General features: G+C 42.8%; 6 protein-coding genes across 12 annotated transcripts; 2 read left to right on the top strand and 4 right to left on the bottom strand.

The window, feature by feature from the left end:
• Positions 1-13,075: 13,075 nt before the first annotated feature.
• Positions 13,076-15,565, bottom strand: RPS29 (ribosomal protein S29). The gene is made up of 3 exons (XM_021668187.2): positions 15,446-15,565; positions 15,105-15,204; positions 13,076-13,173 (listed from the first exon to the last, which is right to left on the bottom strand). The coding sequence occupies exons 1-3, from the start codon at positions 15,505-15,507 to the stop codon at positions 13,165-13,167; spliced, it is 171 nt and encodes a 56-aa protein (XP_021523862.1). The 5' UTR covers positions 15,508-15,565; the 3' UTR covers positions 13,076-13,164.
• A 2,303-nt stretch (positions 15,566-17,868) lies between these two features.
• On the bottom strand, positions 17,869-19,097 carry LOC135270399 (14-3-3 protein theta-like). Its single transcript, XM_064365731.1, is given in 2 exon segments — positions 17,869-18,557; positions 18,559-19,097. Coding segments are annotated over 2 exon segments (738 nt in total). The 5' UTR covers positions 18,979-19,097; the 3' UTR covers positions 17,869-18,239.
• Positions 19,098-29,944: 10,847 nt separating this feature from the next.
• On the top strand, positions 29,945-42,115 carry LRR1 (leucine rich repeat protein 1). 5 transcript variants are annotated; one of them, XM_012456276.2, is made up of 5 exons: positions 29,945-30,207; positions 31,691-31,789; positions 35,395-36,116; positions 40,053-40,212; positions 41,212-41,577. In XM_012456276.2, exons 1-4 carry the CDS (start codon positions 30,025-30,027, stop codon positions 40,165-40,167), a joined length of 1,119 nt encoding a protein of 372 aa, XP_012311699.2. In that variant the 5' UTR covers positions 29,945-30,024; the 3' UTR covers positions 40,168-40,212; positions 41,212-41,577. The 5 variants fall into 5 exon arrangements, with proteins under 5 accessions (XP_012311699.2, XP_012311700.2, XP_012311698.2 ...); XM_012456277.2 differs by having other exon boundaries at positions 41,483-41,556; XM_012456275.2 differs by lacking the exon at positions 40,053-40,212 and having other exon boundaries at positions 41,483-42,115.
• A 4,172-nt stretch (positions 42,116-46,287) lies between these two features.
• LOC105719946 (large ribosomal subunit protein eL42) lies at positions 46,288-47,922 on the bottom strand. 2 transcript variants are annotated; one of them, XM_012456273.3, is made up of 3 exons: positions 47,836-47,862; positions 46,901-46,947; positions 46,288-46,740 (listed from the first exon to the last, which is right to left on the bottom strand). In XM_012456273.3, the coding sequence occupies exon 3, from the start codon at positions 46,702-46,704 to the stop codon at positions 46,384-46,386; it is 321 nt and encodes a 106-aa protein (XP_012311696.1). In that variant the 5' UTR covers positions 46,705-46,740; positions 46,901-46,947; positions 47,836-47,862; the 3' UTR covers positions 46,288-46,383. The 2 variants fall into 2 exon arrangements, with proteins under 2 accessions (XP_012311696.1, XP_012311695.1); XM_012456272.2 differs by lacking the exon at positions 46,901-46,947 and having other exon boundaries at positions 47,836-47,922.
• Positions 47,923-48,027: 105 nt separating this feature from the next.
• MGAT2 (alpha-1,6-mannosyl-glycoprotein 2-beta-N-acetylglucosaminyltransferase) lies at positions 48,028-50,576 on the top strand. The gene has a single exon (XM_012456271.3). It carries the CDS (start codon positions 48,530-48,532, stop codon positions 49,871-49,873), a length of 1,344 nt encoding a protein of 447 aa, XP_012311694.2. The 5' UTR covers positions 48,028-48,529; the 3' UTR covers positions 49,874-50,576.
• Positions 50,577-52,654: 2,078 nt separating this feature from the next.
• DNAAF2 (dynein axonemal assembly factor 2) lies at positions 52,655-64,358 on the bottom strand. Of its 2 annotated transcripts, XM_012456269.3 has the most exons (3): positions 62,473-64,358; positions 55,853-55,996; positions 52,655-53,477 (listed from the first exon to the last, which is right to left on the bottom strand). In XM_012456269.3, the coding sequence occupies exons 1-3, from the start codon at positions 64,348-64,350 to the stop codon at positions 52,971-52,973; spliced, it is 2,529 nt and encodes an 842-aa protein (XP_012311692.2). In that variant the 5' UTR covers positions 64,351-64,358; the 3' UTR covers positions 52,655-52,970. The 2 variants fall into 2 exon arrangements, with proteins under 2 accessions (XP_012311692.2, XP_012311693.2); XM_012456270.3 differs by lacking the exon at positions 55,853-55,996.
• Between the last annotated feature and the right edge of the window lie 5,805 nt (positions 64,359-70,163).

The raw sequence follows: 70,163 nt of genomic DNA on the forward strand, positions 1-70,163 counted from the left end.
AACTTTGGGGATACATTCAAATCATAACACAAGGCTTCGTAGAAAAATACTTTTATAGCCAGAAAGAACCTTAGATATTAAAGAGTCTAATAACCCTTTCATTTCACAGAAGATACAAATGAAGCTTGATTAAGGTCACACACCATGTATTATGACAGGAGTCTTGGGTATCCTGACTCCCAAGCCAGTGTTCTTCTTTCTACACAGCACAAATGGTCCAATGACTCCAACTTCTAGACAAAGTACAGATATATCCCGCCCATCAACTATTCATAAATGACTTACCACCATAATGGCTCTCGAAAATACCTTCTTTCTAAGTTATGCAGTAAAGTGGTAAGTCGGCAAGCCCAGGTTGCTCCGGAAATACACATTCCAAAGAAAGGCCTGTCTTCAGGAGGACTGGCCCTTGAGTTCCTCCAGGAAGATAACCTCCGAGCCCTTGGAGTATCAAACAAGAATGTGTTTCTATTGCTGAAGCCTTGGGTCATGCTGTATCAGTTTGACCTCTGAGGAGCTGAGGTCAGCAGGTGCTGCATGCCTATGTGATTGACCCCAGTAAAAACCCTAAACATCAAAGCTTGGGTTAGCTTCCCTGATTGACAACCCTTTGCACATGCTGTCACACATTCTTGTCAGGTAAGTAGGCAGCGTCTGTGTGAGTCTATTGGAGAGGACAACTGGAAGTTTCTACCCAATTTTTCCTGGATTCCGCCCTATGTGCCTTTTCCCTTTGCTGATTTTAACTTGTAACCTTTCACTGTAATAAACTATAACAGTGAGTATAATAGCTTTTCTGAGTCCTTTGAGACCTTCTAGTGAATCATTGAGTCTGAGAGTAGTCTTAGGAACCCCCCGGATACCAATATACCTTTTTTTGCTCTAAAACACTCAATAAAAACACTACGAGAACTGATCTTTCAACGCTACAACTTCAGAAAAAGAGACACTTACCAATTTACACACAAAACAGAGAAGAAAAGTGAATTGTGTTTGGATGAACTCAAAACGTTTGTTTTGGGTACATGCACCAACTGAGTAGGAATAAAAGGAAACATCTTCAGAGACTTCATTCTGTGTGTATGAATGAGTACCATTTCCATGGGTTTAGCTTTTATTGCGCCCTGAAGTTTTCCTGCACTGTAACGTTATTTTTAAGAGTACTTTGAGTGCAAAACAGTAATAATTCCTAGAAAAGTTGAAAAATGGGTCAAGAAAATGGTGCAGAAAGAATATACTTTCCAAAGAATGATGCCCTCAGAACTCTTCTACCAGCCAACACTCCACCACTGGCAAGTTCAACAAACTTGTGCTTGTTGTGTGACATAGCGTGCACGATATGTTTTCACATGCTTTCTGTTTCATAGTGAAGAATTTGACTGGCTTTTGTCTCTGGTTCCTGGGAGGCAGACTGAAAATAATTGGAATTCTCTAACAGGAATATCTTTGTTATTGATGAGCCTCTTGGATCACACCTGAATTTATGCTGGAAGATGAGATGACTCAAGATGGAGGCCAGTTACCAGAGAGACCACCCATGTGATTAGATGGTGCTTTGAGTCAGCCTGACCTCCAGAGTGGGGAGAAGGGATGGAGATTCATTTCAATCACTTGGCCAGTCATTCAATCAATTATACATAAATAATGAAACCCCAATAAAAACTTTAGACACTGAAGCATGGCAAAGCATCCTGGTTGACGGACACATCAATGTGTTGAGAGGGTGACACACCACAATTCCACAATGCAGGACATAAAAGCTTTGCATCCAGGGCCCTCCTAGACCTTAATTATGTGTCTCTACATTAGCTGGTCCTAACTTGTATCCTTCATAATAAAACACAGTTGTAAATACAGCATTTTCCTGAGTTATGTGAGTCATTCTAGCAAATTGGCAAACCTGAAGGGAGTCTTGGGAAACCCCTGTTTTTTTATTTTTTGGTAGGGGGGATGGTTTGTTTGTTTATTTGTTTTTGAGACCGAGTCTCACTCTGTCTCCCAGGCTGTAGTGCAGTGGCGCCATCTCAGCTCACTGCAACTTCTGCCTCCCAGGTTCAAGTGATTCTCGTGCCTCAACCTCCGGAGTAGCTCAGATTACAGGCACCTGCCACCACACCCAGCTAATTTTTGTATTTTTAGTAGAGACAGGATTTTGTTGGTCAGGCTGCTCTCAAACTCCTGATTGCAGGTGATCCACCCACCTCAGCCTCCCAAAGTGCTGGGATTACAGGAGTGAGCCACCACACCCAGCCAAACCCTTGGATTTGTAGTCAGTTAACTAGGGACTCCCAAAGGGTGACTGGCATCAAAAGTGAGGACAACCTCATTTGGGATCATGCTCTTTAACTTATGGTGTCTTCTCTAACACTAGTTAGTGCAAGAACTGAGTTTCAATATACCAGTTGGGGTCAGAATACTTTCAAATTATTGTACATTACTTTAATGAACTTTTTTTCAAAGCTTAACTCGTAACTAGTAACTTCTTTTTGTGAAAATTACTCTAGTACCTTGTAGTGCCATAGCATAAATATTTTCCAATAAAATCAATGGAATTTTTTTCATTTAATAGCTTTTAACTTAGTGGTGTTTTCAGAAACAAATTAAGTCATTAACAAGGAGTAAGTGTATTTAGAAACTCTATAATGAAGGACACAAATGAGAAGTGGTCATTGTCATCATGCTTTGCTCCCTCGGCAATAAAGAAGCTATAGTACTCAAAAATCAGATAATGAAGTCTCCTGACCATGTAGAAAACTTTTTTAAAATTTGTGTTTAAAGAGATTATCCTGGCCTGGCGTGGTGGCTCACACCTGTAGTCCTAGCACTTTGGGAGGCCAAGGCAAGTGGATCTCTTGAGCCCAGGAATTCAAGACCAGCCTGGCCAACATGGCAAAACTTTATCTCACCAAAAAATACAAAAATTAGCCAGGACTGGTGATGTCTGCCTGTGGTCCAAGCTACTTGGGAGGCTGAGGTGGGAGGATTGCATTGAACCTGGGAGGTTGAGGCTGCAGTGAGCCAAGATCACATGACTCCACTGCAGCCTGGATGACACAGTGAGACCCTGTCAAAAAAAAAAAAAAAAGGCGAGAGAGAGAAATTACCAAAAGAAAATACAAAAAAATTTAAAAGGGCCAGGTGCGGTGGCTCACGTCTGTAATCCCAACACTTTGGGAGGCTGAGGTGGGTGGATCACCTGCAATCAGGAGTTTGAGACCAGCCTGGCCAACATGGCAAAACCCTGTCTCTACTAAAAATACAAAAATTAGCTGGGTGTGGTGGTGTGCACCTGTAATCTCAGCTACTTCGGAGGCTGAGGCAGGAGAATCTCTTGAACCCAGGAGGCTTAGGCTGCAGTGAGTCAAGATCACATCACTGCACTCCAGCCTGGATGACAGAGCAAGACTCCCAAAAAAAAAAAAAAAGAAAGAAAGGTGACTTCTCCCCAAGGGACCTGACAACACCAACAATTAAACCACACTGGGCAGAGGACTATCAGAATTTCAGAAGCTATAATATTGGACAGAACTGGCCTAAGACAAAATTATACAATTGTAAAATTTGGCTCCTATATCCTTTTTACATTGGGTCAACACCCCTTGGATTTCTCAAGCATGTCAGCACTATTGGAGTGGACCATCTTTATCTTTTGGACTCAGTTCCAAATATCCATTAGTTTTTATAAACCCTTTCTTTTTGTGGTTGACTGAATATGTCATCTGTGCTAGAGGCCCACACTTAGTCTTCATGAATAAGAGTTTATCACCATTACAGGAAGAACAGGTGCACAAGTGTCATCCTGAAATGGGATGTGTCGGTATGTGAAAAGAAAATGCAGGGTGAACCATACTCAGTCTACGAAATTCAACTAAATAGATTGCCTAGAGACAAGTTTCATTTTATTTTATTTTAGCCTCTTATTGATTTGTCTGTGCTTCCAGGAATGTTTATCACTTTGTCAACTAGTCCTTTAATATGCGATCTTGTTACTATTTAGGAAATGAAATGAAAACTTCCTTTGGCATTACAATAATGAGATACTACTCTTTATGGGCAACTGTTAGGGGTTTTAGTAACCCACGTATCTTTGGTTCCCTAAGTAAAGGCTTATTGATTTTTCCAGCACTTGCTATTAATGCTTGATGTTTGGCAATGGAATCTCAGTCTACACGGGGGAGCTATTTACACGGTCAGCATAATTATTAATGGGTTGTACAATGTACGTGAAGCTACTGGTACTTACACTCTTACAATGTTATTAAACTAAACCTTTTTTTTTATTTTATTACTGTTACAGTTAAGGTCATAAACACATGGTGATCCTATTCGCACCTAGATTATATACAGTAAGAAGTTACAAAGTCAGCTCCCGAATATGGGCCTGTCCTAAAATGTGTTCAGAGAAATCAGTGGGATCCTGCATTACTGATGGCAGAACCACTGTAAGATACAAGCAGGAAAAAGGTGTGATTTTTCTCTTAACACCAGTCTCTCTCTCTCCCCACATCTCCAGATCCTTCACTCTCCTGCCTTTTCTCCAGACCTTAGTAACTCTACCCATAGTCTCTATCCATGGAAATGCACTCCCTTTCCTATTTGTCAATGATGTAATGTAAGTATTTCAAGGTTATCTGAATTAATCAAGGTTTTACAATAAACCTTTAATGGTAGCCTACTGGGTCTGGTGAGCTGATTCAGAACAAAGCACTGGTAAGGAGGGGTCACCCACGAAGAAATTGGAGGGCCTGAGGAAAGAACAGAAATAGAGGAAGATGACCAGATGGTATATGTCCAAAGTGAAGGCAAGGTTGGTCATTTGGGCTAGAGCACAGCTTCCTGAAATGTGTCCTTTGGACTCTTGGAACAGGGTCCACTTCAGGTCCACACCAGCCACTTCTAGAGCCACAGACTTTGAGTCCTTGCCCCAGGATCAGTGGTTCTCAAACTATACAGGCAGCCAGGGATCTCTTTTATTCTTATTTTATTTTATTTTTTGAGACAGGGTTTCACTCTTGTTGCCCAGGCTGGAGTGCAATGACATGATCTGGGCTCACTGCAACCTCTGCCTCCCAGGTTGAAGTCATTCTCCTGCCTCAGCCTCCCGAGTAGCTGGGATTACATGCACCTGCCACCACGCCCCGCTAATTTTTTTTGTATTTTTAGTAGAGACAGGGTTTCATCATATTGGTCAGGCTGGTCTCAAACTCCTGATCCCAGGTGATCCACCCACCTCAGCCTCCCAAAGTGCTGAGATTACAGGTATGAGCCACCGTGCCTGGCTTCAGGGATCTCTTTCCAAGGGGCCTAATAGGAGAAATGAAGTGGGTGAGTGACAGAAGGAAGGGGAGGGCATTATGATTCTAGAGGCCCTCAATACTTCTGTCCCGTAAACAAATAATGGGAATCCAGCATTTGTTTATAGCAGTCAGAAGGTCCAGTCTGGAATCTCCTCAAAGTATGGTCACCATCGACATACGTAATAGGCTGAATTTAACAAAAGGATTTTCACCAAAGGAAGCTAGTTTCGGCTTCTTTAAATTATTTTCTGGCTGAGCACAGTGGCTCACTCCTGTAATCCCAACACTTTGGGAAGACAGGGAGGGAGGATTGCATGAGCCCAGGAGTTCCAGACCAGACTGGGCAACATGGTGAGACTTCCATCTCTATGAAAAATTTTATAAAAATTAGGTAAGCATGGTGGTGCATGCCTATGGTCCTAGCTGCTTGGGGTCTGAGGTAGGAGGATCACTTGAGCCCACGAAGTTACAATAAGCCATGTTTGTGCCACTGAACTCCAGCCTGGGTGACAGAGCAAGGATGTCTCAAAAAAACAAAAACAAAGAAAACCTCTAATTTAGCAAATGACTTTATGTTCAAGACATTAAATGATAATTAGCTCATCTAGATTAGCTTGTCACTTTCTACCTCAATTCTTTTTAAATTCTTAAAGATAGAAGACACCTGGAACTAGCACACATAATCTAGGCTAATTTTTAGACCCTGTATAGCTTTGATTCCTACACACACATATCCTCAGTCTATCTACAAACTGAGTCTTTTATGTTCCAGATTAACCTTCCTGAGATAATGCAGCCTTTTTTTTCTTTTAAGTGGTACAAACATGACTCACTGAAACCTTGACCTCTTGAGCTCAAGTGACCCTCTTACTTTAGCCTCCTGAGAACCTGAGACTACAGACATGGACCACCATGCCTGGCTAATTCTTTTTGTGGGGTTTTTTTTGGGTTTGGTAGATACGGGGTCTCCTGATGTTGCCCAGGTGGTCTGGAACGCCTGGCATCAAACAATCTTCCTGCCTCAGCCTCCCAAAAGGCTAGAATTACAGGTGTGAGCCAATGGGCCCAGCCTCTTTTATCAATTTTTGTGGATATTGAGGAAATTAAAACACTTTGTTATACCCTTCTTTTTTTTTTTTTTTTTTTTTGAGACAGAGTCTCACTCTGTAGCCCAGGCTGGAGTGCAGTGGTACAATTTTGGCTCACTGCAACCTCCACCTTCCGGGTCCTGGGTTCAAGCAATTCTCCTGCCTCAGCCTCCCGAGTAGCTGGGATTACAGGAATATGCCACCATACCTAGCTAATTTTTGTATTTTTAGTAAAGACGGGGTTTCACCATGTTGGCCAGGAGGCTGGTCTTGAACTCCTGACCTCGTGATCCTCCCACCTCGGCCTCCCAAAGTGCTGGGATTACAGGCATGAGCCACCGTGCCCAGCCTATTATACGCTTCTTAATCATACCACTAGAAGTGCTTTTGCTCTGCCTACCTAAAAACCCAAATCCCTAACACAGCAATTACCATTAAAGATAGTTGGGTTTTGTTTGTTTGTTTTTGAAACAGAGTCTCGCTCTGTCGCCGGGCTGGAGTGCAGTGGCACCACCTCGGCTGACTGCAACCTTCACCTTCCAGGTTCAAGCAATTCTCCTGCCCCAGCCTCCCAAGTAGCTGAGACCACAGGGACCACAGGTGCACGCCACTATGCCCAGCTAATTTTTATTTTTAGTAGAGACGGGGTTTCACCATGTTGGCTAGGATGGTATCAATCTTTTGACCTTGTGATCTGCCTGCTTTGGCCTCCCAAAGTGCTGGGATTACAGCCATGAGCCACTGAGCCTGGCCTGTTTTGCTTTTTTTTGTTTGTTTTTGTTTGTTCGAGACAGAGTTTTGCTCCTGTTACCCAGGCTGGAGTGCAATGGCGTGATCTTGGCTCACTGCAATTCTCCTGCCTCAGACTCCCAAGTAGCTGTCATGTGCCACCATTCCCAGGTAATTTTGTATTTTTAGTAGAGACAGGGTTTCTCCATGTTGATCAGGCAGGTCTTGAACTTCTGACCTCAGGTGATCCACCCACCTCAGCCTCCCAAAGTGCTGGGATTACAGGCATGAGCCGCCATGCCCAGCCCAAAGATAGTTTTTAAGAATGATGTCCTAGCAGAGGTTATGCAAGCAAGCAGGCTGCTTTAAAACTGTCAGAGGCCGGGCACAGTGGCTCATGCCTTGATACAATCTGGCTCTGTGTCCCCACCCAAATCTCATCTTGAATGGTACTCCCATAATCCCCACATGTTGTGAGAGGGACCCAGTGGGAGATAATTGAATCATGGGGGCAGTTTCCCCCATACTTTCTCGTGGTAGTGAATACGTATCATGGGAACTGATGGTTTTATAAGGGATTTAAGCTTTTATGTCTTCCTCATTTCTCTCTTGCCACTGTCATGTAAGAAGTGCCTTTCACCTTCCACCATGATTGTGAGGCATCCCCAGCCACATGGAACTGTGAGTCCAATAAACCTATTTTTTTCCCAGTCTTGGGTATGTCTTTATCAGCAGTGTGAAAACGAGCTAATACATGCCTATGATCCCAGCACTTTGGGAGGCTGAGATGGGAGGATCCCTTGAGGTCTGGCAAACATGATGAAACCCCATTTCTACAAAAATTGGCTGGGCATGGTAGCAGGCACCTGTAATCCCAGCCACTCCAGAGGCTGAAGCAAGAGAATTGCTTGAACCTGGGAGGTGGAGGTTGCAGTGAGCTGAGATTGCGCCACTGCATTCCAACCTGGGCAACAAAACAAGACTTCATCTCTAAAACAATAAATAAATAAAATTTAAAAAAATAAAACTGTTGGGGCATTAGCCACACAAACAGCTGTCCAAAGACCAGGATCTCTGTTTTTTGTTGTTTTTGTTTTTCCAGTTTTATTGGTTTTGTTTAAATCCCAATAAAACAAGAACATTCAGTGTCTATTTACTTTCTGCACTGTGCAGGCTGGCACTGGCATTGGTGCCTCTGATGACCACCTGGGCTGCTCTTTCTAAGATGGCTTTGCAGGGAACATCATGAATGATCTCAGCACAGTTAAGATTTGTTGCACACCAGCAGTACTTCCAGCTCCTTAATGTTGTGGACCAGGAACTTCCGGAAGCCACTGGGCAGTATGTGCGTTATCTTTTTGTTGCTCCCACAACCAATGTTGGGCATTGATCGGGCCCTTCAACCTTCTATGAACCCTGCTGTCAATACCTCTGTGTTTCCACCAGTTACACTTAATTTTGACATGTCAGTCTGACTGGTGCCCAGTGAACTTTTTGGGCCTCTTTTTGATGACCTTGGGCTTCAGGAGGGGTCTGAGGGTGGCCATGATGGAGGAGATGGCTGCCACCTCCATAGGCAGCACCAAGGAAGAGAGCTCAGTTCTTTCTGTAATGGTAAAAGAGATCCCATAAAAAGTGAAGAAGCAATGATGCCCAACCAAATTTAATAATTTTTTACTGCATGGCTGCCCTGTGAAACATGGTATGTCACTGTCAGGATCTAGATTGAGTGGAATTAATTTGGAGAACGAAGATCACTCTAAATCATGTCTTAGAGAAACAGTTGAAATAATCAGAGATGGTTATACTAGGAAAACATGAGAGCCTTCATGCCTAAATATTTAGCCCCCACAACCTTTTTTTTTTTTTTTTTTTTTTGCAGAGATTAGGCTTATTGTGTACAGGACAACATAGAATTAATATCAATGAGTATCAGTCAAAATCAGTAGAAATCATAACAATCTAAGAAAAAAACTTACTATCAAAGCAATCTAAAAATAGAATGAGCTGTTTTAGGAGGAGCAGAAGCCTCACTAGCAATACTGGTACCAGGGACATTATATACTGCAGTCTCTGGATACTCAATCTCTAAATGAGTCTTAATCAGACACTGCTACAAATCAAATCACAAATCACATCACCCAAAGTCAAACACTACTAATATAATGACGTTTCCTTCTGATTTCTTTTCCCTGTGCACTTGTTTTTTAACATAGTAAAATTGTAGCACATACTACAATTTTTAACTTTTTATTACAAATTATTTCTTTCGACAATTTTGTTGACTACCAATATTTACCAAAGCTTTCACTTTTGTTTTGTTTTTTGCATTTTGGGGTTTTTTTTTGAGACAGGGTCTCACTCTGTCTCCCAGGCTGGAGTGTAGTGGCATGATCTCAACTCACTGCAACCTCCGCTTCCCAGGTTCAAGTGATTCTCGTCCCTCAGCCTCCCAAGTAGCTGGGATTACAGGCACATGCCACCACACTCAATTTTTGTATTTTTAACAGAAACAGGGTTTTACCATGTTGACCAGGCTGGTCTCGAACTCCTGGCCTCATGATCTACCCGCCTTGGCCGTCCAAAATGCTGGGATTATAGGCGTGAGCCACCACACCCAGCCAGCTTTCACTTTTTGTTTAACATTTACCGTTTAGAGATAACAGCAGTTTTCAAGACATACTACCTGGTTGAATCTCACTTACTAGCTATTCAATCTTGGAGAAGTTACTCATTCGTTGTGCCTCAGTCACCTCATTTGTAAAATGGGGACTCTACCTCAGGGAGTTGTTGTATTAAAGGAGATTCGAGAGCGAAAATGTTTGTGTCCCCCATAAAATCCACATGTTGAAACCCTAGCTTGTGGGTTCTAGGAGGTAGGGCATTTTGGAAAGAGATTAGGTCATGAGAGGTCAACCCTCATGGGATTAGTGCTCTTATAAAATAAGGCCAAGAAAGCTCATTTGCCCTAACCACCATGTAAGGACACAATGAGAAAGCACCTACCAGCACCTTGATCTTGGACTTCCCAGCCTCCAAAACTGTGAGAAATAAATGTGCTATTTAAGTCACTCAGACTACTGGATTTTGTTACAGTGGCCCAAAAACACTAAGACAGAACCTAAACCTAAGAATATGTCCTCTGCCAGAGTGGTGGCTCACATGTGTAGACCCAGCACTCTGGGAGGCCAAGACAGGAGGATCACTAGAGGCCAGCAGTTTAAAACCAACCTGGGCAACACTGCAAGACCCTGTCCCTACAATAAATTTTTAAAAAAGGAAGAATATATCCTCTATGTACCAATGGTTGTTTGGGCCTCTCCTATAGCCCCTATCATCTTTTGCCATCAATACTTATCGAACTTTTACTAGGTAATTTAAATTCCCCAACAAATGAGGACCTATTAATCAAGGCATCTTGCTATATGTGCTTGCTGTGCATGCAAATATGAAAGGAAACATTTACTCCTGCCCTCAAGCAACTAAGTGATCTTTGGGGATAAGAGATGCACAGTCCTTTAACCTTACAAGTAAGTGTGTTGTGGATATTAAGAGCATAAGCACTGATGTCAGACAGACCCAGTTCCAGTCGTTTTGTCTCTTTCTTTGGGAGACCTTGGGGAAATTACTTAATCTCTAGGCCTCAGTTTCCTCAGCTATGTAATGATAGTATCTACTAAAAAGTACTCTAAGACTTGAGAAAGGTAATGTACATAAAGCACTTAGCATGTCTGGCACGTAACAAATTTTAAAACAAAATATCAAGCATCATTCAACCCCTAATAGAGAAGCCAGACCACCTATCCACAGCAGCCTTCCCACTCATTACCACCATGTACACACAGGGATAGGACTGGCTAGGGAGTGTTTCCCTTCCATTACCTAAGACACTGCACATCTCTTACAGAATTTACACCAGGCCATCACACTAGACCAGAGCCCAGCTCATTCAAGAGACTCTCACAACCAAATCAAACACATCTCACACCCTTATTGACCTAACTCACCACTACATATGTAAGCTTCTCTCATCATCTCCCAAACTTTTTTTTTTTTGAGACGTAGTTTCGCTCATTGCCCAGGCTGGAGTGCGATGGTGTGATCTCGGCTCACCACCACCTCTGCCTCCCGGGTTCAAGCAATTTTCCTGCTTCAGTGTCCTTAGTAGCTGGGATTACAGGCACGAACCACCATGCCTAGCCTTCCCAAACTTTTTTTACAGTTGCTTAGCTGACACAGCTTCTCATCCAACCTATCTGCAATACCAGCTCATCCCATTACCAATAAATCTTTTCTACACCTTCAACCTCATCTCTCAGTATTCTTGTCACCTCCTTACCCAGACTGAAACCTACCTCTTTCCTAGACATTTCCCCAACACCAACTGTAATTTATCATCACATACTCCTGGGGTTCAAGGTTAGCATAGGTGGATTTACTATGAAGCTTATGAAACTCAAGCTACAGTATCCCTAACTTCTGCAAGCTCCTTCTAAGGGAATTATATTAGAAATGTGTTCAATCTTCTATTTTCAAAAACTTGGCGGCCAGGTGCGGTGGCTCACGCCTGTAATCCTAGCACTTTCGGAGGCTGAGGCAGGTGGATCACCTGAGGTCAGGAGTTCAAGAGCAGCATGGCCAACATGGCGAAACCCCACCTCTACTAAAAATACAAAAAATTAGCCGGGGATGGTGGCAGACGTCTGTAATCCCAGCTACCCGGCAGGCTGAGGCAGGAGAATCACTTGTACCAGGGAGGCAGAGGTTGCAGTGAGCCAAGATTGTGCCACTGCACTCCAGCCTGGGCAACAGAGCAAGACTCAGTCTAAATATAAATTAAAAAAAAAAAAAATTCAGACCAAGCCGGACAGCACAGTAATACCTCGCCTCTGCAAAAGTAAGTTTCCAAATGGATACTCATCTCACAATATCTAACTATAACCTACAAGGGTAATACAGACCCTGGCCAACTTTCTTACTCTTCAGCCACAACTTTGCTATTTCTCTAATTCATCCAGGAATTCTCTTCCCCACAGAAACTATGCTGTAACCTCTGCCTATTAAGTTCATAACCCAAATGTAATAAGCATGGCTTTCTTCTCTGACCTCATCCAGCACATATACCTTTTACCCTGCTTTTCTTCAAATAATGCACATTATCACATATTGCCGCTCTACCAGCGTATACATTCAATTGAGAACTTTTCATTCACTACAGAATTCAGCGTCTGGCATACAGAAACTCAAGCATTTGTACAATTGTTGTCCACAAGTGGTAGAACAGTACTTCTCAAACTTGGATCACATAGGGGCTCCTGCTCAAACAGACCAATTCAGGAGGCACAGAGTATACTCCAACAGGGCATTTTTAATAGGCTTCCAGACGATAAGTCCCAAGAACTTTCACCTAATTTCATTTATTCCATCTCATGTTGTCACCTGCATTACCAAGGTTAAAGCAACCACATTACACCTAGACTTCACCTTTTACTGGGTCCCTCAGTAAATGTCTTTCAGTACCATTATTTCTTTTACAACCTGCACAACCCCTCCAAATGCTCCAAACTGACTGCTTTTCTCTACAAATAACCACACACAGACAGACTTGAGACCCTGTATCTATTCAAAAGTGTTACATATACACACATACAAAGTTCTTTAAAATTTTCTTTATTCTATAGAGACAAGGTCTCACCATGTTGCCCGGGTCGGTCTGGGCTCAAGCAATCCTCCCACTCTATGCTCCCGAAGTGCTGGGATTACAGGCATGAAACTGCCACATGTTTTTCAAAGCATAAAAATAAAACTGGCATTTACCGGTGTACTGGCACGAACAGTTTTATATAACTCAGGGAAAATAAGCCATTGAGACAAGTCTATTGAGAAAGTAATAAAATATTAATTTTTATAATATTTCTAAAGCCAATTAACTATTCCAGTCACATTAAAAGACTCATAAACTGAAGGGTTTTTAAAACTGTTTATTTTATGTACAAAGAACTATCATGGTTTTTCATGGCAGATGTCTTGGACAATCCTTTGAAGATCATTTAGTCCAACTGAAAAAAAAAAAACCGGTAAGAAATTATTTCAAAATGCTTTAAATCTCTACTTTTCACAAAAACTGGCTCATTATAGAATGTTTAAATGGACATTTGACCCACCCAAACTAACTACACCAGGATCTACATAGTTTAAATATTAACTGAATGCGTACTCCACAAACATCAACTATGTTTTAGAATGATTTTTAGTAATGCTATTCCCGCTTCTTTCCTCAAAATGTTTCCCAAAACAAAACACTACTAAATAAATCTTTATGAAATGCACGGGTTAGTTGTTCAGCAGGCAACTAAAATTACACAGTTCATTTTTGTTTTTTGAGACAGTCTCACTGTCTCCCAGACTGGAATGCAGTGGAGCCATCTCCACTCACTGCAGCCTCGGCCTCCTGGGTTCAAGTGATTCTCCCACCTCAGCCTCCTGAGTAGCTGAGACCACAGGCCCAGGCAATCATACAAAGGTAATTTTTGTAGACACAGGTTTTCACCATGTTGGCCAGGCTTGTCGCTTAAATCCTGGACTCAAGCGATCCACCCACCTCGTCGACCTCCCAAAGTGCTGGGATTTCAGATGTAAGGCACTGCGCCTGGCCCACAATTTATCTAGGACACAGATCTAGGGAGTGGGCCAAGGTCCATTTTCTTCGGTGTGATATACTACCTCCCAAATGAATAATGTGAACCTCCTAATTTTAACAGGAAGCATACACTGATAAAGTATTTGCTCAACACTACCAAGTCTGAGTTTACAGGTACTTTCTGTCCCTGTTGCACTGCAGAATTCATATTAACAATTTGCAACAGACAGGGCGTGGTGGCTCACGTCTGTAATCCCAGCACTTTGAGAGACCAAGGCAGGCAGATCATCTGAGGTCAGGAGTACAAGACCAGCCTGGCCGACATGGTGAAACCCATCTCCACAAAAAATAAAAGGCCGCGCGTGGTGGCAGATGCCTATAATCCCAGCTACTCGGGAGGCTAAGGCAGGAGAATCGCTTGAATTCGGGACGGGGAGGTTTCAGGGAGCTGAGATCGCGCCACTGCACTCCAGCCTGGGCAACACAGTGAGATCCTGTTTCAAAAAAAAAAATAACATCATTACAGAACACGACCATAAAAATTATCTATTTTTAACAAGTAGGTACTATTCAATACAAAATAATTAAGAATCAGAAAGCTGGTGATTTTATCTCAAGAGCCAATTATAAATTCGTTTCTCACCTAAAAAAAAAACCAAACTACAATTTACATGACTTTTAGAAGCCAAAAGTCTCATATAAACATTAACTTGATCAAGTGATAGAACCACTAAATGGCAGATCCTCGTTTGCTGAATCTTAACAATGTCTTTCTGGCTCCAAACCTCAAGTTCATTCCAGTATATGACATTATCAAACATTTTTCGGTCAGTGGTTAATACATATATTTGGTTAGAAAATATCTAGGTATTGCTGCGCGTGGTGACTCGCGCCTATAATCCCAGCTACTCCGGACGCTGTGGCAGGAGAATTGCTTGAACCCACTGTGGGTTCAAGGGGTTGCAGTAAGCCAAAACTTGAACACTACTGCACTCACTCTGTCTTACAGGTACTTTCAGGACCGATAAGTAAAACAATTTTAGTGGCTTCTGTAAAGTGAGTAATTTCACCCAACACAATACATGGCACCTAAAACTGGCTAAGCTATCTAAGTAAAAAAGGGGGTAGGAAAGACTAAGTCCTTCACCTCCCCATTCTATTAATGTGACTGCCCAAACCATCAACACTGTCACCAGCTACCAACTACAAAAGAACAAAAGCTCTGGGTCGAATGCTCAGAATTACCACCCGAGGGAAGATCTGTCGGTTGTCTTCCGCAGAAAAAATTAAGAACCACCACGACCTTCTCCCCCAACGGAAACAACATGCAGTACGCCCGCGGACGCCTACCTTAATGAAACCTATATCCTTTGCGTACTGACGGAAACACTGGCGGCACATATTGAGACCATATTTCCGGATCAAACCGTGCCGGTTTGAACAGACTCGACTGTAAAAAAAAAAGAAGAGACAGCAGTTTTGCAGGTCACAGAAATTACAAGACTCTGCACTCAGACGGCCACTACCCGCTTCCCAGGACTTCCCGGCCCCAGCACAGGCCTGTAATGGCGGCACGAGCGGCTTCCAGTCAGCCTGCTCCCTAGTGCAGCCCGTGGCCTCCTCTACTTGAGATTTTAAGCAGCTCAGCGACCTAGGGCAACGTTTCCCTAAAATCATGGGCTATTTCTCACCAAGAGCGAGAACCCTGGCCGAATTTTCGCGGGTGGCTCCAGTACAGCTGCTGGTGACCCATCTTGCTCTCAGAAAGGCAACGAGGGAAAAGGAAGGAGCTACTCTACGCATGCGCTCTTCAATTTGAGACAGTTTACCCAGAATGCAATGCTCAAAGGAACGCGTGCGCAGTGTGGTCAGGTTATTTCGCGAAGGGAAATGAAATCTTGGAGGCGTTGTGCGCCGGCCCAGTTGATGACGTCACTACAACACAGCTTCTAGTGCTATTTTGCGCCGCTACTAGACCGCCGGACGCGGTGGCGCGTGTCTGTAGTCCCAGCTATTCGGGAGGCTGAGGCTGGAGGATCTCTTGAGTCCAGGAGTTCTGGGCTGTAGTGCGCTATGCCGATCGGGTGTCCGCACTAAGTTCGGCATCAATATGGTGACCTCCCGGGAGCGGGGGACCACCAGGTTGCCTAAGGAGGGGTGAACCGGCCCAGGTCGGAAACGGAGCAGGTCAAAACTCCCGTGCTGATCAGTAGTGGGATCGCGCCTGTGAATAGCCACTGCACTCCAGCCTGGGCAACATAGCGAGACCCTGTCTCTTTTTGAGTAAATACGTTAATTTTGAACTCTCAAGAAATGAATGTTCTCAGTCTCTTTTATTGATTAAACCTTTTACTTTCTTTTAATTAAAACGTACACTTGGGAAAGGATTTTTTTTAATCGACTCACCAGTGACACCTACTGGAATAAATGTACAAAACAACTTAAAATCAGCTGTAATAATCGCGAATCAACGGTAGGGTTTGCTTTTATTTTGTTAAATATAGTACGTTTTCAAATTTATTTTTTTGGCACACTCTTCCAAGAAATACATCTACACCATTCCAGAAAAAAAAAAAGATATTCTTTGGCATTTAGTGTATTTAATTCTTAAAGGTAATTGGCTGAATTTAAAGTAATAAACAAGTAATGTGCAGTGTATGTTGCTTTGACCAGATAATTTGGTGACAACTAATGAAAAGCAAATGCAAAAAAACAAATGCCAGTAAACGAATTTCTGCTGAAAGATGCCTAAATAATGCCTCCAGATAAAACTGCTCTGAAATCAAAGATTTAACTAGATTTATAAAATGTAGCACATGGTGCAACAATTCAAGAAATCTTTACATATAAACTCTTAATTGAATTACAACACTTCTTTAAGGTATATTATGTCAGGGTTCCAGTGGGGTACCCCAACCCAATCATTAAGTTAGGCATTGCATTATATGATTAAGGAAGGAGGGGAGTCAGAGATTTATAAACTAGATACAGGGTTTCTGTGTCTCAGCTTTGGAGCTCCCCTCCCTCTGTCCCTGTACAGCAGAGCTACTTCTTTCTTTCTTCCCCCTTCTTTCTTGCCTATTAAACTCCTTGCTCCTTAAAACTAAAAAATAAATACAAATAATAAATAAATAAATAAACTGGATGTAACTTGTTTCTTGCCCTCAAAATTTTTTTTTTTTTAGTTTTAAAATGTCCACTTTATTCCATATAACACTTAACTAGATATCATTTACATCTGAAGAAGAGCTGGCCCATGAGACTGATCTATAGTAAAAACACTCTAAGAAATGCAGTCCAATTTTATACATTTCCAGGCATCCCTAGACAAGTGTGTCACAATGCACAATGCAGAAATATAGGTATCACTACTACATTTTACATAAAAGGGAAGTATCAATAAACTAGAAAGTAGTAAATTCACCTGTCCCTTAAAATATAGGTATGCAATTGTTACAAAGCCATAGTAAATGGTTTATAAAATGTAATTTTATTTTATGTTACTCTGCTGTTACATAGGGCATAACATTTTCACAAGGCTTTTTTGGGACTACAGTCAATGATTAGCAACACACAATAGTGGTCCAACTCTCTAAATAACAATCACTAGACAAACTGGACAGCCTCTCACATGTGCACAAATCTGCATGGAAAAGTACTAAAGTTTTAGACTTGGACTTGTGTACTTTATTTCCCCTTTCTGGTGGATTAAGAAATGACATGCACTTTAATTTGCCAAAAGCAATGCTTGTATTCTGGCAGCAACATGCTACTTCTATTACATAGTAAAGTGAATACCAGAACTACAAAGGCAGGAGGTGTAAGTGAATTTTTATTGGGAAGGTAGGTTGTCAACTTAAACAGCAGCAAATAAAGAGTGAATAAGGAAACTCCCTGTTGCCACAGATACACATGACCTCCTTATGTGACACAGGACGCATTTCAATTTGTTACCCCTAGCCAGAAACGGCAAGTGCTTTTCCATTCAGTCTAATACTTCTGGATTCCTACTAAAAAGGAATACATTAAGAGCATGGAAAAGTTGCTTATTGAAGGAAACCCCCGAAAGAGTAAGGGAGGAAATGTAGAAATTAAGAAGTTATGTGGAACACTCTTCAAATTTTAATTAACTACATTTTCATATCTTCACAGTAATACAAAACACAGTCACTTGCAGAACTGGTTCAGATTACTTAAATACCAAATACATTTTTAGTCCTCTACATAAGTGTTTGGAAGTTACTTATGTTTATATGAAATGAAGCTATTAATACTTTTCTACAGCAGTAATTGCACACCAGGAAGGCCAAGACAAACACAAATCAAGGAATGAAGTTTTCCCAAAGCTGCAGTGTGAAAAGACTATAAACAGTTGATTCCATACACATGAATGGGTTTCTTTGCTATAGGAAATCCAAGTGGAATAAGGAATGGAGATGTGTAAAAAGGTTTCTTGAAGGAAAGAGGATGACACCCTGTATGGATTTAGTTTTCAGCCCCTTCTGCTGCATCACATTCTTCTCCTGCACTGTCTGATGTCCAAAGTGTTAGGTTGTCTCTAAGCAACTGCATGATGAGAGTGCTGTCTTTGTATGAGTCTTCATTCAGTGTATCAAGTTCAGCAATGGCCTCATCAAAAGCCGTTTTAGCCAGCGTGCAGGCAAGCTCTGGGTTATTAAGAATCTCATAGTAAAATACAGAAAAGTTAAGAGCAAGCCCCAGGCGGATTGGGTGTGTGGGTTGCATCTCCTTCTTGCTTATATCAAATGCCTCTTGGTAAGCTCCTTGGGAATTATCTATCGTTTAGTTTTCGATCATCACCACATGCAACTTCAGCAAGGTACCGGAAGTAATCACCCTTCATTTTCAGATAGAAGACCTTACTCTCTGGATTAGTTGCATTGGCTATTAAGTATTTATCCAACAACTCCAGGAGCGTGGTGCAGATGGATCTCAACTCGGACTCCACTTTCTCCTGATAGTCCTTAATCAGCTGCAACTTGTTGTCGGAGGTGTCAGTCTTCTGCTCGATGCTCGAGATGACCCTCCAGGCGGACCTGCGGCCCCCGACCACGTTCTTGTAGGCCACGGAGAGCAGGTTGCGCTCCTCGTTGGACAGCTCGGCGCCCTGCTCGGTCACTGCCTTCATGCAGGTGGCCATGTCGTCGTAGCGCTCGGCCTGCTCGGCCAGCTTGGCCTTCTGGATCAGCTCCGTCTTCTCCATGGCGGGCGCGGGGCCGAGGCCGGGGCGAAGGGCGAGGAGAGCTAGGCGAGCGCCGACCCGGAGCGGGAGGAGACTCAAGAGCTTCACGTCTCCGCGGCCGCGACATGAGTCCAAAATTTTCTAATCTAATGTACTGTGAAAAACAGGATTATCTCCAAAACCCCTTCCTTCAACGTTTGTACACCAACATGTATACAACTAAGGAAAATATTCTGTGTTCATGATGGGTGTGCTCATGAAGTATGAGAGGACCAAAGAAGATAAATTAATTCCAGCTTGAGGTACATATGAGAGACCTTTGAGGGAGCACTTGATAGAGCAGAATGCCTGGTGAAAGGAGGAGCTTGAGCCAAGAGTTTGGGTAAGGTGAACAACTTTGTGTAACTAGAGTAGAAGACGCACAAAAGGCCTAGTGATAGGAATGAAGAGATATTTTATTTTAAAGCCTCATTGGGCAAGACCCAATGTCAAGCTTCTACAACTTTCCTATAATTTATATCAGTCACTAATGTGTGGTTTCCAAAAGGCATCTGCCTCTCAAAAGCTAATCTAACATTTGTCCACAATTTCTCAGGCCTCTCCTGGTTGGTCTCCATAATATTTAAAAGATTACAGTGGTTCTGAGATCAATTACATAAATATTTTTAGTACCCTGATATATAATCCTTTGGGCCTAAAAAGTGTATTCATTTAGGAGAGAGAGAAAAAAAGACAAATGAGAAGCAATTAGTTGCACTATGTTCAATCTTTTTCTCGGCTCACTGCAAACTCTACCACCTGGGTTCAAGTAATTCTCCTGCCTCAGCCTCCCAAGCAGCTGGGATTACAGGGATGCACCACCACGCCAGGCTAATTTTGTATTTTTAGTAGAGATAGGGTTTCTCCATGTTGGTCAGGCTGGTCTCCAACTCCTGACACCAGGTGATCCACCTGCCTGGGCCTCTCAAAGTACTGGGATTACAGGTGTTAGCCACAGCACCTGGCCCAACAATCTTAAACTATCTGAATACTTAAGTAATGCTTAATGTCTATTCTAGTCTATAGATTACTCTTCTTGATAGAGATATCGCAAAAGTACATACTTCCTTTCAGTTTTAAGATAATGTGACATCATCTATCCCAAACAATGGAATCATCCATTTCTTTTTCAATAAACTGAGAACACAGCTTTAAAAGTTCATTTTAACTCACTGTTTATCAAGAGGTTTTATGGGTTTCTTTTTTCTTTTTTTTTTTGAGATGGAGTCTTGCTCTGTTGCTCAGGCTGGAGTGCAGTGGCACCATCTTGACTCACTGCAACCTCTACCTCCTGAGTTCAAAGGTTTCTCCTGCTTCAGCATCCCAAATTGCTGAGACTGCAGGCACATGCCACCACACCTGGCTAATTTTTTATATATTTGGTAGAGACGGGGTTTCACCATGTTGGCTAGGCTGGTCTCAAACTCCTGACCCCAAGTGATCTGCCCACATCAGCCTCCCAAACTGCTGGGATTACAGGCATGAGCCACCACACCTGGCCTAAGAGATTTTATCTTAATCCTGTAGTCTTCTTACAGTTTCTTAATTCTGTTTTGTATGTGACTTTGAAATTTTCCTTCTTTTAGAACACATTTTCCCCTAATAGGATATTTCTTGGGTTTAGATTCTTTCTTTTTTAAAAAACGTACAATGAAGTACAAGAAAAAGAAAAAAAAACTGCCATAATGTCCTTGCCCAGATAACCCTACTAATATTTTCCTTTTGAAAAAATAAAAGTAATATACATATAAGATTGAAGCATTCTAACACTAAAGAGTATAGATCTTATTTTTTAAGTCAATTGGATTAATATGCATGTTAAGACACTAATATTCAAGATGTCTCCAATTTTCTTTCTCCAATTATTCTTACAATCATCTGTGATCATCCATGCAGAATTTAATCATTTAAAAACCTGCATCTGCTGGGTGCGGTGGCTCACTCCTGTAATCCCAGCACTTTGGGAGGCCGAGGCGGGTGGATCACAAGGTCAGGAGATTGAGACCATCCTGGCTAACACCGTGAAACCCCATCTCTACTAAAAATACAAAAAATTAGTCAGGCATGGTGGCACTCGCCTGTAGTCCCAGCTTATTCGGGAGGCTGAGGCAAGAGAATCACTTGAACCCCAGAGGTCAAGGTTGCAGTGAGCCAAGATTGCACCACTGCACTCCAGCCTGGGCGACAGAGCAACACTCTGTCTCAAAAAAAAAAAAAAAACCTGCATCTTAGGTGTACACACTGCTGATGGGAATGTAAATTAGTTCAGCACTGTGGAAAGCAGTTTGGGGATTTCTTAGATAACTTAAAACAGACTGCCATTTGATCTAGCAATCCCATTACTGGATATATACCCAAAAGAATATAAATCATTCCACATTAAAGACACATGAATGTGTATGTTCACAGCAGCACTTCACAATAGCAAAGACATTAAATCAACCTAAATAGCAATTTTTTAGGGAACAGTAGACTAGATAAAGAAAATGTGGTACATATACACTATGGAATGCTACACAGCCATAGAAAAGAACAAGATCATGTCCTGTGCAACAACATGGATGGAGCTGGAGACTATTATCCTAAGCAAACTAACATGGGAACAGAAAACCAAACACCATGTTCTCATTTATAAGTGAGAGCTAAACACTGAATACACATGGACACAAAGAAAGTAACAGACAGCAGGGTCCACTTGAGCATAGAAGGCGGGAGGAGGGTGAGGACTGTTAAAGTACTACTGGGTACTTAAGCTTATTACCTGAGTGATGAAATAATACATGTAACAAACCCCTGTGACATGCAATTTATCTGTAGAACCAACCTGTACAAATACCCTTGAAACTAAAAGTTAAAAAAAAAAAAAAACTTTTTATCTCTTGAGTTATCTTCAATTTCAGAACCTTTAGAAATAGAATCATACTTTCCTCTAAACTTTACAAAATCTATTTCGCCATAGTCAGAGTCTAAGATACATGTTTTGCATGTTTGGTTATTACAATATGCACACTTCAGTATAGTTGGTTCGAATTAGGTTTGTTTGTTTGTTTGTTTGTTTTTGAGACACAGTCTCACTCTGTAACCCAGGCTAGAGTGCAGTGGCGCCATCTTGGCTCACTGCAACCCCCACCTCCAGGGCTTAAGCGAGTCTTCTGCCTTAGTCTCCCGGGTAGCTGCGATTACAGGCATGAGCCACCATTCTCAGCTAATTTTTATCTTTTTAGTAGAGATGGGGTTTTGCCATGTTGGCCAGGCTGGTCTCAAACTCCTGGCCTCAAGTAATCTTCCTGCCTTGGCCTCCCAAAGTGCTGGCGTCATCCGCCCCGCCCGACCAGAATTAGACCTTTATTAATAATTATTAACCCTTCAAATAAGCCCAATTGTTTAATAGTGAGTGTCTGGCCATATCTATTTTAGCAAATATTAATATTTTAATTAACTGTACATATTATGTTTTAAATAAAACATACTTTGGAAAAGGAGACTCAGAAAAAGGAAAAAAAACATACATACATACATGCATACATGCATATATTAAATATATTGTTAAAAGTTAAGTCTTTCTCCAACCCTAGACCCCTATTTTCCCAGTCTTCCTGTCCAAACCAACAAGTTAACAGTTTTTAGGAATTTGGTTTTGCTTCTTTTTTTTTTTGAGACAGAGACTCACTCTGTTGCCCAGGCTGGAGTGCAGTGGTGCGATCTGGGCTCACTGCAACCTCTGCCTCTCAGATTCAAGTGATTCTCCTGCCTCAGCCTCCCAAGCAGCTAGGATTACAGGCGCATGTCACCACACCAGGCTAATTTTTGTATTATTTAGTTGAGGCTGGTCTTGACTCCTGACCTCAGGTGATCCACCCACCTCAGCCTCCAAAGTGCTGGTATTACAGGCGTGAGCTACTGCACCCAGCTGAGGGATGTTTAAGAAAAATTCTGAAGAGCTTTACAGACACACACACATGTATACATATATATGTGTGCATATACATATTGGTATTTATATTTTTATATATTTATCTCTTTTCATTTACACAACAAAATCATACCATACTCAATGTTTCTCACAAATAGATCATAAAGAATATTAGAAGGATATAAAAGTTACAGAGGAATACATAGCACAACAGGGAATTAAGATGAACTGAAACATTCTTGGATGATCTTTTTTTGCATACTTAAATTATATCTATCTACAGGTATATAGATAATAAAGTATGTCTATAAAGTAGGATTTTATAAAGTATGTCTATATATACAGATATTAGTAAAGTATGGCTATGAAATTCTGGAAATACAGCCGCTAGGCCAAAGAATATGAGCTTTTTTTTTTTTTTTTTTCTCTTGAGACGGAGTTTCACTGTTGTTACCCAGACTGGAGTGCAATGGCGCGATCTCGGCTCACCGCAACCTCCGCCTCCTGGGTTCAAGCAATTCTCCTGCCTCAGCCTCCCGAGTAGCTGGGATTACAGGAGCGCACCACCATGCCCAGCTAATTTTTGTATTTTTAGTAGAGACGGGTGTCACCTTGTTGACCAGGATGGTCTCGATCTCTTAACCTCGTGATCCACCCGCCTCGGCCTCCCAAAGTGCTGGGATTATAGGCGTGAGCCACCGCTCCCGGCCAAGAATATGAGCTTTTATAGATATTAACAATGTTCCCGCCGGGTACGGTGGCTCATGCCTGTAATCCCAAGACTTTGGGAAGCCAAGGCAGGCGGACCACTTTAGGTTAGAACTTCGAGACCAGACTGACCAACATGGAGAAACCCTGTTCTTACTAAAAATACAAAAATTAGCCAGGTGTGCTGGCACATGCCTGTAATCCCAGCTACTTGGGAGGCTGAGGCAGGAGAACCACTTGAACCTGGGAGATGGAAGTTGCGGTGAGCCAAGACTGTGCCATTGCACTCCAGCCTGGGCAACAAGAGTGAAACTCCACCTCAAAAAAAAAAAAAAAGTGTTCCCAGTAGAAACTGTAACAATTCAGACTTAGACTCATACCCATGGCGAATACCTGTTTTCCCACAATCTCCCAACAGTATGAACCAATTATTTTTTTTCTATCTGTCCTTTTGCTAGCCTAAAAATAATGTCTTATTTCAATTTTATTTTTATTTATTTATTTTTGAGACGGAGTTTGCTCTTGTTGCCCAGGCTGGAGTGCAATGGTGTGATCTTGGCTCTCTGCAACATCCGCCTCCTGGGCTCAAGTTATTCTTCTGCCTCAGCCTCCCGAGTATCTGGGATTACAGGTGTCGGCCACCATGCCTGGCTAATTTTTGTATTTTTAGTAGAAATGGGGTTTCATCATGTTGGCCAGGCTGGTTTTGAACTCCTGATCTCAAGTAATCCACCTAACTCAGCCTCCCAAAGTGCTGGGATTACAGGCATGAGCCACCGCACCTGGCTCAATTTGATTTTTAAAAGCCCATTTAGCAAGATTCAATTTGATTTTCTGATGAGGCAGACCATGATTTCCTATGTCTATAAGCCAGACATATATCTTTATCTGGGAACTTTTTTGAGTCCACAGCCCAATTTCTTTAATGCATTGCTAATCTAGAGTTTATATATTTATAAATACTTACGTATAAATAATACACCTTTGACCTTCATATTAGAGGCAATGTTATTTTCTTTGCTACCATCCCAGATTCTTATTTTAAAAATGTTTATAGTATATTTTTCCATTCAAAAAGGTTTTTTTAATTTTTTAGACTAGTCAGCGAAGCAGTGGGAGTGCAGAAGGAACAAATAAATCTGTAACTGGTTGCCATCAATCCACTGAACTCAGACCAGCACCATGCAAAAAGTTTTAAAATCTATGTATTAAATGTATTGACTTGTTGCACTACCGCCTTTAGGCTTCGCATCAAAATTCTTCAAAGGTTACATGTGTTTTTCCTGTGGTATTTTGAAAGTTTTAATTTCAAATCTTGAAATCACCTAAAATTTATGTCACTATTCTCCAGGAATGAGGGCAAAATTCAGCTTTTTTCCCCTCCCAAATGGCTACTCATCCCAACACAAGCAATATTAATTGCATGTAAGGCTGCTCTATTCTAGCACAATGCATGCTTTCACAAATATTTGCTAAATGGATAAATGGAAAGTAATACTTGTTTACTCTTTTTTTTTTTTTGAGACGGAGTTTCGCTCGTTACCCAGGCTGGAGTGCAATGGCACGATCTCGGCTCACCGCAACCTCCGCCCCCTGGGTTCAGGCAATTCTCCTGCCTCAGCCTCCTGAGTAGCTGGGCTTACAGGCACGCACCACCATGCCCAGCTAATTTTTTGTATTAGTAGAGACGGGGTTTCACCATGTTGACCAGGATGGTCTCAATCTCTTGACCTCGTGATCCACCCGCCTTGGCCTCCCAAAGTGCTGGGATTACAGGCTTGAGCCACTGCGCCCGGCCTTTTTACTCTTTCTACAAATATATATTGAGTACCTACTGCATATAAACACTATGCTTTGCTTTGTATATAACAGTAGTGACTCAGCAACCAGGAAGCATATCATCTAGAGGTGAAGATAGGCATTAAATAGTAATCATATAGCAATATTTTGAACAGGATAAAATTCCTCTTGTGTTGAACACCCAAATATGCTGGATAAAATATGACATTTTGGCCAGGCATGGTGGCTTATGCCTGTTCCCGGTACTTTGGGAGGCCAAGGAGAGTGGATCACCTGAGGTCAGGAGTCCAAGACCAGCCTGACATGGCGAAACCCCGACTCTACTAAAAATACAAAAATTAGCTGGGCGTAATGGCAGATGCCAGTAATCCCAGCTACTCAGGAGGCTGAAGCAGGAGAATCGCTTGAACCGGGGAGGCGGAGGTTGCAGTGAGCCAAGATCGCACCATGCACTCCAGCCTGGGTGACATAGTGAAACTGCATCTCAAAAAAACAAAAGACATTTTAAAATGCAGAGGTGAGCTCACAAGAAAGAGATATACTGGGGGCAGGTGCTAAGTAGGAACTGAAAAACCAGAGGCTGTCCTGGTGTGAGTTGTCCTGCTAGGTAATATTAAATATAACATGGATTCCAAAGGGAGCAAGAGACAAGTCTTTGGCCAACTGTATTTAATTAACTTGTGAAAAAGAGTGGAAATCCATAAACGATTCTGGGAGAAATTAAATACAGCATCTGAGACTTGAGTTCTAGTCCTGTTTATTCTAACATTGACTATCTATGAGGTCATGGTCAAATAGGGTCCTTTTACTCTTAATTCCATTCCCTTTTGTGTAAAATGTGAGAATTGAAGTAAAATATCTGTAAATGACATTTCAGCTTTAAAACTTGAAGATTCTATGACAGGATATCCCTCTACAAATTTAATTTGACTGCAGTGTGGATGGTGGATTATTACAACAGCCTCCTAACTGACATACCTGCTTTCAGGCTTGCTCTACCTCCAAAGTCATCTTTTTACTGACCACAAGAAACTTTTCTGATCAGATCTGAATTTTATCTCGATTAAAATTTTGCAGAGGTTTTCCAGAACTTTCAGGGCCTGGGGGACAGAGTGTGAACCTGTCTCAAAAAAAAAAACATAAAACAAAAAACAAAAGACCTGTTAAATGAATGAATAAATGTATTGAAGCAAGAAGACCTAGTAAATTTAGCAATACCTCAGGAGCAAAGTAATGCAGGTCTCAATTGATACGGCAGTACTAAGAATGGAAAGGTGGTTATTCATCAGTAAATAATCACGGAAACAAAATCTATAAGACATAATCAAAGAGTGTCACTGAAGAAAGGCAGCACTTAGAGGAGTGCAAGTTGCAGATACCAGGATGAAATCGCTTTTGTCAGACCCAAACAAAACAGGGCCAGAATGACATGAAGGAAGGGGCTCATATTTGTATGTCTGAGATAAAACTGTTTCTGAAGACTTTCTAAAAACACAAGAAATCCCTTCACATCCTTCACACATCTCCTCCTTTGCACAGCTGCCAGGTTTCAGACATACACATATATTTCTATGACAAGGCTTATCATTCTTTAGGACTGCAGTAATTCAGATAAGATACTCTTAAAAGAACATTTGCCCAGTAACAGCATCTCCACCAACACACTGATGACAACTCTGACCCTGAGCCTCTGGAACCAATGAACTTAGTTTATTGAAGAGAACTCTTGCTTCTGTTTCCAAGCAGCTTTATGCGAACTTGCCCTTTTTGCCAATAAAAGGTTCCTTTACCCTTCCCTCACTGGATGTAATTGTGACTTGCCATTTCGTGCATCCGGAATTCTAATATTCTCTTCCCATTTCTGAATAAATGCAACATATTTGGAGATATTTTTTCTGCACTTTTTTTTTCTGAGATTGAAAGAGGCCTGATACACAGGTGCATATTTGTTAACTATTTAGCTTTAGTGAGTCTTAGATGATGTTTACCATTTAAAAAAAACTAAATCCAATATCTGGATCCAATGTGTTCATGGAGAATTTTGGGGGACTGAGGCAGGAGGACAGCTTGAGGCCAGGAGCCACCATGTCCCACCCACATGAGATTCTTAAAGAAGGAGGTCACAATCTATGGACAATGTGTACTTGCTTGTGCTAGCCCATTGGATCCAGACTAGGCAACATAGCAAGACATCCCATCTCTAGCAAAAAGTAAAAAACAAAATAACACAACAAAACACATCTGGCCATGGTGGCATGCACCTGTAGTTCCAGCTACTCGGGAGGCTGGCTTGAGCCCAGGAGTTTGAGGTTGCAGTAAGCTATGAATGTTGCCACTGCACTCCAGCCTGGAAACCCTGTCTCCAAAACTAAACTAAATTTTTTTAAAAATCTGATGTGACTGTGAATTTACTAGCTCAAATCTAGTGAGCTACAAAGTGAGCAAAGTTCACTTTGAGTACAAATGAAGGGAAAAGTTAAAGAAATCCATTATCTGTTGAACGCCTAATATGTGCCAGAAAGCCAGGGAAATAAATGAAAAGTGTAATTGGAGCTTGCAGAAAGGAAGGTCAAGATGCTAAAGAAGGTTTAGTGAAAACTGAACTGGGATTTGATAAGGTTAATTAGTATAAACAAAACAGAGAGAGAGAAAAGAACGTAGTTTGTAGGCCAGGTAGAAGAGGAACTAATTTTACAGAAGAAAAACAAATATAGATGTCATTTCTTTTATTTCTCATGTCAAAAACCTGTAGCCCAATTATTTTAAACTCGTTATTTCCATTTTCAGTCTGTCTACAAGGAAAACTAACTCGATGTAATTAAGGGTAGAGATCAAAGGGCAGGTTTTATTTGTAGGGTGGTAAAGTTCAAAGTGCTGTTAGCTTCACAAACAATCCGCTAAGACCAAAAACTTTAGGTGTACTCTAGAGTGTGAGATCCAAGTATTTAAACCATTAAAACTGAGTAGACAAAGGGGAGGATGTGGAAAGGGAAATGAGATATCAAAAACTCATATATGTTTAAAAATACTTTGGAAACTATCTCTTTTTTGAGACTGACAATTAGGAAGATACGTTTTTGGCAGTATACACCATTGTTTCACTCTAAAATCACTGTTGAACTGTCATGTAACTTTCATCTATTTATTTAATTAGTGTATCCACGCTTCAACAACCCAAGCCTAAGTAACACCAAATAAAGGAATAAAGGATTGAAAATAAGGCTTTTTTTTTTCTTCCTTTTTTCTTTTCTTTTTTTCCTTTTTTTTTTTTTTTTTGATACGGAGTTTCGCTCTTGTTACCCAGACTGGAGTGCAATGGCGCGATCTCGGCTCACCGCAACCTCCGCCTCCCGAGTTCAGGCAATTCTCCCACCTCAGCCTCCCGACTAGCTGGGACTACAGACACGCGCCACTACGCCCGGCTAATTTTTTTGTATTTTTCGTAGAGATGGGGTTTTGCCACGTTGCGGAGGCTAGTTTTGAACTCCTGGGCTCAAGCGATCTGCCTGCCTCAGTCTCCCAAAGTGCTGGGATTACGGGCATGAGCCACAGCGCCCGGCCATAATTCTATCTTAACCACTATTTTTCAGGAACTATTACATTTTAAAGAATGAGGAATTAACCGCCAACGCTTCCGGTTCAACATGTAAACAAGGACGCTCATTTGAGAATAAATCACAGTTTGTCACAGTTGTATTGAAAAATCCGCATTTCTGAACGTCGTTTTACCATTACGGAAGTATAACTCAGACAAAATAAAATGTTTAACACACGGCTAGGTCCAGAGCACAAATTTTAAAGAGGCAAACTACGACCCCGACAGTGAACTGTTCCTTAACTTGTGCTTCCCAGGAGCTTCTCACCCCCTAGCCGGGCCCCGCCTTGGTTCAATCAAGAGAAACAAGAAGATGGAGGCCTTGTGCCGTCGCGACGGCCTTTCCACGCCTCAGGTGCACTTAATTCAGTCAGTCCATCCACCCTATCCGCCGTGAAAAATTATTTGCTTAGCGGGAATTGCCAAGTCAAATACAGCCATATAAAGCCTCCCTCCGACGTGCCAGGTGTGCCTCGGGAGGGCAGCCACCCAAACCACCAGCAACCCGTCCGCGCCGGAAAATGCGCCCTCACTGGTTTCTGGGACCACTCAGAAAGTTCTAAGCGCCTTTCCCTGTAACGCAGAGGCACGCTGGCCTTCCCTTGGGAAACTCAGCGGCCCGACGTGCGCCGGTAACCCGTAAAGTGTCAACGGCTGAAACCCTCAGAACCGCCCAAACAATAACAACCACAGGCGCCAGCGGCTCGAACGGGGGAAAAGACGTTGCGTCCTCGCCGATTGCCGGTTTCCGGAGGCGCGAGCCCGGCTCTCACATGGTCGGTCCGGTTACGCAGCCTCGGCGAGAACCCCGCCCTGCTAAGGGAAAAGGGATGCCGTCTTACCACCGGGCCTCGTAGAGCCACAGTACTAAGACAGCCCGAGTCGCGGGCAAGTCCCGCAGACAGGCGGATCCGCGGACAGCCCGCGTGCTCGAGGACCCCAGCGGCGGCTCCGGGTGGCGGGAAGGAGGAAGTTTCAAAGCCAGGTGGCCTGGTTGCGGCCGCTGGGCGAGATGAAGCTACACTGTGAGGTGGAGGTGGTCAGCCGGCACTTGCCAGCCTTGGGGCTGAGGAACCGGGGGAAGGGCGTCCGAGCAGTGTTGAGCCTCTGTCAGCAGACTTCCAGGAGTCAGCCGCGGACCCGAGCCTTCCTGCTCATCTCCACCCTTAAGGACAAGCGGGGGACCCGCTATGAGGTGCGTAAAGTGGGCACGGCTTGCTGGGCAGTCAGCCTCGCGTTCTTCTCGGGAGCCTAGACGCTGGCCGCCCTCAGGCCTCGCGCGCCCGGCTGCTCCCTAGGCGAGAGCCCGCCTTGGGAATCCTCAACTCCCGGCCCTGAGTCCTACCACCATCCCGACACCAGGGTCCCGTGCGCCTTCCTACGTACTCGAAAGAAGAAAGCTTTTGAGAGTGCACCTTTTCTCTGTTTTTTTCTCCCCACTTTTACGACTTGAATTTACGGTGTTGCTATTTAGCAGTGGATGGCAATCCCGCCCGTTTAAAGCTTCTGAAATTTTGGTTAGCGGAGTGAAACTGCAAATGAAGCAGCTGTCCAATCGGTGGGAAGAGTAAAATAACTGCACTTCTGATCAGTAAATTTTTCTCCCACAGTATTTTCTCTAGCTTAAAAAAAAAAGGCAGTCATAGCATCCTGCACTTGCCTTGTCTTGATATTTGTTATGCTTATAAGTACTTGTTTAATAACTATCTCTCATCAGATTGTCAACTCTTTTTAGTTACCTTGTCAGCCTTATTCGTTGCTATGTCCCAAGTCCCTAGTAGAATACCTGGTACATAGTGGCTTCCCAGTCGATAGTTGTTGAAATCTAAATCAGATGCAACAGCAATCATTAATTTTTTTTCTTTTTAAAAAATTTTAAATATGCCATTTATATAGATGATAGTCATTAAAAAGTTTTTGAGCACCCATTATGTGTCAATCACCATTCTGGCACTCGGGATAGAATAGCAAATGAGACAAGATTCCTGCTCTCATGGAGTCTGTATATAATCTACTGGGAGGTGTGACCACCGCAGGCTAATGGACTGAAGTTATGAAGGCAAGTAACTACTACTGGCAACTCTTCCTGCAGTTACATAGTGGGAATGGGAGAAGAGGAGCATTCTCCCAAAACACGGTGATCATGTTCTTGAAGGAGAGTTAGTGGACAGATAAAGCAGTAACATCCACCACCAGCTAGATGAGGGGTATAACTTCCCAACTACTTAAAAAAAAAAAAAAAGAAAAAAACTTTAAAACTTGCCTGGGGTCTGCGGCTCATGCCTGTAATCCTAACACTTTGGGAGGCCCAGGCAGGACTTGTAGACCAGCCTGGCCAACATAATGAAACCCTGTTTCTATGAAAAATGCAAAAATTAGCCGGGAATGGTGGCATGCACCTATAATCCCAGCTACTCAGGAGGCTGAGGCAGGAGAATTGCTTGAACCTGGGAAGCGGAGGTTGCAGTGAGCCAAGATGGCACCACTGCACTCCAGCCTAGGCGGCAGAGTAAGTGAGACTCTGTCTCAAAAAAAAAAATTTAAACTGAAAACACCCCGACTTAAGGAGTGAAAGCCAAAGCAAAGCCTGGCAAAATGACTGGCACATTCCAGTTGTAATAAATGTTACTGAGTAACCATAACTAGTTGTCTTTTTTTCCCCCACTGGTTTTATGCAGCTAAGGGAGAACATTGAGCAATTCTTCACCAAATTTGTAGATGAGGGGAAAGCCACTGTTCGGTTAAAGGAGCCTCCTGTGGATATCTGTCTAAGTAAGGTATGGTATTAAAAACATTAATGGTTAATGTTTGGCTATGTTTTCTTTATTTTTTAGAAACAGAGTCTTGCTCTGTCACCCAAGCTGAAGTACAGTGGCACAATCATAGCTCACTTTGGCCTCGACCTCCTAGGCTCAAGTGAGATTCCTGAGTATGTGGGATTACCGGTGTACCTAACCACTCCTGGCTGATTTTTTAAAATAACTTTTTGTAGAGACAGAGCCTTGATACAGTGTTGCCCAGGCTGGCCTCGGACTCTTGAACTCAGGCGATCCTCCTGCCTCAGTCTCCCAAAGTGTTGGGATTACAGGCATGAGCCATCATGTTTGGCCTGTATTTTATTTTATTTTTTTGTTTTTTTTTTTTGAGATGGAGTTTTGCTCTTGTTGACCAGGCTGGCATGCAGGGGTGCCATCTCAGTTCACTGCAACCCTGCAACCTCCACTTCCTGGGTAGCTGGGATTATAGGTGCCTGCTGCCATGCCTGGCTAATTTTTTTTTTTTTTTTTGCGTGTGTGTCTTTAGTAGAGACAGGGTTTCACCATGTTAACCAGGCTGGTTTTGAACTTCTGACCTCAGGTGATCCACCCACCTTGGCCTTCCAAAGTGCTGGGATGACAGATGTGAGCCACTGCTCCTGGCCTGGCCTGTATTTTCTTTAAAGAAGGCTTTTTGCACATTCTGATATCCCACATAGCTGAACAGGGACAGACTCTTGCAGGTTTGTTTGAAGAGGCAATGGCACAAGAGGCAGCTTCCCAGATATGTTTGTGTGCCTTCTGAAAGGGCAAAGTCTGCCTTAGTAAAATTCCCAAGATGGGCAAGAAAACTGGGTTTGCTTCCATGCTGAAAATGGAGCCCTTGGGTATTCTTACACTGGAACTCTGTAAGGCAACTTGCACAGGTCTATATTTTGCCAGCTAAAGCACAGGTTGCAAATCTAAGTTTGGTGTAATAAAAGTGGAAAAAAATCAGTTAGAACCATTTGTATTTTATTTACTATAATCAATTTTTATTTTTTGAGATGGGATCTCACTCTCTTACCCAGGTTGGAGTGCAGTGGAAAGAGCTTGGCTCACTGCAACCCACAGGCGGGTGCCACCACTCTGGGTAGGCAGAGGTTGCAGTGAGCCAAGATCACACCATTGCACTCCAGCCTGGGAAACAAGAGCGAAACTCTGTCTCAAAAAAAAAAAAAAAAAAAGTGTAATAACTAAGGAGTTTGGATTGAATGAAATCATTTCATTCCTTCTCCTCCTTGTGATTTTTCATTTTTTTCTTGACCTGTAGCCTATTCTTTCACTAATTCCTCCTTTCTATCTAAAAACAAATGGAGGTCACACTGATTTAAAAAAAGAAAACAAATTTCTAGAAAGACAAGGCTGAATCCATTGCCTCCACTTTTTATCTTTTTTGGTCTTAACTTTTACTGGTTTACTGAAAACACTGCCTCAGTGATCACTGATCTTTTTCACTTGTCTATCACATTATCATTATTTCTCATTCTTTATGAACTCTGTAGAATTTGACAATGATAATTACCCTTAATAAAACTCTTTTCTTGGTATCTGTGAGAGGGCGCTATGGTTTACCTTCAGTTTTCTTAGTCACTTCTTTGTCTCCTGCCTCCAGCAACATTTTTTTCTATCCTCAAAATGAAGGCTTTATTTCAGTCCTCTGCTGTTTTCTGTCATACCTGCCTTCCATTTGATAGCTCAGCTGTTACATGGTTTATTCCCAAGTCTGTAAGCCAGTATTCTTTATTGTACCTAGTTGACCCAGGTCTTCTCCAGACCTTTTCTTACTCCTGTTCATTGTGTATAGTGCTGCCAAAATAGTATTTAACTCTTGTCATGTAACTTTTTTTTTAAGCCAGTCAAATTTAGCAGTAGGGGGTTATATACCAACTTTAGTGACACTAATGTTAATAAGTTCTGATAACCCACTACCATCAGACTAGCCTGTCATGTAACTTTCATATTTAAAATTCTTCAGTGACTTCCCAGCCTGAATACTGTCTCCACTTTACCTTGGGATCTGAGCTCACTTACAGTCTATCCTCATACTACATTTCCAATCTTTTATTCTACGTAATTCCCACATTCCAACAAAATACCATCACATACTTGATTTCTCAAACTAGCTCAAAGTTTACTTGTCCTTCACCTGTAAACTTTAGGAAACTTGTAAAGTATCCTATTAGTATTAGCTTTTTTTTTTTTTTTTTTTTTTTTTTGATGTAGACTCGCTCTGTCACCCAGGCTGCAGTACAGTGATACAATCTCAGCTCACTGCAACCTCTGCCTCCTGATTTCAAGCAATTCTCCTGCCTCAGCCTACCAAGCAGCTGGGATTACAGGCGCCCGTCACTACATCCAGCTAATTTTTATATTTTTAGTAGAGCCGGAGTTTCACCATATTGGCCAAGCTAGCCTCTAACTCTAAACCTCAAGTGATCTGCCTGCCTCAGCCTCACAAAGTGTTGGGATTACAGGCATGAACCACCGTGCGCAGCCTTTTCTTTCCTTTTTTTTCTTCTTTTTTTTTTTTGAGATGGAGTTTCATTCTTGTCGCCCAGGCTGGAGTGCAATGGCGCGATCTCGACTCACTGCAACCTTTGCCTCCCAGGTTCAAGCAGTTCTCTTGCCTCAGCCTCCTCCGCCTTCCAAGTAGCTGGGATTACGGGCATGCGCCACCACCCCCAGCTAATTTTTGTATTATTAGTAGAGAAGGGGTGTCACCATGTTGACCAGGCTGGTCTCAAACTCCTGACCTCAAGTAACCTGCCCACCTCGGCCTCCCAGCGTGCTGGGATCACAGGCGTGAGTCATTATGCCTGGCCTTAAACTAAAATCTTTTTTTTTTTTTTTTTTTTTTCCTCAGACGGAGTCTCACTCTGTTGCCCAGCCTGGAGTACAGTGATGTGATCTCAGCTCACTGCAACCTCCGCCTCCAAGGTTCAAGCGATTCTCCTACTTAAGCCCCCAGAGTAGCTGGGATTCACAGGCGTGTGCCACCACACCCAGCTAACTTCTGTATTTTTAGTAGAAATGGGGCTTCACCATGTTGGCCAGGCCAGTCTCAAACCTCTGACCTCAAGTGATCACCTGTCGGCCTCCCAAAGTGCTGGGATTACAAGCATGAGCCACTGCACCCTGCCTAAACTCAAATCTTAAGTGGAATATTCAATCCGTTCCTGTCTTATTTTATACTCTTATGATTTCCCTTTATTTTTGCTCTTTGCTGTTGTTTTTTGTTTTTTGAGACAGTCTCACTCTGTTGCCCAGACTGGAGGGCAGTGGTATGATCCTGGCTTACTGCAGCCTCTACTTTCTGGGCTCAGGTGATCCTCCCACCTCAGCCTCCCAAAGTGTTGGAATGATTTCCCTTTGAACAGTTTTATCTAGAATGTGTTCCTCCACATAATTTTTCTTCAAAAACTTTTTAAATTTAGTCAAAATAAAAAAAATATGTTTTACAGCCAATTTCAATAAATCATTGTATCACATTCATAAGTAATACTGTCGAATTTGTTGTGGGAAGAACTAGCATGTATGCATTTTCTACAATGGAATTTATAATTCTACAACTTTTATTTATTCAGGCCAATTCCAGCAGTTTAAAAGGTTTCCTTTCAGCTGTGAGATTGGCTCATAGAGGCTGCAATGTTGATGCATCAGTTTCAACGCTCACAGCAGTGAAGACTTCGGAATTTGAAAACTTTAAAACTAAAATGGTTATCACATCCAAAAAAGACTATCCTCTAAGCAAGAACTTTCCGTATTCCCTGGAACATCTTCAGACTTCTTACTGTGGGCTTATCCGAGTTGATATGCGTATGCTTTGCTTAAAAAACCTTAGAAAATTAGACTTGAGTCACAACCATATCAAAAAGCTTCCGGCTACAATTGGAGACCTCATACACCTTCAAGAACTTAACCTGAATGACAATCACTTGGAGTCATTTAGTGTAGCCTTGTGTCAGTCTACACTCCAGAAGTCACTTCGGAGTTTGGACCTCAGCAAGAACAAAATCAAGGCACTCCCTGTGCAGTTTTGCGGGCTCCAGGAACTTACGAATTTAAAACTTGACGATAATGAATTGATTCGATTTCCTTGCAAGATAGGACAACTGATAAACCTTCGCTTTTTGTCAGCAGCTCGAAATAAGCTTCCATTTTTGCCTAGTGAATTTAGAAATTTATCCCTTGAATACTTGGATCTTTTTGGAAATACTTTTGAACAACTTGAAGTCCTTCCAGTAATAAAGCTGCAAATCCCGTTAACTTTATTGGAATCTTCTGCACGAAACATTTTATATAATAGGTAAGATTTTAATAGTCATGTAATGTATTTTTGATAGCATTCTAATATTCTCATCAAACTCAGAGTAATAAAGTGTAACATTGCTTACAGTACTATGCACAGTCTGACCCTTTGCTATAATGGCCTTCTTGCTATTCCTTACCTCTGCTTAGAATGATTTTTCTCCAGGAAGTCTCATGGCTCACTCCCTCACCTCATTCAGTTCTCTGCCCAAGTGTCATCCCAGAAAGGTCATACCTGTCCATTCTACCTAAATTTTATTTCGTACCTCCTTACATGCGTGATTTTTTTATTTTGTTTATTTTTAGTCATAGGACTCATTGCCTATTTATACACATATATATTTATATATATATATTTTTAATATATATATATATATATTTTATTTTTTTTTAACCTGAGATGGAGTCTCACCCCATTGCCCAGGCTGGAGTGCGATGGTGTAATCTTGGCTCACTGCAGCCTCCGCTTCGTGGGTTCAAGCAATTCTCCTGCCTCAGCCTCCAGAACAGGTGAGATTACAGGTGACCGCCACCATGCCCAGCTAATTTTTTGTATCTTTAGTAGAGATGGTATTTCACCATGTTGGCCAGGCTGGTGTCGAACTCCTGACCTCGTGATATGCCCACCTCACCTCCCAAAGTGTTGGGATTACAGACGTGAGCCACTGCGCCTGGCCTGTTACATATTTTTAAATCTTTTTTTTGTTTGCTGCCAGTTTTTCTTCACTAGAATGTAAGATCCATGAGCATATGGATGTTGTTTTATTCTCCACTATTTCCCTAGGATCTAAACCATGTATCTCCTGCTCCTAGCATATATTAAGCACTCAATAAGTAGTTAAATGGGCTGGGTGCGGTGTTCACACCTTTAATCCCAGCACTTTGGGATGCCAAGGTGGGCAGATCATGAAGTCAGGAGTTCGATACCAGCTTGGTGGCATGCTCCTGTAGTCCCAGCTACTCGGGAGACTGAGGCAGGAGAATCGCTTGAACCCAGGAGGAGGATGTTGCAGTGAGCTGAGATCGTGCCACTGCACGCCAGCCTGGTGACAGAGCAAGACTCCATCCCAAAAAAATAAAACTAAGTAGTTAAATGAATGAATGGCATTGTTTCTCAAAGTGTGCTCCCCTGACCAGCAGGATCTGCATCACCCAAGTTCTAACATTCCAGACCTGCCGAATCAGAAACTGGTCCAGCTGTCTATGTTTAATGAGTCCTCCAGGTGATTCTGATGTACCATAAAATCAGAGAATTGGCATAGTGATGAAGTGTGGTCTTTGGATTAAGACTTGGGTTTGATTCCTGGCTTCACCTCTTTGTATGACTTTTAACCTCTTTTTTTTTTGAGACAGGGTCTCGCTCTGTTGCCCAGGCTGGAGTGCAGTAGTCCAGTCTCAGCTCACTGTAACTTCTGCCTCTTGGGTTCAAGCGATACTCCTGCCTCAGCCTCCTAAGTTCCTGGGATTACTGGTGCTTACTACCATGCCTGACTCATTTTTGTATTTTTATTTTATTTTATTTTATTTTTTTTGAGACACGAGTCCCACTGTGTCACCCAGGCTGGAGTGCAGTGGTGTGATCTCACCTCACTGCAGCCTCCACCTCCTGGGTTCAAGCAATTCTCCTGCCTCAGTCTCCCAAGAAGCTAGGACTACAGGCACCCACAACCATGCCCTGCTAATTTATTTTGTATTTTTAATAGAGATGGAGTTTAACTGTGTTGGCCAAGCTGGTCTTGAACTCCTGACCTTGCGATCTGCCTGCCTCAGCCTCCCAAAGTGTTGGGATTACAGGTGTGAGTCACTGTGCCTGGCCTTGTGTTTTAAATTTTTGAGATGGAGTTCTTGCTCTGTCACTGAGGTTGGAGTGCAGTGGCACGATCTTGGCTCCCTATGACCTCTGTTGCCCGAGTTCCAGCAGTCTAGCCTAGGCAACAGAGCAATACCCTATCTCTAAAGATTTCTTTTACTTAAAACCCACTGATAACTGGGCGTGGTGGCACACATCTGTAGTCTCAGCTACTTGGGAGGCTGAGGTGGGAGGATCATCTGAGCCTAAAAGTTTGAGACCAGCCTGGGCAACATGACAAAACCCTATCTATAAAAAATAAACCAGGCCAGTCGTGGTGGCTCATGCTTATAATACCAGCACTTTGGGAGGCCCAGGCAGGAGGATTACGTGAGGTCAGAAGTTCGAGACCAGCCTGGTAGACATGGTGAAACCCTGTCTATACTAAAAATACAAAATTAGCCAGGCATAGTGGCACATGCCTATAATCCCAGCTACAAAATAAATCACTGCTTTACATTGTGCTTCTCAAACTGTAATTTGCATTCAAATTTTCTGGGAGTCTTGTTAGCAGATTCTGTTTCAGAGGTCTGGGGTGGAAATCCTGCATTTCTAACATGCATCCAGATGTGGTTGCTAGTCCATGGACCATATGTTGATGCCTCCTAAAAGTACCGTTAATTACTAAGGCTCTAAATGTAATTTAAGTACTCACTGTTTTAAGGCAGTGATTCTCAAAATTTTAAGAGTATATCAGAACCATGGTTGTTGAAATAGTGCTAGTTTAAAAAGATTGTTGGAACCTAACCCTTAGTGATTCTGATTCCATAAGTTTAGGGTAGAGCTAAAGAAATTGCATCTCTGGTTGTTGTTGGGTTTTCATTTTTTTTATTTTTTATTTTTTTAGGTTGTGTTGTTTTGTTTTGTTTTTGAGACAGGCTCACTCTGTCACTCAGACTGGAGTTCAGTGGCACATACATAGCTCACTACAACCTCAGACTTCTGGGTTCAAGCTATCCTCCCACCTCAGCATCCTGAGTAGCAAGGACTACACATGCCACTAAGTTCTGGCTTATTTTGGTAGAGATGGGGGTTTTGCTATGTTGTCCAGGCTTGTCTTGAAACTCCTGGCCTCAAGCAATCCTTCTGCCTCAGCCCCCCAAAGTACTGGTATTACAGGCACGAGCCACTGCGCCTAACCAAGAAATTGCATCTCTGGCAAGTTCCCAGATGATGCTGATGTTACTGGTCGGGGGACTACATTTTGGAATGACTGGTTTAAAGCATTTTCCCCTAACTAGCAGTTAAGAATGGTATTAAATGACAATACTTATAATTGCCTATGACTGTGCCTGGCTATAAAAGGCCTTAATGTTTTTTTCTGAGGTAGGAGAATCGCTTCAACCTGGGAAGCAGAGATTACAATGAGCTGAAATCGCGCCACTGACTCCACCCTGTGCAACAGAGTGAGACTCCATCTCCAAAGAAAGAAAAAGAGAAAGAGAGGGAAGGAAGGGAAGAAAGGAAAGAAAGGAGGGAAGGGGAAGAAAAGAAAAGAGAAAGATCACCATAGGTGATAACGATGATTCAGGTTAAAACCACTGATTTGAGGAAACTCCAAATGGTATCTTTTGGCATTGAGGTGCACCTGAGGCTATTGTTTCTCTAAGACATCCGTAAAAGAAATTGTATATTATATTTATTCAAATTTGGAAAGTATGTCCAAATGAGAAGTGTTATAAATAGTTTTGATTTGAAAAGACTATAACAAGTTGGCTAAATGATCAGGGAAAAACATGCTGAATTTCAATATGAAAAAGTACAAAGTTGGAAGCAAAAGAATAGATGATCAAAATATGATATAATTGGCAAGGCATAATTAGGCAGAAAATTGACCCCTATTAATATAGCTTTCTTGTAAGGTGACCAAACCTTTGCTGAAGTATAATTTTGCATGTTTTAAACTCCCTTGTTTTAAAAAGTGTATAGATTCAAAGCCGTGACAGCAATACTTACTGTCTAGCTGTTCATACATGGCCCTAACTACTGGTTACAAGCATATGGTTATAATCTATTAGGAAACTATGTGGGAATTTAAGTTATGTCAGATAGAAAATAGTTTTTAACTATTATCTGTTTCCTCAGACTACAACCATCTATCCTGAAAGAGATAAATGTAAACATGTGGAAGACACTTCCTGGCAGAGTTTTTTTAAATGGTTATGTACACAAGCAACAGATTAATAAAGTCTTTTTATGAAAATTTTTTAAATTGCAAATAGGGCCATCCTATCCCCTTCCAAAGGTAACCACTGCTTTTTAATTTGAAATGTGTATCTTCTCAGACTTTTCTGATAGGGTTTTGAACTTTAAGTTATAAGACTAGGCTTATTTGTTGAAAAATATCTGAGCACCTATTATGTGCCAGCCTAGGCTAGAGACAAGAAACAAGAAAGAACAAGACACTGTGTGGGAGGCAAAGTGAGTGGGGACGTTTAGCGGGGACGTTTAGGCAGTGGTCCAGACTGTCTTTTAGTGTCTTGTAGATGATTTAAAAATTTGACTTGGAAGCCTAGCGCAGTAGCTCATGCCTGTAATCTCAGCACTTTGGGAGTTCAAGGTGGGCGGATCACTTGAGGTCAGGAGTTCAAGACCAGCCTGGCCAACATGGTTAACCCTGTCTCTACTAAAAATGCAAACATAGCCAGGCATGATGGTGTGTGCCTATAGTCCCAGCTGCTCGGGAGGCTGAGGCAGGAGAATTGCTTGAACCCTGGAGGTGGAGGTTGCAGTGAGCTGAGATTGCACCATGTACACCAGCCTGGGCAACAGAGTGAGACTCCGTCTCAAAAAAAAAAAAAAAAAATTTAGGCTAGGCACAGTGGCTCACACCTGTAATCCTAGCACTTCTGGAGGCTGAGGCGGGTGGGTCACCTCAGGGTCAGGAGTTTGAGACCAGCCTGGCCAACATGGTGAAACCCCATCTCTACTAACTACAATACAAACAAAAATTAGCCAGGCATGGTGGTGGGCGCCTATAATCCCAGCTACTAGGAAGGTTGAGGCAGAAGAATTGCTTGAACCCGGGAGGAAGAGGTTGCAGTAAGATTGTGCCTCTGCACTCCAGCCTGGGCATCAGAGAAAGATTCTGTCTCAAAAAATAAAAAGTTTGACCTGGGCACTATTAGAAGGATTTTAAGTGTGAGGGTGAAATACCTTAAGCAAGGTAAGGTTAGCCTACTTGCCCAGCCACTAACGTAAAACTCATGACCCAAGTTACATGTATTTTAAATTTGTCTTACAGAATTTAAATTTCCCTTTTGAACAATGGATCCCTAGGAGAGCCTGTTTAAGGAACGGTGACTTTTTCATTCTATTAAGGGGTTATGCTGTTAAGTGGTCATGCTGGAAGGTATTTTATGGTGTGGTATCTGAAGTTTACAATATGTCATATATTTTAAATATACTAGTCACTTAATAATTTTATTTTTCATTGTTACAATTCCATGTCCTAATAATTCATGTCCTGAATCTAGTAACATGTTATAAAATATTTTTATCATTCTTTCCAATAGGATTCCCTATGGCTCTCATATCATTCCATTCCATCTCTGCCAAGATTTGGACACCGCAAAAACCTGTGTTTGTGGAAGAGTCTGTCTGAACTCTTTTATTCAAGGAACTACTACCATGAATCTGCACTCTGTTGCCCACACTGTGGTCTTAGTAGATAATATGGGTGGTACTGAAGCACCTATTATGTCTTATTTCTGTTCTCTAGGCTGTTATGTAAATTCCTCTGATATGTTAAAGTAATGAATGGTACTACAAAAAGAAATTTCAATTACAGATGAGTTTGGATGCATGTATGATTTTACAGCATCAAATTGGAGTAAGGGAAGCTTTCTGTATACATGCTGGAGAGGAGGAATGTGTATAGTTTATAATCATTTGACTCCAAAACTTTTATTAAAACCAATTTTAATTTTATTGTGGGGTTAACTTTTTTTTTTAGTTTATTACGCTTATGTTTATTTCAAAAGTTTCCAAGATGTGTTGTAGAGTTATCTTTTAATGTTAAACAGATATTGATCCCAAGTACTCTGTTCATAAGAATTTTATCAGTTTTCTTCTTTCATTTCAGTTAAACACATCTGAGTTTCTGTATGCATAAAATAAATTATAGTGAAAACTTGTTTATTATGAAATTATATGTAAGTTTTTAAGCATACCACTTGTGTTTTTCAGGCACATTGTTCTACATGTGGAATTTACATTTGACAAGCAAAAAGTAGGAATTGTTTAGGGAAAGACTTAAGCTTTTATAATTTTTAAAAATGTTCCCATAATCTTTGTTGTTTTGATTTTGATTTTGATTTTCTGAGACGGGAGTCTCGCCCTGTCACCCAGGCTGGAGTGCATGGTGCTATCTGGGCTTACTTCAGCCTCCTAAGTAGCTGTGATTGCAGGCGCACACTACCATGCCCAACTAATTTTTTGTATTTTTCAGTAGAGACAGTGTTTCACCATGTTGGCCAGGCGGGTCTCAAGCTCCGGAGTGATGCGCTGGTCTCACCCTCCCAGAGTGCTGGGATTACAGGCACGAGCCACCGTGCCTGGGGATTGGGAGGGAGAGGGAACAGAAAGTTGCTGCTTTTTTGCTGATTACATTTTGTATTAGGGTGGTTTTTTTTTTTTTTTTTTTGAGACGGAGTTTCGCTCTTGTTACCCAGGCTGGAGAGTGCAATGGCGCGATCTCGGCTCACCGCAACTTCCGCTTCCTGGGTTCAAGCAATTCTCCTGCCTCAGCCTCCCGAGTAGCTGGGACTACAGGCACGCGCCACCATGCCCAGCTAATTTTTGTATTTTTAGTAGAGATGGGGTTTCACCTTGTTGACCAGGATGGTCTCAATCTCTTGACCTCATGATCCACCCGCCTCAGCCTCCCAAAGTGCTGGGATTATAGGCATTAGCCACCGTGCCCGGCCTTAGGGTAGTTTTTTAAAATTATTTTTGTCACTAATATGACAAAAATGTCATTAATGACATAATGTTTAATATGACATTTTTGTCATATTAAATGATAGAATGTTTAATGTTTTTAATTTTAAAAGTAGTGGTAATACACCAGCTAAATGGTGATTTGGGCCCAGTACAGTGACTCATGCATGTAATTCCAACACTTCGGGAGGTCAAGGCGGGCAGATTGCTTGAGCCCAGAATTCAAGACCAGCTTGGGCACCAAGACAAAACCCCATGTCTACGAAAAATGCAAAATTTAACAGAGCATTGTGACGCACACCTGTAGTCTCAGTTACTCAGGAGGCTGAAATGGGAGGATCACTTGAGCCTAGGAGACAGAGATGGCAGTGAGCCAAGATCCTGCCACTGCACTCCAGCCTGGGTGACAGATGGATACTCTGTCTCAAAAAAAGATGACATGAACTAGGACATAAGAAAAGGAAAGAAAAACAACTTGAAAGAATCATGGAAAATAGACCAGTATTAACTTTTACATTCTGTTCATTCCCACTGCCCTACCTCAAGTCAGCCTCTGCAACAGAACATTGCAGTAACCTCAGACTGGTTTTTGTGAACAGAGGAGAGAATAAAAGTTACCAGAGAAAAGCACTCTCCAGTGTTACATAATGTAATTGCTGTTTTCGGGTTGTTAGCAGGGTCTCCGCAAGACTATTTCTTACAAAATAACTATCTCCTTTGTCTTTCTAAAATGTTTGTTTGGGGCATTCTTTCGTTTTTGAAAATTCAGATGCTCCTAAGTAGATGGATTTTATGTATTTATTTATTTGAGACAGAGTCTTGCTCTGTTGCCCAGGCTGGAGTGCAGTGGCATGATTTCGACTCACTGCAACCTCCGCCACCTGGGTTCAAGCAGTTCTGCCTCAGCCTCCTGAGTAGCTACAATTACAGGCGTGCACCACCACACCTGGCTAATTTTTGTATTTTTAGTAGAGATGGGTTTTCACCATATTGGTAAGGCTGGTCTCAAACTCCTGACCTCGTGATCTGCCCAGCTCTGCCTTCCAAAGTGCTGGGATTCCAGGCATGAGCCACTGCACCTGGCGTAGATGAAGTTTGAAATGTTAGAACATTTTTATTGAAACTGCATATATGATCTTCAAAACAGTTTCTACTCTGCTGATTCTCTGAGATACTAGAATTGGTCCAGAGTCAGTTTAATTCTTCCAAAAAATTATATAATGCAAATGTGCTTTTAATAGAACTGCTGTTTATCTTTCTTCCAGGTGTTTTGTTTATTTATTGAGATGGAGTCTCCCTTTGCTCTGGCTGTCGTGCAATGGCATTCTCAGCTCACTGCAACCTGTCTCTTGGGTTCAAGCAATTCTCCTGCCTCTGCCTCCCCAGTAGCTGAGATTACAGGCATGTGCCACGACGCCTGGCTAATTTTTGTATTTTTAGTAGAGACAGTGTTTTACCATGTTAGCAAGGCTGGTCTCGAACTCCTGAATTAATCACTGGCCTCAGCCTCCCAGAATGTGGGGATTACAGGCATGAGCCACTATGCCCAGCCATTCCAGGTGTTTTATAAATAGCATTTTATTTAATCTTTACAAATCACCCTAGGAGGTAAGTATCATGACCCCAACCAGATTTTAAACCCAGGCTACTGCCTTCTAGTTAATTCACTTTTGGTCTTTAAAACCAAGAATTCTCAAAGTAAAATATTTTAGGATTTTCTAAACTTTTAAGTTGCTGAGGGATTGCCTATAAATATTACAAAACAGCCGCATTAAAACATTCTTTAAAAAGTGATGGTAGGCCAGGCAAGGTGTCTCATGCCTATAATCCCAACACTTTAAGAAGCTGAAGTGGGTGGATCCCTTGAGCCCAGGAATTCTAGACCAGCCTGAACAACATGGCAAAACTCCATCTCTACAATGTAAATACAAAAATTAGGTGAGCGTGGTGCTACAGGCCCGTAATCCCCACTACTAGGAAGGCTGAGGTGAGAGGATAGCTTGAGCCTGGGAGGTCAAAGCTGCAGTGAGTTGTGAGCATGCCACTGCACTCCAGCCCGGGCAAGAGCAAGACCCTGTCTCCAAGAGGAAAAAGCGATGGTGATGTATTTAAAAATAAACTTGTCTACATGATTTTTACATCTTACTGTTTTTTACAATCACAAATGCAGTTATTGGGATTATGTGCAAACCATCTGTTACCCTTAGACCCTAGCCCTTTGCGTTCTTCTAACTATTCAGTCATTTTAGTCAACTTAAATTCATACACAAAAGGCATAATTTGTCCTCTTCCAGCCCATACCTTTTCCGTTTTTCATTTGATGCTGAACTTTTGCCTTTCATAATTGCAAGACTCAATTATTATTCATTGTGAATTTCAACCTTTTTGTTTTCAGTCATAACTCCTAAATCTTCCCAACTGTCAAGAAGTTCTGGCCAAGCACAGTGATAAGACACCTGTAATCCCAACTTTGGGAGGCTGAAGATGGAAGAATTGCTTGACCCCAAGAGTTGAGACCAGCCTGGGCCAACATAGACCCCATCTTTAAAAAAAAAATTAGATGGGCAAATTAGCTGGGCATGGTGGTGCCCAACTGCTCCAAGGCTAAGGCAGGACCTATAGAGCCTGAGAGGCTGCAGTGAGCCATGAACATGCCACTGCACTCCAGTGTGACAGCGAGACTTTGTCTCAAAAAACAAAAATTTTGAGTACCTCCTAGTGTTCTATGATTCAAATAACAAGGTTTATGCTATCTTGGACTTCAGACTTTAACTAGAGTCAGAACTTTCTGTAGTTTGAAGTCAATTTTGAACTATTCCTTTATATTCAAGGCCGGTCTACAGTGCTGTCCAAAATAACTTTCTGTGGTAGAAATGTATTACATTTCTGTGTTGTCCAATCAACTAGGAACATGTGGCTGCTGAGCACTAAATGTGACTATTCTAACAGGAAGCAAATTGCCTGGCTAGTGGCCACTACTAGACAGAACATTTGCAGTCAGCTCTTATCCCCCAACTTCAATCCTCTGCCCCACCCAGACTGCTAAACACAAGCCTAACATATCTTGTTTCTTCTCTTGCAAAATCTGATTCAAAGACCCTTCTAAGCTGCTCCATGATTATAAATTCACTCAACATTTGAAATTGACCAGAAAACAAAGTATCATTTTTCCTTCCATTTCGTATATATATAAACTTGGTTGTAAAGTTTTGAGGTGGGACTTTATATGTAAATACAAAATTCTAATTCTTGGGAACTGAATTTAAATAGAATTTGTCAAGAGGATAAACCTCATTCGATTCCAAAAAATTCAGTTATTTCCTTAATCTAGAACTACGCTAAACATGGAATTCTATTTATAAGTAAAAAACACAAAAGGTTTGCATAAGAATATCACTGTATTTATTTTCCTACAGGTAATTTTTCTACGGCTTCAACATTTTCTTTCCAATATTAAAAGAAAAAATTCCAGAGTTTAGAACTGGATCACTTGGCCCTTTCTCTTCTTATCTCCTCCCAGTTCAAAATGCTTGCATCTCTTAATGGCCAGCATCCTCTTGGATCTGCAGTTAGGCTCAACACATTCCAGCCGGAGCACAATCTTCTTTGTGGTCTTAGCCTTCTTCCGGAAAATTGGCTTTGTCTGCCCACCATAGCCACTCTGCTTCCGATCATAGCGCCTCTTTCCCTGGGCATACAAGGAATCCTTGCCCTTCTTATACTGTGTCACTTTGTGAGGCTGATGCTTGCCACACTTCTTACAGAAGGTTCTTCGGGTTTTAGGTACGTTGACCATCTTTGCAGAAGGGCTGGTCTGTCTATATGATGGAAACTGTAATAAAATATTTAAAATAAGATAGACATTATAATGACATTCTGAAAAGTTAAAGTGCTATACAAGCAGACAGGAAAACCGTATACATAGATCAGTAATATATAAATCCACCACATACTCATTTTCCGTATGAATAAATGCACATACAAGTGCATACCTTTTTGAAACACTTCGTTTAAATTACTGGAGGACTAATTTGTCGACCTAAAGGAAAAAATTGAGGCAAAATTCATGTAAGTAGAGTATTTGGGCCAAGTTTGAGGATTGCAACCAAGCACAGATTCAAACTACCCTGAATAGCAGCAGATGCAAGTGGGTTTTCAGAGGAAAAAATGGCAGTTCCTAAGTTGCTTACCAAAACGTTACATTAAAATAATATAAGCGATTGATTGGCTATGCATCGTTCTTTTTACTACAAATTCCAGGAACATGGACATAATGGGTGAGACAACTAGTCAGGGATAAAATGCCAGGCATGAAGTGGGGAGGTGTTTGAACTTCCATACTCCTGTCTCTCCGGGCTCAGCAAATTTTGCACACCTCAAATAACTCACAATACTCCGGTCCATTTTTCTTTTCTCAGAACAAAACTCACGAAAACCAAGAGCAGCAGCTTTAGGAGGCCCAATACAGTCAGTTTTCTGTACGAAATGGGTTTAATTCTGCCCCAAAAGAAAGGCACGGTTCATTTAATTTTCTTCCGCAGAAAAGAGGACAAGAGTTTGACTCCCCCCTCCACGCCCACCTCCTACATTTTCCAGCTCTAGGGAATGGCTGGGGCCGTGCGCGACGTTGTAGCTACGGTTACCACCCGCCCCGTTCCTTCTCCGAGAACCAAATCAGCGTGGATTCACTTTTCCCGTGCGGTCACCAGTCAGCAGCCACGAAGGCTGACGTGTCCTCATCAAACCGGCCCGCCTCGCGATCCTGTAGCCGCCATGCCTAAGTCCCTTTCCTGAAGGAAGAAGCCAGCTCTCGAACTAAGAAGCGAGGGCCGTGGGTCTCGCCTTTCCTACGAAGGTTTAGTCCTACCCCGGGTTCTCAGCAACGGAGGCTCCTAATGGAACCGCTACAGTCCCGTTCTTAACTTACCCAGAAACGGCTCCCGACACACTCGACTCGCGCAGCTCTCGCCTCGCAACAGGAAAGGGAGGAAAGGAGCGGAAGTAGGAACTGCACCTGAGCGACAGTACTGCGAACCAATAGGCAGCCGGCCACGGCGGCCAGGCGCCTTCGAACGCGTCTGGAAAGCACCAACCAATGATCTAAGGGGTGGGCCGGAGGACTGAGGGCCCGAGGGCCGCGGTGTTCCGCCGGCCAGTTGCGGGTTGTCAGAACGGTAGCCGCCCCAGTGAGTTCAGGCTGCGTCGCTCAGTCCTGGCCGTCTAGGGCCCGCGTAAGGATGAGAGCGCAGAGGATGCAGGGCCGCTGGAGGCGCAGGTAACGAAGCTAGGGTGCGTTGGGGCCACAGCTGGGCTTCTTCCGGGACCCGTGGTGCTGAATGGAGAGGACCGAGATGAAGCCGAGCCGCGGCTCCTAGCGGCGGCGCCGATGCCCGAGCTGTAGCTGCCAGGCGAGGATGTGTGGACCGCAGGCGGCGCGGGGTAGCTGAACGCCCTAGGGCCCCAGAACCCCCGGGGCCCGGGATGAGTTAGCGGGGGCAGCCGCGGGGGCCAGTTCCGACCGCGACAGGCCAAGGCTACAGCCGCCGCCCGCCCGCCCCTTCCGTGCAAAAACCGCTACTCCTTTCCGCGCCCGCCCGCCCGCGCTCCCGGCCCTGGAGACCATGAGGTTCCGCATCTACAAACGGAAGGTGCTAATCCTGACGCTCGTGGTGGCCGCCTGCGGCTTCGTCCTCTGGAGCAGCAATGGGCGACAAAGGAAGAACGAGGCCCTCGCCCCGCCGTTACTGGACGCCGAACCCCCGCGGGGTGCCGGCGGCCGGGGCGGGGACCCCCCATCTGTGGCTGTCGGCATCCGCAGGGTCTCCAACGAGTCGGCGGCTCCCCTGGTCCCGGCGGCCCCACAGCCCGAGGCGGACAACCTGACGCTGCGGTACCGGTCCCTGGTGTACCAGCTCAACTTTGATCAGACACTGAGGAATGTAGACAAGGCTGGCACCTGGTCCGCCCGGGAGCTGGTGCTGGTGGTCCAGGTGCATAACCGGCCCGAATACCTCAGACTGCTGCTGGACTCACTTCGAAAAGCCCAGGGAATTGACAACGTCCTCGTCATCTTTAGTCACGACTTCTGGTCGACTGAGGTCAATCAGCTGATTGCTGGGGTGGATTTCTGTCCGGTTCTGCAGGTGTTCTTTCCTTTCAGCATTCAGTTGTACCCTAACGAGTTTCCAGGCAGTGACCCTAGAGATTGTCCCAGAGACCTGCCGAAGAATGCAGCTTTGAAATTGGGGTGCATTAATGCTGAGTATCCCGACTCCTTCGGCCATTATAGAGAGGCCAAATTCTCTCAGACCAAACATCATTGGTGGTGGAAGCTGCATTTTGTATGGGAAAGAGTCAAAATTCTTCGAGATTATGCTGGCCTTATACTTTTCCTAGAAGAGGATCACTACTTAGCCCCAGACTTTTACCATGTCTTCAAAAAGATGTGGAAACTGAAGCAGCAAGAGTGCCCTGAATGTGATGTTCTCTCCCTGGGGACCTATACTGCCAGTCGCAGTTTCTATGGCATGGCTGACAAGGTAGATGTGAAAACTTGGAAATCCACAGAGCACAATATGGGTCTAGCCTTGACCCGAAATGCCTATCAGAAGCTGATCGAGTGCACAGACACTTTCTGTACTTACGATGATTATAACTGGGACTGGACTCTTCAATACTTGACTGTATCTTGTCTTCCAAAATTCTGGAAAGTGCTGGTTCCTCAAGTTCCTAGGATTTTTCATGCTGGAGACTGTGGTATGCATCACAAGAAAACCTGTAGACCATCCACTCAGAGTGCCCAAATTGAGTCACTCTTAAATAATAACAAACAATACATGTTTCCAGAAACTCTAACTATCAGTGAGAAGTTTACTATGGTAGCCATTTCCCCACCTAGAAAAAATGGAGGGTGGGGAGATATTAGGGACCATGAACTCTGTAAAAGTTATAGAAGACTGCAGTGAAAAAAATCTCAATTACAAAAGCAAAAGTGACAGTCTTCTATTTTTGATATTTGTCCAAACAGGATATATAATTGGATAAAAGTTTAGGAACTGGTTTCTGCTTTAATAAAAAAAAAATCTTGTAAAAGGTGTCCAAATACATAATAATCTTTTCCAGTTATGTCTGATTAAGATTTAAAACTGAAGGTTTCATTTTGGACGTAGGGTTTTAAAGCTCAATCTGTATCTGCTAAAAATGATTATTGTTGATTGATAGAAGAGGGGAAATTTAAATTGCATCTATTAATCTTTTTATCTGAAACTTTGTACACTTTTCCACTTTCAAAACCTATTTTAAGTACAGTAAATTTAAAACTGTCATAGTAAAAAGTATTACAGTGAAATTGTTAGAGTATTAATGGAACAAACCCAGTTTCTCTCTCTTGACACAGTTATTAGGAAGGGTTGCTTCAGTGGTTTAAGGATTAAAAAGTTATGTTTGTTTGAACACCCTGTCAGAACCGTCATTTTCAGTATGATAAATTCCTGTACTGTTGTGTTTTGCGTGTGCTTTGGAACCTTCATAGAACACACTTTTTTTGGAATGTATTTGATAAGAAAGTTTAAACATTGTTTTCACCTCAATGTAGAAATACAGTGGTTTTGGTTTTTTTCTTTTAGTGCTGACAAAATAAAATACTCATTTTTGCATAAAGTTTCCTTATCCTTTTGCAGAATAAATTTTGTTTACTCTTTATACTGAAATTTAGTGAAGGCATTCTACAAGTTTTGAGTTAGCATTAAATTTTAATATTTACTATGGCTACATTGTATAATTGAGTTTGAAATAATACCCAGCTCATGACAATGCATTCCCTTTGCAAGAAACTGTTTGGCTTTCAAATTACCCAGGCATAGATAATGAACAATAAAAAGTTGCTGTGTAAGGGAAATACAGCCTAAATTGTTTTTGAAAGCCAGAAATGATAACAAAGTTCAGTCATGCCTAAGTGAAATACTTTCTAGTGCCAGCTTGAACTTAACTCATACTTTTTAAAGGGACACATACAAAAATTATAGGAAACAGGCGTAAATTTTGCTCCATATTTAATGTAGAAGGTTATAGAATTTTCTCTTTTCAATTGCATTCAACCAAAAATTTCTCATAAAAGACTAATTTCTGTGTAAAGATTGGGGGCCAGGTGTGGTGACTCATGCCTGTAATCCCAGTACTCTAGGAGACTGAGGCAGGCAGATCACTTGAACTCAGGAGTTTGAGAATAGCCTGGGCAACATGGCAAAAACCCATCTCTACCAAAAATGCAAAAAATTAGTCGGGCATAGTTGTGCACCTGTAATTCCAGCTACTTGAGAGGCTGGGGTGGAAGGATCCTTTGAACCTGGGAGGCAGAGTTTGCAGTGAGCCTAGATCATGCCACTGCACTTCAGCCTGGGCAACAGAGCAAGACTCCATCTCAAAAAAAAAAAGTTACTTAAACCTAAGAAAACTATTAAATGGCTCTCAAAATTATTGCATCAACTTGGTTGAAGAGCACATATTTTTATCTAAGGTGAGGCAACCTTTAGACTTACCCTGACAGCCCAATCTGGTGCTGGATTTTGTTTGAGGGTTATAAATAAGGGTGAATCAGAAGACTTTGTACCTATTTCTGGTAGTGACCTGACATCACTAGTTCAAAGAACTAAAGAAATTAGGTTATTTGGCTGGGTGCGGTGGCTCAGGCTGGTAATCCCAGCACTATGGGATGCCAAGGTGGGTGGATCACGAAGTCAAGAGATCAAGACCATCATGGCCACCATGGTGAAACCTCATCTCTACTAAAAACACAACAATTAGCGCACCTGTAGTCCCAGTTAGTTGGGAAGCTGAGGCAGGAGAATTGCTTGAACCTGGGAGGCAGAAGTTGCAGTGAACCAAGATTGCACCACTGCACTCCAGTCTGGCAACAGAGTGGGACTCTGTCTCAAATAAAAAAAAGAAAAGAAAGAAATTAGGTGGTTTCCAGAACTGAGCTAAGAAGGCCAGAATAAAGTAGTAGCTGTTTTTGAAAGAGAAATAGATCAGCTCCTGGCTTTGGGGTTAGTGATTAGATCAACAAATATTTTCCTTTCTGCATTTCCTTCCTTTCATTTTCTTGGGCTGTCCTAAAATTTTTGTGAGGAAAAAAACCTGTTAGGAACTTCTCTTTGCCTCACATTTTAGGTGTTATGAAAGACATTGATTATGTACAAAGCTGAGATGAAAGGGTAACTTGAGTCTAGGAGTTTGAATCCAGCCTGGACAACATAGCAAGACCCTGTATCTTAAAAAAAGAAAGGAAGAAAGTGATTAGGAAACACTGACTTTTTGTTTTGGTTTTTGTGTAGTAATATAATGAAAGCAATTTTCCTGTCAGAGCAAATTACCAGATTTTTTAAATTCCAGTTTTAACTTTCTGTAAAACTGAAAGATGTTTCAGTATTTCAATAACTTCCAAAAAATACTTCAAAACTGAAATTTCAAAATCATTATTAAATAACTGAATCTATTATATATATATAGTTTGTGTGACAAAAAAGTAAAATATAGAGTTGATGAAAAATACTACATTTTTCTGGTGTATTTGTATCGTAATTGTTGAGATTAATAAAGTTCTTTCCCCTCTAAGCTCTATTTCAAGCTTAAATATGTCCTATTTAGTGAGACTTAGAAAGTTTTGAAACTCTACCCCCTACACATGTACTCGTAATTCCAGTTAATTGCATTCTTGAGAATTACTTTGTATGACAAACACAACTTAGTGACTATTTTGAAATTTTATTAATGATGAAAGCAAAATTTAACACAGAAGTATATATATATATATATATATATATATATACTAGGTTGTATTAAAACTAAATGTTTAACTCTCCAATACAAAATACACACATCCATTACAAGAATCACAAAACTTATATCTATAAGGAAACTTTAAACTCCAGAAGCAAAAAAAAAAAAAAATCACCAATTTACCCCATGAGAATCAAAATTGCAATTAAAAAAAACTTTTTAAAAATCGATTTTAGATACAAGCATTCTTTAATCTTAATATTTAAAGTTCAAAATTATATAGAATTAATCCAAATCATATAGCAAAGAATTCTGAAAACTGAATGCACAATTGGTCACATGATCTTTAATGACCTGTACACTACCATCCTGCATATTGGTTTCTTTTATGCTGTCAAATCCAGGTATATTGTGAACTACAGTTTTGTTCAGTAATGAAGATAGGTGATTTCCATCTATTTCTTTCTCTTCAGTTATTACTAGCTCGTTTAAGTTATCTTTTTCCTCATGTGAGCAAGCAGCACTTTTTTCTTTTATGAATTCAGATTGCATTTTTGACTCAGGTTGTTGAGCTTTTCCAAGTATCATTTGAGAAACATCAAGAGACTCTTGTTGAAAGCATGTAACTGAATCAAAGCTATCTATTTGTAGCGCTTTAACTGCTACAGATGAATCAGAATCAGTTGTAGAGGTTTTACAATGTTCTATATATTCCTTTTCAGTTAGATGACTTTCTTCATTTACTCTTTCTTCCTTTGCTTGTAGCTGATCAGAGTTACTACATTCTTGCAACTGTGTCAAGAGAAACAAACAAATTAATAATTCTTTGAAATAATACAAAATTGTAGTAACTGCTGGAAATAAAAATTTTAACAGTTATGAAGTAATAGCCCTCACAGACCTGCAGGTATACCTCCAGGCCTCTCTACCAAAGTCATCCTCCAGCGTGGGCATGGTGGCTCACGCCTGTAATCCCAGCACTGGGAGGCCAAGGTGGGTAGATCACTTAAGGTCAAGAGTTCGAGACCAGCCTGGCCAACATGCTAAAATCCCATCTCTACTAAAAACACAAAAATTAGCCAGGTGTGGTGGTGCACACCTGTAATCCCCTTTACTCAGGGGATTCTCAGGCAGGAGAATCACTTGAACCCGAAAGGTGGAGGTTGCACTGGGCCAATTTCATGCCACTGCATTCCAGCCTGGGTGACCCTGTCAAAAAAAGAAGGAAAGAAAGAAAAAAAAAAAAAGACAAGCAGCATTTGAAGGATGACTTTTTTTTTTTTTTTGAGACAGTCTCACTCTGTCGCCCAGGCTAGCACGATCTCTGCTCCCTGCAACCTCTGCCTCTGAGTTCAAACGATTGTGCCTCAGCCTTCCAGATAGAGAGGATTACAGGAATGTACCACTATGCCCAGCTAATTTTTGTATTTTTAGTAGAGACAGGGTTTCACCATGTTGCCAAGGCAGGTCTTGAACTCCTGACCTCAGGTGATCCGCCTGCCTCAGCCTCCCAAAGTGCTGGGATTACAGGCGTGAGCCACCACGCCCAGCCTACCAGCAGTCATATTTTAACATTGTAAACCTGGCATTAATATCCTGATTATATTCTTTCACAACAGTAATTCACACTTTTCAACATGGCCTACAAAACTCTTTAACAGTTATTCTTTATTTTCTTTTTTTGAGAGAGTCTCACTCTGTTGCTCAGGCTGGAGTGCAGTGGCGCGATCTCTGCTCACTGCAACCTCCGCCTCCCGGATTCAAGCGATTCTCCTGCCTCAACCTCCCGAGTAACCGGGACTACAGGTACTCACCACCACATCAGGCTAATTCAATTATTCTTATAAGCACATTGTTGAATTTCTTGAATTTTCTTAAATTCATCTAATTTTTCAGAGCCGCCCTTCTAATAACATGTCTGTCAATTGTGGTAGTTACTAAATTATTTGCATCTTCAATACTGAAGACTATAAAAAGGACCAAAATTAAGGCTGAATTAGAAATAATGTACAAATTGTATAACATAGTTCCCATGGTTTGAGAGTCAAAAAAGGCTGTGTATGTCCCTGCACTAGTACTCAAACTTCTTAAGTGTTAGTTTCTCTTTGTTCCTTATTGTAGGATTATTTTGGGATTAAATGAGATAATGTGAAAATAAATAGCAAAGTGTTCAGCACATTGTAAATACACAGACAAAAGGCTTTGCTTGGCCGGGCGAGGTGGCTCACTTCTGTACTCCTAGCACTTCAGGAGGCCAAGGTGGGTGGATCACGAGGTCAGGAGATCGAGACCATTCTGGCTAACACAGTGAAACCCCATCTCTACTAAAAATACAAAAAATTAGCCAGGCATGGTGGCACACGCCTGTAGTCGCAGCTATTTGGGTGGCTGAGGCAGGAGAATCCCATGAACCCGGGAGGTGGAGGTTGCAGTTTGCCGAGATCATGACACTGCACTCCAGCCTGGGCGACAGAAGGAGACTCCCATCTCAAAAAAAAGAAAAAAAAAAAAGCTTTTGTGGCCACCACTGAAGCAAGAGTGGCCAAAATGAAGATCAATCACTTTTTGACTTCTGATCAAAGCAAGAATCACAAAAGGCATTTCAATGCACCTTCCCACATTCGTAAGTTTTATGTATTCCCCTCCTTCCAAAGAGCTGAGACAGAAGTACAACATGCAATCCATGCCCATCTGAAAGGATGATGAAGTTCAGGTTGTACAAAGACACTATAAAGGTCAGCAAATTGGCAAAGTAGTCCAGCTTTACAGGAAGAAATATGTCATCTACATTGAACGGGTGCAGCAGGAAAAGGCTAATGGCACAACTGTCCACGTAGGCAACCCCAGCAAGTTGGTTACCATCAGGTAACACTGGACAAAGACCGAAAAAAGATCCTTGAACAGAAAGCCAAATCTTGCCAATCAGGAAAGGAAAAGGGCAACTACAAGGAAGAAACAATTGAGAAGATGCAGGAATAAAGTAATCTTATATACAAACTTTGATTAAAACTTCCAACTAAGAGAAAAAAAAAGACAACATCACTATGCCCAGCCATTATGTACATTTTGTTTAAAGTTATGACATTAAGAAATCAATAATTTGTTAGGCTTTAACTCTGTAACTCTGTGCTTAGTTACTCTGTTATAGAGCCCACTAAATTCCTTACCTTTGCATTAATTTGAATCTTATTATCTGTAACCTGAAGAACTTCAATTAATGGTGGGGTTGAGGACATAGACTGTTTGAATGGAGAGCTCAGGACTTCTTCAAGAAACTCATTAACATTTTCTTCATTGACAAATAACCTTTCCTAAAATATAAAGGGAAAAAATATTCTGCCTTATAAGTCATACTTGACACAGTTCTATCTCAAAGCAGCTCAGAAAAATTCTCAACATTGTTCAGAGTTACACTTTTTAAAATGTTTATTTTAGTGTTATTCCTGTGAGCTGTCTTGGAAAAATTTAAGTTTGGTATTGTACAGAGCAATAAGAGTTAAACAAACATAAATGTATAGGAAAAGAACCTAAAAGAAAGAGGTCTTGGTAATTTTTCTATTAAATCTGACCTTTTAGTATTTCTTTTCTTTTTTTTTTTCATTTTTTTGTTTTTTTGAGACATAGTCTTACTCTGTCGCCCATGCTGGAGTGTAGGGCGCAATCTCGGCTCACTGCAACCTCCGCCTCCCGGGTTCAAGCAATTCTCCTGCCTCAGCCTCCTGAGTAGCTGGGATTACAGGTGACCGCCACCATATCTGGCTAATTTTTGTATTTTTGGTAGAGGCAGAGTTTTACCATGTTGGCCGGGCTGGTCTTGAACTCCTGACCTCAAGCTATCCACCTGCCTCAGCCTCCCAAAGTGCTGGGATAACAGGCGTGAGCCACCACGCCTGGCCCCTTTTAGTATTCCATAAGAATAACATTGTCGAGCTGGGCGCGGTGGCTCAAGCCTGTAATCCCAGCACTTTGGGAGGCCGAGGCGGGTGGACCACGAGGTCAAGAGATCGAGACCATCCTGGTCAACATGGTGAAACCCCATCTGTACTAAAAATACAAAAAAAATTAGCCGGGCATGGTGGCGCATGCCTGTAATCCCAGCTACTCAGGAGGCTGAGGCAGGAGAATTGCCTGAACCCAGGAGGCGGAGGTTGCGGTGAGCCGAGATCGCGCCATTGCACTCCAGCCTGGGTAACAAGAGCGAAACTCCGTCTCAAAAAAAAAAAAAAGAATAACATTGTCTCAGCTGGGCGCAGTGGTTCACACCTGTAATCCTAGCACATTGGGAGGCTGAGGCAGGCGGATCACCTGAGGTCAGAAGTTCAAGACTAGCCTGGCCAACATGGTGAAATCCTATTTCTACTAAAAATACAAAAATTAGCTGGGCATGTTAAAAGGCACCTGTTATCCCAGCTACTCAGGAGGCTGAGGCAGGAGAATTGCTTGAACCCAGGAGGCGGAGGTTGCAGTGAGCCTACATCATGCCACTGCACTCCAGCCTGGGGAATAAGAGCAAGACTTCACCTCCAAAAAGAAAAAAAGATAAAGAAAAGAATAACATCGTCTCTAGGGCTGTAAATGGTATCCCAGACACAAAATTTAATTCAGCTTTAGAACATTTCCTAATGAGGTGGCTAAGAAATATACATAAAAGGATCTATTCAAATTTTGTGTGACCAGTTTGCATTTTAGTTCTTGGCCAGGTAAGAGCCAATTACAGTGTTTTATTTAAAAGAAGTGGTGTTTTATTTGTTTGCTTGTTTTGTTTGAGAAAGAGTCTTGCTCTGTCACCCAGGCTGGAGTGCAGTGGCATAATCACGGCTCACTATAGCCTTGACCTCCCAGGTTCAAGTGATCCTCCCGCCTCAGCCTCCAGAGTGGCTGGGACCACAGGGCCATGCCACCACTCTCGGCTAATTTTTGTATTTTTTGTAGAGACAGAGTTTTGCCATGTAGCCCAGGATGGCCTCGAACTTCTGGACTCAAGTGATCCACCTGCCTTGGCCTCCCAAAGTGCTGGGATTGCAGGTGTTAGCCACCACCACACCCAGCCCTTTTGCTGTTTGTTTCTGAGACAGGGTCTCACTTTGTTGCCCAGGCTGGAATGCAGTGACACAATCATAGCTCACTGCAGCCATGACCTCCCTGGCTCAAGCAATCTTCCCACTTGTGCCCCCAAGTACTGGGTACCTGGAACTACAGGCACATGCCACAATGCCCAGCTAATTTTTACATTTTTGGGGCCAGGTGTGGTGGCTCATGCCTGTAATTCCAGCACTTTGGGAGGCCGAGGCGGGTGGATTGCCTGACGTCAGGAATTCAAGACTAGCCTGGCCGACATAGTGAAACCCTATCTCTACTAAAAATACAAAAATTAGCTGGGCATGGTAGTGTGCGCTAACTACTTGGGAGGCTGAGACAGGAAAAATGCTTGAACCCGTGAAGCAGAGGTTGCAGTGAGCCGAGACTACACCACTGCACTCCAACCTGGGTTACAGAGTGAGATTCTGTCTCAAAAATAATAATAACTTTTTTTTTTTTACATTTTTTGTTAGAGACAGGTCTCACTTGGTTGCCCAGGCTGGTCTCCAACTCCTGGATTCAAGCTGTCCTCCCACCTTGGCCTCCCAAAGTGCTGGGATTATAGGCATGAGCCAAGATTATAGGCACCTAGCCAAGAAGTGTATTATATTTTTAAGCACTGGGAAACTCTAATGTGACAGCAAACTGTATAATTATTAATAAGAATGAAGTAGAGAGCATATATTCAGGGCAACTTGAATCTGTGCTCCAGAGAAAAGGTAAATTATGAAAAACATTAGGCTGGGCACAGTGGCTCATGCCTGTAATTCCAGCACTTCAGGAGGCTAAGGCAGGCAGTTGTTTGAGCCCAGAAGTTCGAGACCAGCCTGGCCAACATGGCAAAACCCTCTACAAAAAATACAAAATTTAGCTGGGAGTGGTGGCATGCACCTGTGGTCCTAGCTACTCCAGAGGCTGAGGTGGGAGGATCACTTGAGCCTGGAAGGCTGAGGCTGCAGTGAACATTGATCGCACCACTGCACTCCAGCCTGGGTGAGACAGAGGGAGACTCTGTCTCCAAAAAAAAAAAATTAAAAAAGGATGCAGATTTCAAGATGCTGACATGAAAATATTTCCAAACTATTACTAGGAAATGCAAAAATCACTCTTTTACTTGAATCCCAAACACAAAGCAATTTGTTCATGTCAAGTGAATACAGGTATATAGTTAGGGTGTAGGGGAATAACCATATTAACCATATTTAAAATTACTTAATTTATAAAAGCAGTTCATTTTTGCCCCAAATAAACTATTTTCCTTGGTACTTTTATTTCAGCAATTTTTTTTCTTCTTTTTTTTTTGAGACGGAGTCTTGCTCTTTTTTTTTCTTCCCCCCAGCTTTTTTCCTTCATAGTGGCATGATCTCTACTCACTGCAGCCTGCACGTCCCGGGTTCAAGCTATTCTCCTGCCTTAGCTTCCCAAGTAGCTGGGATTACAGGTGCCCACCACCAAGCCCACCTAATTTTTGTATTTTTAGTAGAGACAGGATTTTACCACGTTGGCCAGGCTGGTCTTGAACTCCTGACCTTGTAATCTACCCGCCTCAGCCTCCCAAAGTGCTGGGATTACGCCTGGCCCAATGTCAGCAAATTTTATAATTACAGAATAAATGCAGCTCATTATTTGGTCTAAATAGGTGGAAAATATCAGAAAGAAACAAGTTTCAAGTTCTCTTTTATTGAGAACATATATTCAGGGCAACTTGAATATGTGTCTCCCGGGTTGCAGTCCTCTATTTGGCCCAAATAAATTCTCTACATATATATTTATATCTCTTCCATTAAATAGTATTTAAAATCGTGAAAACCTACCAAACAAAAGTCAACCTTGGGAATAGCAAAATTTTACATTTAGAGTAATTGGCCTTGCTATTATTTGAAGATCCAGAATAACACTGCGTTACAGAAGCAACCCCATCAAAAGCATTTCTAAGGTTCATGCCTCTGGAAAAAGACATCATCTTTGAATCATTACAAATAATACACCAAATATTTTTTTAGTTAATTCAAGGAAGATATAATGGAAATGGTTAAGATTAAAATACAGAAGATTTGCATAAACTTGCCTTCTCACTCTAATGACTGATGAAATGACTAATGAACTGGAAAAGTTATTGATCTCAGAGGCCTGAAGCTCTAGGAAAATTGTCAATGAACATTGAAAACTTCAATACATATATTTAGTATTTATTCGTAAAGTTCTGACCTTGAAAGCCACAAAATGCATAATGCATATAATATTATTACATTTGTTCCACTACTCATGATTTTTTTCAAAAATTTAACACTTAAAGCCTGGTCCAGTACAAAGTAAAGCAAAAGAGTTAGATGCTGGCCAAGTGCAGTGGCTCACGCCTGTAATCCCAGCACTTTGGGAGGCCAAGGTTGCCTGATCACGAGGTCAGGAGTTTGAGACCAGCCTGACCAAACATGATGAAACTGTGTCTCTACTAAAAATACAAAAATTAGCTGGTGTACTGGCATACGCCTGTAATCCCAGCTATTCAGGAGGCTGCCTCTTGAACCCAGAAGGCAGAGGTTGAGCTGAGATCGCACCACTGCACTCCAGCCTGGGCAACAGAGCAAGACTCCATCTCCAGAAAAAAAAAAGTTAGATACTATTGTTCCATCAGCATTAGCAAATGTGATAATTAGTGAAGTAATTAAAAATCTATTTCAGGCTTCAAAGATACAAAATAAAGTTGCCCTAATCCCATTTTCATCGAGTTTATTTGCTAAAATGTTAGCATACTTGAAAATCAGATTAAAATGTATCACTGAATATTCTCTTAATTGCTTGTCTACAAAGTTTTCTTCCCACACTGTAGGTTATTTTCATAATTACTAAAACAATTACAGGAAAACAACTGCCCTTTCCTAAATTTCTCACTTCTGATGAAATAAACAGATACTCAGTTTCATATTTTATATTCTAACAAACTACCTTAGCTAGCCCAGCTATTTATTTTACCACTTTTGGAGGGGTTTCAATTAACCACTTCCCACATAGATACCTAACTCATAAATTACACATGTAACTTCTTAGCAAATTTTTAGAAAAACAACAGGAAAAAGTAAAATTTTCTAGTTTCACTCCTTACTCAAGCTGGAGTGCAGTGGGAGGATTTCGGCTTACTGCAACCTCCACCTCCGGAGTTCAAGTGATTCTCCTGCCTCAGCCTCCCAAGTCGCTGGGATTACAGGCAAGGGCAACCATGCCTGGCTAATTTTTGTATTTTTAGTAGTGACTTTCCCCATGTTTGTCAGGCTGGTCTTGAAGTCCTGACCTCAGGTGATCTACCTGCCTTGGCCTCCCAAGGGGGCTCAGGCTTGTAATCCCAGGACTTTGGGAGGCCAAGGTGGGTGGATCACCTGAGGTCAGGACTTCGACACTAGCCTAGCCAACATGGCGAAACCCCGTCTCTACTAATAGAAAAATTAGCCAGGCATGGTGGCACTCGCTTGTAATCCCAGCTACTCAGGAGGCTGAGGCAGGAGAATCATTTGAACTCATGAGGCAGAGGCTGCAGTAAGCGAAGACAGCACTGTTGCACTCCAGTCTGGGTGACAAGAGCAAAACTCCATCTCAAAAAAAATAAAATTAAAAAAAACTTCCCAGAAGAGGTGCAGCTAATGTAGGTACTATTAGGTTCAACAAATATTTATCACAATTGTTAAATGCTAGTCATTGTGCTAAATACCAGTAGGGACCTAAACATGATTAAAACAGATGCAAAGTGACATACTCTCAATTTAAAATAGCGCCAACCGGAGGACAATCCTGCCAAAATCTTAGACTAAAATTAAGCAGCACCATATGGCCCAGAAGGCATTTGGACATAACTGCGTAACTGGAAAAGTAACTGGCTGAGTTACTTTTCCTCTTTGGAAGTAAATTATTATTATTCTCTATTTTCTAAGCGCGGAAAAAATGATTTACCAACTTCAAAGTTGCCCATTATAGAGTGCTTTTTAAACTTACTTGTGTTACAAACCCCTTTTGAGACTATAACTAAAATTATAGCCCTTCTCCGTGGAAGAGATCACTCTCTACTTTTTGCATACAATTCCAGAGATCTACCGCTCCCTAAAAATTCATTCATAGTCTCCTTCATATTCAATGGATCTCAGAAAAACAACTGCATTCGGGGTAACTTTGAAGATTTGAAACCCACCCACCAGATGCGATGCGTGTTTCTTTTTTTTTTTTCTTCAAAATACGTCCAACATGCACTGACATCTTTCATCATGTGCATCAATATCAAGTCATTACAAGAAAAGTTATAATGGAAAATGCTTTGTTTAGGATAAACTGAAAGGGTGCCTGTAATAGCATTTTTTTTTTTTTTTTTTTTTTTTGAGACGGAGTCTCGCTCTGTCTCCCAGGCTGGAGTGCAGTGGCTTGATCTCAGCTCACTGCAACCTCTGCCTTCCGGGGTCAAGCCGTTCTTCTGCCTCAGCCTCCCGAGTAGCTGTGACTACAGGCGCGCGCCACCACGCCCGGTTAATTTTTGTATTTTTACTAGAGACGGGATTTCACCATATTGGCCAAGCTGGTCTAGAACTCCTGACCTCATGATCCGCCCGCCTCAGCCTCCCAAAGTGCTAGGATTACAGGCGTGGGCCACCGCGTCTGGCCAGTAATAGAACATTTTTAAAGTAAGATGGGATATTTCAAATATTAGGACTCTGGAAAGAATTGTTACCTCCAAAGAATCGTTGTTTACACCATAATACCACTCTCTCCAATGTCCATGGCTCTCTGGAGATTTTGCCAGTTCTATCACTGCATTGTTTGAAGAAACGCTAATCACAGGTTCTATGGTACTCAATTTATTCTCTGGAGCAAATTGCAAAAAGAAGGAATAAAGTAAATCTTGTGTGGAGAAGCGTAATTTGTACCAGAGGGGACTCAGATCTCCTTGAAGACTTTGCGGCTGGATCCGAGGTACTTGAATGACCAGAGTCAGGGTTTCTTCGTCCTGATTACACAGTAACGGAGGGCACAAAGGTTCCCAGCTCTCGGTTCCGGGACCACCCATGGCGCGGGCGGAGCGCTCGCCTCCCGTTCCCTCCGACTCCACGCGCGTCTCCACACTGCAGTCTTCGCGCGCTCTCTCTCTTCCCGCAGAAGACTCCCAGGCTTGGCCCGGAAAGGACACACAAGGGGAGCCTCCACCACCAGGTGAGCTCTCTCCTCCGAGAGATGGCTTCTCTCCGCTGCCTCGCGGCGACCCCGCGTGCCAGCTCAAGTCCTGCTCCCCCAGCTCGGGGACACGCTCTTCTCCAGCGCCGGCCAGCTGGGGCGCCACCTCGGGGTCCCCCAGGGTGGTGACCCCAGAGCCCGCAGTCACAGCCACACAGGTACTGGGGCCTCGGTCCTCGGCGCCACCTCCTGCGGGTCCCGCCTCCCCCTCGCGAGCGGAAGCGCTGGCCTGGCCGTCAGTTCCGGACAGACCCGCGGACTCTTCCGGCGCGGCTGCGGCGGTGACTGTGGGCTCCCGGCGCGCGGCCGGCAGCACCACTGGCAATGTCACCACCAGCTGCCGCCGGGCCTTGTTAAACTGTGCCTTGCCGCGGCCGTCGTCCACTGGGTACGGGAGCGAGAGCCGCAGCTGGTAATCGGGTTTCCTCGAGTCGAGGCACAGCAGCTTTCCCGTTACCTCCAGCGCCGCCTGCTCGGCTGAGCGCAACAACGGCAGTTCGATCGTGACCACCAGCTCGTGGGGCACTGGGCTCGGGACTGAGTCCCGGGAGCAGCGGTAATCCTGGAGGTCCACGTGGTGGCGCTGCACCACGCTGTAGCGAGGCTCGGTGGGGGCGGGCTGCAAGGCCGCTTCCGGAAGGAAGGGCGCCCGGGGCCCGGGGGCTGCAGAGTTTCCGGCGGCTGCCGGGTACTGGTTAGGGTAGGGGAAGTCCGGGAGAGGACCTTTCGGCTCCCCTTCGGGCCTGGCCGGGATGCCCCCGGGCAGGGGCGTGCGCAGCACAGCAGCCTCCCGGGTCCCCTTATATTTGGCCTTCAGGGTCTTGGCATTCCTGCGGTCTAGCTTCACGCCGAACTGCTTCTCGACTGCCTCTAGGGCCGTGGTGTCCAGCATCTGACGGAAGCCCTCGTGTCGCCGGGCCAGTGCGAGCGCGTCTGGATGGAAGACCACGTCGTAGACCATGTAGCGGGTTCTACTGCGCCCCGCGTACTCGCGGCCGGGCGCCAGGCTGTAGGGCAGGGACCAGTGGCTGCCAGGCGCTGCGCCCTGGTCGCCCCTGGAGCCGGGTCGGCTGCTGGGTGCGCCCACCAGCGCGTTGCTGCAGACGTTCACGAAGCAGCGCCGCGCTCCGTCCAGGCTGGTGCGCAGCACATGGCCCGGCTCTGGGTGAACGAACCGCACCTCCACCCCTCGCTCACGCTCCAGCATGGTGATCTCCGCCTCGTAGCGTCGCCGGTTCTCGGGGTCGGTGAGTTCCTCGGCGTACTGGGAGAACATTCGCCGGAACTCCGGCTCCTGGAAGGCGGAGGTGAGCCGCTGGACCTCCTCTTCGCTCAGGTCCAAGTCCTCCAGCGACGAGGAGGCCGCCACTTTGGCCATACTGCCCTGTGGCTCCTAGTCCTTGGGCCAAGGGGGATCAGTCTGAAACTGGGTTGGGGGATGTGCCTCACAATCTCTGGGCAGCGGAGAGTGTTGGTAACTGCTGGAAAATTGAGCCTCGAGCAGCGCGTGCTTGTTGCCATAGTGACACCACTAACATTCGGAAGGAGGGGTAGAAATCATGGTGGAATAGTGGAAATGCCAGAAATAGCCTCTTAGTTTCTTCAAACCAACCCACCACCGTGCTTTCTCTGTTTTATATTACTGTGCCATGGTACAGTTACTTCTGCAGAATAACTGTTGTAGTAACTGTCATAATTTCCAGCAGTATGTACATTATCCCATTCATTGTTCACACCACTTGAAGATAAACCTCATCCCCATTTCACCAACAAGAAGATGGGATCTGAGACGCTGGACGAAGGTCACGTAACCAGTGTATCAGCAGGCTAATTCAAACCTGTTTAGCTGCTTTTCTTCACTTTACTTAACTAACATTTCAATCTTTTTTATCTTTTTTTTTTTTTTTTTTTCCCTGAGATGGAGTCTCGCTCTGTCTCCCAGGCTAGAATGCAATGGCGTGATCTCGGCTCACTGCAACCTCCGCCTCACTGCAACCTCCGCCTCCCAGGTTCAGGCGATTGTCCTGCCTCAGCCTCCCGAGTAATGGGATTACAGGCGCCCGTCACCACACCCGGCTAATTTTTGTATTTTTAGTAGAAATAGGGTTCCACCATGTTGGCAAGGCTGGTCTTGAACTCCTGACCTCAGGTGATCCGCCCGCCTCAGCCTCCCAAAATGCTGGGATTACAGGTGTGAGCTACGGCGCCCGGCCAACATTTCAGCCTCAGTGTTCCTCCTTTGCATTTTCTGGCGATTCCACTATAATATTTACCCAGTAAAAACTCATTTGGGGCAAGACATATGGGCAGTCTATTCATAAATAATTACCAGTAGCCCATGGACTTATAAAACTTTAACTTCATTAATAATAAAATGCAAATATACCACCTGTAAACTACCAAAATAGCGAAGATTCTTAGAACTACTGTATTTCCTTAGGGTGGGAACAGACTTTAGTAAGATCATTCTAGAGAGCAGTTTTGCAATTGTATCAACACCATTTAATTATTTACATATGTATGTATGTATTTTTGAGACAGGTTCTCACTCTTGCCCAGGCTGGAGTACAACTTCAACCTCCTGGGCTCAAGCAGTCCTCCTGCCTCAGCCCCCCAAGTAACTGGGACTACAGGTATGTGCCACCATGCCTGGCTAATTTTTTTAAGTTTTTGTAGAGATGGGGGTCTTATTATGTTACCTATGCTGGTCTCCAGCTGCTGGACTCAAATGATCATCCCGCCTCAGCCCCCCAGAATGTTGAGATTACAGGATTACAGGCTTGAGCCTCCACACCAGGTCCAAAACATTTTTTTTTTTTTTCCTTGAGGCCAAGTCTTGCTCTGTTGCCCAGGCTGGAGTGCAGTAGTGCAATCTCAGCTCACTGAAACCTCTGCCTCCTGGGTTCAAGCATTTCTCCCTGCCTTATCCTCCCAAGTAGCTGGTATTATAGTCACCTGCCACCATGTCCGGCTAATTTTTCTTTTTTCAGTAGAGATAGGGTTTCACCATGTTGGCCAGGCTGGTCTCCTGCTCCTGACCTCAGGTGACCCACCCACTTCAGTCTCCCAAAGTGCTGCGATTATAGGCGTGAGCCACTGTGCCCGGCCTTGGTTACAACTATTTTCTCATTTGCCATATGCCTTCTCATTTTCTAGTGTTTAAAAATCACTGGGGCCGAGGTGGGGGGATCACAAAGTCAGGAGATCAAGACCATCCTGGCTAACACAATACTCTTAGAACATTCTTAAGGTAACATCATTTATGATTCTAAAGATTTGAGAAGAATCTACAAATTCAACAATGGAACTGATTGAGCAGGTTTTGATAGAGGCACACCACAGCATTTTGTGCAACCATTCAAAATGATCTTAGGGAATTATATTCATTTACTGGAGTCGTTATTTATTAATTGGTAATTGGTCAATTCAGTGATCATTTTTCTGTTCTTAACAACATTTAACACAGTCGATGTTGGCATTACCTCAGTGACAAGACACTTTCCAGATTTCTATCTCGTCAGTCACTCTCATAGTTTTGCTCTGTAGTTATCTACTTCTTTTCAGCTTCAACGTGGAAATGCCCCAAAACTGGGACCTAATCTCTTCATATCTATACTCTCCTTCAGATATATGTTTACACTCACAAATACTTGTCTTACATTCAGGTTTTAAACTACTATATCTTGGAATGGAGCAATTCCCACAAAAAATAAAAAAGAACTCCTATATCCAGCTGTACATTTGAGGTGCCCATTTGAATCATTACTGCATAAGCCACTCAAGCTTGAAATGACCAAGATCAGAATTCCTGACTCTTCTTTTCCCAAACCACTGCCTCATCTTACGGTCTCTTGGAAGCATTCAAAGCAGTTGACTGCCCCCTCGAAACACATTTTTCTCATATTTTGCAGAACTCCAAGCTCTCCCATTTTCCTCCTCCTCTATGCTCCTGCCAGTTCTGCAAATGTGGGAGTCACCCAAGGCTTTGTTTATCAGCTCTCTTACCTAATCCCATTTCTTCCAAGATGTCTATCCAAGCCCATCGCTTTAAATGCCATCCATGTTCAAATTAGTCCTTTCAACAGATGTTTATTGTGTGCGTATTGCACTTATGTGGGTAATTAACAAGGATGTCAAGCAGTTGGCATTTTTCTTTTTTTCTGGAGACGGAGTTTTTTTTACCCAGGCTGGAGTGCAATGGCACGATCTCAGCTCACCACAACCTCCGCCTCCTGGGTTCAAGCAATTCTCCTGCCTCAGCCTCCTGAGTAGTTGGGATTACAGGCACGCGCCACTACGCCCAGCTAATTTTTTGTATTTTTAGTAGAGACGGGGTTTCACCATGTTGACCAGGATGGTCTCGATCTCTTGACCTTGTGATCCACCTGCCTTGGCCTCCCAAAGTGCTGGGATTACAGGCACCCAGCCTGTGTTGAGCCACCGTGCCCGGCCCCCTTTTTTTTTTTTTTCGAGACGGAGTCTTTGTCACCCAGGCTAGACTGCAATGGCACAATCTCGACTCACTGCAACCTCCATCTCCTGTGTTCAAGCTTTTCTCCTGCTTCAGCCTCTCAAGTAACTGGGATTACAGGCGCCCACCACCATGCTCGGCTCATTTTTGTATTTTTTAGTAGAAACAGGGTTTCACCATGTTGGTCAGGCTGGTCTCAAACTCCTGACCTCAGGCGATCCACCCACCTCAGCCTCCCCAAAGTGCTGGGATTACAGGCATGAGCCACCACTCCTGGCTGGGTTTTTTTTTTTTTAAACCATGGTTTATATTGGGTATTTTCTTGTTTTAGGGTATGGCTCTCCCCATTTGAAAAGGTAAATAAACATCATGAAATCTAGGACCTTGCCTTTCTGGTTTACTACTAGATACTCTGATGCCTAGAACATTATTAGGCAGGCAGATGAATTAACATAGTAAAGAAAAAAGCAAGTTTAGTATGTATAGTATGATCCCAAAATATTTTTATAGGAAAAAGTTTATGCGTAGGGAAAAATCTGGAAGCATACTTACCAAAATATTAACAATATTTCTGATAGTAGAATTGCAGGTCATTAAAACTTTTTTTTGTGTTTGCTTATATTTTATAATTTTTTTTTTTTTTTAAGAGACAGGGTTTCACCATATTGGTCAGGCTGGTCTCCAACTCTGAACCTCAGTTGATCCACCCGCCTCAGCCTCCCAAAGTGCTGGGATTACAGGCGTGAGCTGCCGCGCCCAGCCATATTTTATAATTTTCTATGAACTTGTTTAGTAAAAAGTTTTAGAATACCCTACACTTAGGTTTTAAAGCTTTGCATCTAAAATAACTTTGAGACATAAAGATGAGTTCCAAAAGGTTTAAAGCACCTGAGGGTTGTGTAAAATTGCACTCTTCTATTATAACCCTGAAGTCAATGAGCATAACCAAGGATTAGTTGTCAACTTATTTTCATTCACCTTTGTAATGCCAAAATTCTGGACGTTTGACCTTAAAAAAGGCATTTCCAACATGAACACAACATACTTCTCAAAAGAAAAACTACAACTAACGGTTGTTTAGAAGTGCTAATGGTCTTTAAAGTTACTGAACCCTCTGAAATTATGTGTAGGGGCAGACTCATGGGGTTGGGGGACGTGGTTCTCAGTAGAGGCCCATAGGGCCCGTAGCTTTCATTAGATTCTCTGAGGTTTCCTGCCCTCTGTTTTGCCAAATTTCTTACTATGTGATGTTCTCTTTCCCAGAAGAATCTCTTTGGGAAAAGACAGCGTGGAGTTGTGGAAGAGCCCACTTGCCCAAAACAAATGTTCTCTTGACTAAAATTCATCCATTGAGGAAAACTATCCTTAAAAAAATTAATGGGCCAGGTACAGTGGCTCACGCCTGTAATCCCAGCACTTTGGGAGGCCAAGGCAGGTGGATCACCTGTGGTCAGGAGTTTGAGACCAGCCTGGCCAACATGGTGAAAACCTGTCTCTACTAAAAATATAAAAATTAGCCAGGCATCACGGCCGGGCACCTGTAATCCCAGCTACTCAGGAGGCTAAGGCAGGAGAATCGCTTGACCCCAGGAGGTGGAGGTTGCAGTGAGCCTAGATCGCGCCATTGCACTCCAGCCTGGGCGACAAGAGCAAAACTCCGTCTAAAAAAAAAAAAAACACCATGACTTTTGGAGGGAGAATGTCCTAAGTATTAGATCCATTCTCAGTTATTAACCCTTCTGTGCAAACAGTCTTATCCTATCCTTCCACAAATCCTGCATTTGCTGTCTTTAGATGCCATTCGCTCTCTTTATTGGGAAGTGGAGGTCCAGAGTAGATGGCTGAGACCTACTGACTTAAGTGAAACATTGTGATAGTACATGTCAAATCCTAATATGTAACAGCTTCATGAAACAAAACTTAATGCACTGGAATTTTCTATTCTGCTGTGACTCGTTAATATTTCAACTCACTGATCAGTTTGACCTTCAGTTTGAAACACTGCTCTTGATAAATGATCTTATATAGCTCTATGTTCTTGAAAAGATCTCAGAATACCTCTGCTTTAATTGTAAAAGCAATTATATATCCAGTGAATGAGAGGACACTGTGATTTCTGTAAGGTTTGTTCTCACCGAGTTTAAAGCAAAGAAACTGAGGCCAGCACAAGAAGATCCAATGCGAAGGAATTTATTCAGGCTCCCGGGTGAGGTTCTGTGGTCCGACAGGAGGGGCCAGAGAAGTCGCACAGACTCCTGTTCAACATGGGTTTTTATAGGGAATGAAACAGCTCGATTGGTTGTGGGAGAGCAGGACTGCTATTGGGTAAGTCACAAGCCTTTACCTAGGACTTGGCTTGTTGTTGGTTGGAATTACTCGGCCGCTATTGGTTGTTAAGACTCGGCTGCTATTGGTTGTTAAGAATTGACTGCTATTGGTTGTTAAGAGGCTAAGTTACAAGACCTCGTTTGCATACTGGGCTCTTTAAGGGAAGGCCAGGCTGTGTGAGCATGGGAGACGGGAACATGCCTGAGCATGTTTGAGCTTGCCTGAGCTCGTCAGAACTTTTGAAAAAGAAGGGGAGGGTGGTGTGCGTCCAAGCTCCCAGCAAGGCAACCGGCCTTACAATTTCCATTTCCATTTATAAACTGCCCATCATCATTCATATTTAGCTCTGAGTCTCATAACTGGACCAGCAGCCTTGCATGTCTATTTTACTT

Source organism: Aotus nancymaae, unplaced genomic scaffold (genome assembly GCF_030222135.1).
Source record: "Aotus nancymaae isolate 86718 unplaced genomic scaffold, 86718_ANA_hifiasm-v0.15.2.pri h1tg000062l, whole genome shotgun sequence".
Taxonomy (NCBI): domain Eukaryota; kingdom Metazoa; phylum Chordata; class Mammalia; order Primates; family Aotidae; genus Aotus; species Aotus nancymaae.

Bases quoted from the DNA above. Each gene is read 5' to 3' on its own strand.
- RPS29 (XM_021668187.2), bottom strand. From the start codon at position 15,507: ATGGGTCACCAGCAGCTGTACTGGAGCCACCCGCGAAAATTCGGCCAG. The intron at 15,205-15,445 runs GTGAGAAATAGC...TTTTTTTTACAG, and splicing joins GGCCAGGGTTCTCGCTCTTG to TCGAGTCTGTTCAAACCGGC.
- LRR1 (XM_012456275.2), top strand. From the start codon at position 30,025: ATGAAGCTACACTGTGAGGTGGAGGTGGTCAGCCGGCACTTGCCAGCC. The intron at 30,208-31,690 runs GTGCGTAAAGTG...GGTTTTATGCAG, and splicing joins AGCGGGGGACCCGCTATGAG to CTAAGGGAGAACATTGAGCA. The intron at 31,790-35,394 runs GTATGGTATTAA...TTATTTATTCAG, and splicing joins TGGATATCTGTCTAAGTAAG to GCCAATTCCAGCAGTTTAAA.
- LOC105719946 (XM_012456272.2), bottom strand. From the start codon at position 46,704: ATGGTCAACGTACCTAAAACCCGAAGAACCTTCTGTAAGAAGTGTGGC.
- MGAT2 (XM_012456271.3), top strand. From the start codon at position 48,530: ATGAGGTTCCGCATCTACAAACGGAAGGTGCTAATCCTGACGCTCGTG.
- DNAAF2 (XM_012456269.3), bottom strand. From the start codon at position 64,350: ATGGCCAAAGTGGCGGCCTCCTCGTCGCTGGAGGACTTGGACCTGAGC. The intron at 55,997-62,472 runs GTAACAATTCTT...TTTATATTTTAG, and splicing joins TAAACAACGATTCTTTGGAG to GAAAGGTTATTTGTCAATGA. The intron at 53,478-55,852 runs GTAAGGAATTTA...CTCTTGACACAG, and splicing joins AGATTCAAATTAATGCAAAG to TTGCAAGAATGTAGTAACTC.